Consider the following 72,089-nt stretch of genomic DNA (forward strand, 5'->3'; position numbering starts at 1 on the left):
TGTGAAACGCACAATAACCGAACCTGCGGGCCGGGCCCCAAAAAATAGGCCCGTATAAATGCCATGTGGCCCATCAACGGGAACGAACGAACCACTGCTGCAAGAATAGAGGCTGCCCACTGGACTTTTATGACACTGTATGGATGCGGTGGCCACACCGAAACCAAAGGCAGCTCTCGGACAAATTGAACCTCCGGATAGATCGGCTGATCCGAGCAAGATACAGCTGCTGATTACAAGCTGTGGGAAGCCCGGACATCGTCCACGCAAGCTGATTTTGTTGTTTATTCTACTTCTGACTCTGTTCAACCTTGGTTTTCACCTGCCTTCTTCTACGAGCTTTAATGTCACCCGTCAACCCATGAACTGCAGCCTCGTAACAGAATGTGCGCCGTCAGAGCATTATCATTTGGATGGACTGCATTTGTGCAGTTCTCAATTAGAAGACATTCCGAGAAAAAAATCTTGTCGAAATTTTTTTTATGGCGCTATCGTTAAACACGCTGTGGCCGTCATTCAACCTATGCGCTCTAAAAAAAAGTGCCACTTTTGTGTTTTTCTCTAGCCTGCAAACGTTTAAGGCAGACATTTAGGACAGATAGCAAGTAAGGAAGTAGTACCGAGAGTATATATTTTATTGACAAGTATATTCCAATGTTCACGTAGTTAGACTCTGTTAGGCCGTGAAAAATCAGGGTGAGTACAACAGTACGCATTCAGATGTGCGACATCGCATTTTTTTTCTTGTCCTCTTAAACATGGCCTGCGAGCAATAATAACCAATGGAGCTTATTAGTTACTCTGAGTAGTTGAGCTTTGGAGTAAACATTACACGACTAACTACGCAACGAAAAAGAGAAAAGCGAAATTCATTTTTCCCAACTTGGGTGACATTTTGTGCATGTGCTGTTCTTAAACGAGGGTTCAAAAGCTGTTTGTACATGTTTCATCAGCACTAAATCAAAATACACTCATTTTTCTGACATGACATCTCTTAAAGGTGCACTGAAGAGGAATCTGAACTCGCCTTTTTGCCGCGGGAACTCGATCTACATGTTCCGAGCATTCTTAGAAACTTCGACTTATTGCCCTGTGTGGCCGATTTCTCTAATTCTGCGGATTACTGCGTATTACTCCGCCGATGGCAGAGCGGCAAGCCGACACGGGACTGGGTGAAAGGCACTCCGCGCGTTGGTCGACTCCGCCCACCGTACGAGGGAGAATTAAAAAAAAAAGGCGGGAGCCGGACATTAATTCAATTTAATTAGGGAAATCGGCCACACAGGACAATAAATCGAAGCTTCTAAGAATGCTCAGAACGTGTAGATTGAGTCCCCGCGGCAAAAAGACGAGTTCAGATTCCTCTTCAGTGCACCTTTGAAGCTAATGGATGGTACAAAACTTACCGCACTGGGCGGGCTGTTATTTCTACAAAAGCGAGAATAGTCCAGCGCAAAATTCTGACGCTTGAGGTCATGTGCACATGTACGGTGTCTCGTACTATCATCAACAAGGTTCATAGGCCACAATCACATGTAATAACACTGACACAGCCATGCCACGTTCCTCCTGCAAATTGCACACGAGGGCGGACCGATTTGGCGATGAAGGCGACGCTTCCTGAGTGCTCCTGCCGAACTAAGAAATGTCTTCCCACTTTCTTGTCGAAGTCATGAGAGTAGTAGAATTGGGCAAAACTGACTCGCGACGCACCATACAGGTGTGGTAGAGCGGCCGCATAGAGCCAGGCGACGAACACAACCGTCATTCGAGGTTGCAAGTAACACAAAATGGAGTGCTCAACAAATCTCCCAAGGATTCCCCGTAGAGAACAACACATAAACTTGTCGACTTTGGCGTGTATTGTGCCTACACGGAGAAACCTTCTCTTTCCCGCAGAAAACAGCAAGATGGCGACAAAGAGCTTGTGTATGCATTCAGTTCGACTTTCAAACTGCTCGAGGGGCTTTAATAAGAGCGACGGGCGGTCAAAAACACCCGAGAGCTTAGGGACACCGGGTGACTCGCTCAGGTAGACCGCGGCGCTAAAAGGGGAAACAAGGCGGCAGTCAACTTTAGACCTTGGCAGCGCCAGTTGCCCTCATCTGCGCTGCTTTCTACCCATGCAAGCCGACGACGCCCCTAGCTCTAGTTCCCTAGCCGAAGTTCTTGTCGGGTACATTTGGTATCATGCACTGCAGTACGCTACAAATTTATCACGTCAGGGGATAGAGACTAGCAGATTCCATATTTCGGTGCCCATTTTCTTACATTTAGCGCGAACATTCATATCTATGAAAAAAACTAACCACAATTTATCACTACCTTTTCTATGCATTCGAAGGAGAGAGGTCGGCTATTTTTCGTGCTTCTTGCTTTGATGGGTCCTTTAAAATCTCATTTTATCTCTGCTTCAATGCATGTAAGCTTTCTCAGGGAAATACGAAAGGGACGCAGGGAAGGCGAGAGGAGTCGCATACGTATCCGCTGCAGCATGGTGTCGCCTGCAAGAGATTGCAGCAAGCTGCCTATAGGCTCTACCATAGTCCTTCGGCTCTACTCAAACTGGCTCTCCTGTCGCATCTCAATTTGAAGTACTTTTTATTCTTGTCCGTCACAGCTTCCCAGCGTTTTTTTTATTCCCCTCTCCTGAATTAATTTTTTTTCAGCACATTTCGCTGCATCCAAGGCACTGCATTCACTTCCAACCAATAAACTTTTAAAATACTTTGAAAGACAATGAAAAATTACAATATGGGCCTTGCTGACCAACCGCGACCAAGCGACCAAATTATGCTGGTAAGGAAACAAATGCACAGAACATGGGACTACTGTGTAAAGTGCAATTCGTAGGAGTGGCTTCCTGGTGGTGATGTAGGCCGAGAGAGGCAACAGAAATGCCAGGATCCAAAAGAACCCAACAAAAGCACAACATACAGCTCTTGGGAAGGGCACACAACAACCAGTCCACTATGAATCACAAGAGGAGAAAGCAATGGAAGTACTAGGTTGTAAATTCCAGTACCACTTCAGTTCAATACAATCGTTTTTGAGAAATACATGTGATGATTTTCAGAGTGACCCCTTTCAAAGCACAGAGTTTCAAACTAGAAATGTGCTCCTAGCACCATTGCAAGAGCCACTGAGGAGAACTCCGTGCAAATATCTTCCTGAATAAGTATATTCTCTAGGTCTTTCTGGGCCTGTTGACTGCTGCTCGGCAGCAGCAGGTACAATGAGAAATTTAAAATTTGCTCTGTTTTTCTTTAAGGCAAAGCAGATCTAGCTTCTACATCTTGTCGTGTCACTTGATACTAGACAAAATGGGAGTGTAATTAAAAGAAAGGAACACAGTGAAAAGACGGGACAAGCAGCATTTGTTCTGTCCTCTCACTGTGTCCCCATGTTTGGCTTGCATTTCTCTTTTTGCACAAAAGTAAACAAAGTGAAAATCTCACCATCAACAGTCCCAGCTGTCGACTCCTCCAGCTCGCTGGGTGGCGCACTGTTTTCGTCAGCAGCCGAGCGCCGTAACCACTGAGCCACCGCGGTGGCTTAACAAATGAGAATTCATGTCTTACGTGGTGACGGCAGCTGTACAACATCGTTGTGGCCCTCATTTCCTAAAAAAGAATTGCACATGAACGTCTTGTTGAGTATGCAAAATAATTTCTCATCAATAAAGAAATATGAGAATTTCAATTACCAGAAACTGCCGAGCTTTCTAGGGCTGAAGTGAACTCGTAGCGCCGCACCTTTTTTTCGGCGCTCTTGTAGGATCCTGCAAACATTCTCAATATCTCGACAAAAACCATGTCATCTCCAAGCAACAGTAAGGATTTCAAAAAAACAAAACAACTGAGGCCGCCTTACTGGAAATCAAAGAAAAGCTAACTGAAAACATAGAAAATAAACTGCTAACAGTTGGCATATTCCTTGATATGAGGAAAGCGTTTGACTCGGTTAACCATAAGATATTGCTTGAAAAAATGCAGTGTTATGGAATACGCGGCGTTCCTTTAACCTTATTTGCTAGCTACCTTGACAACCGATCTCAAACAACTATCATTAACGGTATTTCATCTGGGATCGGTCAGATTGTGTCTGGTGTGCCACAGGGCTCCGTTCTAGGACCAACGTTGTTCTTATTATATATTAATGATATCATCAACCTTCATCCAGCAGACAACATTATAATCTATGCAGACGATACTAACGTATTTTTTTCAGGGCAAGATAGTAATATTTTGCAAGCAGCCTCCAATAGTTGGTTATCCCAATTGTCTGTTTGGTTAAAATCAAATAGGTTAGAACTTAATGTCAGGAAAACAAAGTACATACTGTTTAGAGCCAAAAATAAGGAAGTTCCGAACAACTTCCAAATTCACTTCGAGCAAGCTCCTATAACTCGTGTCAGCTCTACAATGTTCCTTGGAGTCATTTTTGAAGAACATTTACTCTGGACAGATCGTGTAAACTACGTTTGCACTAAAATGGCTCGCTCTGTTGGTATCCTAAATAAATTTCGCACAATACTGCCTCGAAAATTCAAACTACAAATTTATTTCTCTCTAGTCTTTTCGCATGTACAATATTGTTTGTTGATCTGGGGAACGACTACCTCAACCAATCTTGTGAAAGTACTTACTTTACAAAAAAGAGCTGTACGAGCGATTGATAACTTACATTACAGTGAGAGCACAGGTCCTTCCTTCCTCAACCATAGACTGCTAACCATCACGGCCGCTTACCACAAGAAGCTTGCTGTTTATATCAGAAACCTTATGAAAGGAAACTGGCAGACTTTCGAGAGCACATATTTAATTGCCCAAACAGCATACAGCCTTTAGCTTGCTCTCCCTTGTCTTAGGCACCCTCAATACCATGCACCAAAATCTCGTACAAACTATGGGTTCCAAAAACTAACTCACATAATTCCTCATACATTAAACACCTATCCATACTTAACAGAATTGTCACTACAAAATATGTCCGAGGTCAGATTTAGGAAAACTGTTCATGAATATTTTTGTTATAGCTAGTTGTGGTGTGTTTTTACCTAATCAGTTTTTGTCTTTGTTATGTTTTGCTCTTAGTTTTGTTGTGCTTAGCTCTATGCATGACTGATCTCAGTTTCGTTGCCAATATATCCGCTGCTTTTCTAGTTTCTGTTACTTATGGAAATTTTGTACCATTGCCAAGTGCCACTTTGTTTTGTTTTTTTGTTTTTACATGGGGAGGGCAGGCCTCAGTCAGGCGCTACTAGGCGCCTTTAGCTTGCTCTCCCTTGTTTGCAGTCTCTGTACTGGCCAAACAAAACCAATAAATGAAAATTAAAAATTACAAATCAAAAACCAAACTCTTGACCAATCTACATGAAAATTCTACTTCATATGAAATAAAGCAACATTTCTCACATTGCTGGGATCCATTGACACCGCACTACACACACACAGAAAAATACTGTGAGTGTATCGTGCTGGTAGTTCAGGATGAACATCTTAGAGCAGCCCGATTGTTAGGATAGACAAGGAAATGCTCCAGCTCATTTTATATCGCAGTCTACTGTGTTTTGTATTCCAACCAATTATTTGGCACATTTCAGGACAACCAGGTCACACTGCAAGTCACGCCATTATGCACATAGTTTAAATATGCTTGCTTTCTGGCATTTGTAATTTCCAGGTAGCAAACAGCATATATAAGGCCAAGGTACAGTGTGGCAATGACACAGGCATCTTACATCCCTATCAGACAGGCATTTCGAAGGCTCTAAAACTGATAGTCTATCACCTCACGCTGAGCGCTGCTACAAAGGCAGTTTTAATGGCCATTGAGTATACAGTCTATCGAGTCAAAGCAGTGTGGAACTCTTTAGCGAGATTTCAAGGGCCCTCGAGCATTGTACAAGGTTGCTAGCATTGTTTCGAGCGGCACCAAAACATGCTCTCATGCATGATATGTTCACAGTAGAAAAACGTGAACAAAGATTACCCTCCCAAATTTTAATGCAAGTAGCAAACTTTAGCTTCTACAATGATTTAAAAATTGTGTCAGTCTGGTTTAAAGTGCATTACTTTCATACTCGGCATTGCAGAAGACTGAAACACCAGCAGTATTAGTATTCCCATAGCACTACAAACTGCAACAGCAAATCACCTAAAACGGCATTGCCTTTCAAGACAATGCAACTGACCTGCAATAATAACTCAAAACCTCCTACGATCCCAAATAAGGCTGTTTCTGTGCCGATGCTCGAGAAGCTGCATGTGTGTGCGCACATGTTAGTCAAACACACTAATTTTTTTCGGCTGGTAAAGCCCTTTTGTAAAACCATGGTCAGTGTGGCCATTACCAGAGCATGGGAAATGATGGCCGGCACACGAAAGCACGCGGCGCTGCCACCCCAGTCCTGCCACGGTAGATCCCGAAGCGATCCAAAAGCTTCACTGCCCACACTGACCAACAGCCACTGCTGTCTCCATTTCACTTCACCCACAGCCGATTGTGCGGCAGTGACCGGCTCCCGAGGTTCCACCCGCTTTCCTCACTGCTTGTTAAGCAAATCACTCGTGTATGCAATTAATGAGTGCGTCAAGATTCCTGCAGGAATGCACCGATTCGTAAATTGCAAGTATGTACACCCCAGCGTGTTTGTTTACAAAGCTAGTGTACAAGTGGCTGTATATTGCTCATTTGTACAGCATGAGACGCAAGGTAAGTTTACATTACCAAAAATGTTCTCTTCTGTTTCTCACCAGTTGTAGCTTTATTTGTTCACACACTGTAACAGTGCTGCAAGAAGCGTCAAGGATGTGACTTCCAACATTGGGATATTAGAGGATCTCCACTTCCCGCTAATTACATGTACATGCTTTATTCGATATGACCAGTACTTAATTTTAAATTGTTTAATCCAGAAGCATGCTTGGTGACCATTTGCATTAAATAAAGGCTCCAAATTTGTTGCCCACAAGCAGCGCCGACAGCTGCCGGCTGCCTTCAGCATTAATCACCAGACAGTCACATTGTCGCTACTTGCTCAATGTGCATGCGTCCTGTGATGTAAGCTGTCGTCGATTTAGGGGTAGTATTGCAGGAACCATACTAGACGGCCACATGCGACTGCCAAAAATTGTGAATGTGCTCTCCACTATAGCTGAAATTGCAGGCCTGAAACCTGCAGACTCGCTAGGCATACTCATCGCGGGAACGGGCCAGCGGCCCGGTGTTGGCTGAAATTTCTGACAAAGCTGATAGCTGATCAGTGTTGAAGTATGAACATATAAAGTATAGCCGCTTGTTTTGTTTCAGGTACAGACAAGTGCACCTATTCAGGTCATTGCCTCATTGAATGTGAAGCTTCGGCTCAGCCTCTGGTCTGCCGAAGACAGATCGAGTGACCATTCGCCGGTTGGTTTCATCGGTCGCAGGCTTTAGGCGATCACTGGTTGCGCTGGTATCGTCACCAGTATAATGTGAAAGATTGGTGCATCAATCAGCTAAGGCCTATACCGCCCAGCCCACCGAGTGCAACCATGCCTTAACTATGCCAATAAAAACATACATTAAGTTTATCATTTTAGCAGAGTAACACGTTCATGACACTCCCGCATGAGGGAGGACCACTACTTCATTTGTGCACAAAAGGAAGGAGACATGTCCTTTGACAGTGTAGCCTGCATTGCAGATGACACTCTGCCATCTATTGTGACATCACATGAGCAGTTCAATATGGTGGCCACTCTCAGTGGGAACAGCTTCCCGATCACAATTTCTATCGCATTTTTTTAAAAAATAAAGCGCCCCACGTACTAATACTTCCAGGAGTGGAATCAGACTTTCATATTATTCCCAGAAGCGCAAAACTGCCTTTCCTCAAAAACCAATTTACCAATATGTCGAATGACCCTGTCATAGCCCCTTAAAGTGCACCGGGATTTTTCTTCCAATTTCACTAATAATACTGCTGTGGCTTCATTCCTCAGCACCTAACCACAACACTGCCATTTGAGAGTGCACAGCACTACTGCATGTAAACGCTGTTCTGGGCTGCTTTGCTGACTTGATGTCCGTTCAGCTGCCTGTATAGCAGCACTCAGGCCAACAGACCATCAGTTTGAAAGCCTGTGAAACACTCATGTGGCAGAGGCATTGTTTTATTTACAATTAAAAGTGTGATTCTGATTTCTAGGATTTAACAGCTTTAAGCTATGAAGAATGACGTAGCGGAAGACTCCAGATTAATTTAGACCACATGGGGTTGTTTAACATGCACTGATATTACAGAGCACAAGCGCATTCTGCACTGCTCCATTTCACCACAGACAGGATGTAACCTGGGCCCTCGGCTCAGCAGCATGGACCACTCAGCCACTGCGACAGGCTTACAATTCAAACTGAACTAAATGTGAACAGCTGGATGAGTTGGTTCTGAATTTGCATTATGAAACACTGTCTCAGTGCACAACAAACATGGATGAGGAAAGAGCACACAACGCAAAGCATCAATTGATATCTGGCATTTGTATTGTGTGCTCTTTCCTTGTCTGTGCTTTTTGTGTGCCAAAAAATGTTTCATAATGCAAAAAAAAAATTACCACACTAAACCTTTCTGTACTAAATATTATTAAGCATACTGAGTGCAGCACTAATTCTGGGAACTACAGGTCTTCAAAAACAAGGCACTAATGAGTTTCAGAAGTAGTTCATCAGCTTACAAGTGCAATAGCTAACAGTTCATTCTGCTCCTCTTTTTGACAGCTGGCTAAGCGGTGGCTATCAACATGACTTCTTAGTCGTAATTTAGCCATGCAGAGGTGCAGACTCACAGAATCTAGCAAAGAGGCCTTTACAATCGCTGATGAAGCTACCATCAATATGTCTGCAATAAGACTACTTATGGCAAGTGGTAACAACGACCACTGGGCAACGCATCCACTCCCCTCCGAGAGCTGGCTCGGCCTCAGCTTTTGCGAGCCGCGTCACCTCCGAGCTCCTGGCCACAGGCCAGTAGCACTCTTCTTTTGTCTCTGTGAGCCATCCGACAGGAATGACTGCAAGGCAGTCGTCCTCAAGAGGAAACTTCACCACAGCGAATGGTTTCGACATGCTGCACAGAGGAAACACGACAAAAGATTAATGGGGAAACAAGGATTTTTACCGGACACTGTCTGTGTCATACTCTACTGGCACTTGCCTGTTTGGGTGCCGAAAACTTCACACTACCATGACAACTGACAGGTACTCTTACAACCATCTCGTTCTACTTCGCAACGCACTTCTGAACTTTCATGAGTTGAGAGTTACAAGTGTCACGAGCGCCTGCAATTTGAGACTTATTTAAACAATATTTCTGTCCCTGCTGTCATGTGAACCAAATAACAGCCAGCAATAGTGGCGTGCAACTTCACTGCATTGAACATCAAACTGAGTGCAGTCTACCAGGAGCATAGTGATGAAAAAAGAAACCAGTAAAACGCAAGATTGACCAAATGAGGAAGAGAGAAAACAAGCGCGTTCAATTAGCGAGCTCGAAACTAGCACTCGCTCAGGTAGCACACGACGGCGGGCCAATATTGGAAATCCACTGGCAAAGCGTGGCCCTAACTAGGCCCAGAGTTGCCAGTGAGCATCCGATATTGGTTGTGCCACTCCTTAGCACATCCAACAATGGCCCTGGTTGTCCGTCGCTTTACCAGTATTGGCTGAGCCCTCATTAGATCCTGGCTATCATGGGCCAGGTTAGCCAGGATTGCCCCACTGTTTGCCATTGCTGGCTGTGCCATCATCGAATCATGGCTATCATGGGCCATGTTAGCCAGTGTTGTTCCACTCTTTGCCAGAATTGGCTATGCCATTTCCGGGAGCTGGCTATATTGGCCTAGGATTACCACCGCTTATCCAGTGTTCAAAGTATACTGGCAAACGTTGGTAAACATTGTGTCATCCATTAAAATGGGTTCAAAATTAATTTTATTGTCGAGTACCATATCGGCAGTTCATAATTTTCGAACGCGCTAAAACATGCGAGTTCAAAGATTTGGTTTTATTTATTATTATATTTTAAGCGAACACTTTTGCAGTTTGTGAGCAAAGCTACCCATGATTCCGTTGGAAAAACTGCACTCTGGTTGCGCAGTGAGCAGCAATAATACGTTTAGAATTGCGATCGAAGTCCTGTTGATCAGAATTAACGTTCTGATTACACCCGAGACGCCTTCAACAAAAATTGTGAACAGGTGCCTTCAACAAAAATCAAATAAGTTTCATTTTATTAAATTTTTGGAATAAAAAAATCAGTTTTTTTTATTCGCTCTAGGAATTTACTGCCGCAGTGCGCAGCTGGTGTCTGCTTCAGGGAGATCGCGATACAAACGTAATAGATTAGCGCAAGTGCATTCGCTAAACCGAAATTGTGCTCAGTTTTGGCAACGTCCAGAAACGAAGCAGTCGCCTCGTAATTTCGAATTATGCGTTGCGCTCGTGAAATATTAGGCGGGTGCTTCATAAACGCACGCGGACACGTGCTAAGCGATTCCTACGCTTCCCTACGTCGTGCCCTGTGATTGCGCCTTTCCCGTATTTTCTGATTTGCTATTTCCTTCCTTTTCTGCAAATCGTTGTGTTGGAAATTGTTGTTTTTGACCATTTTATTCTTCTGTTGCGTAATTTGCATTGGGGGCAATATAGCTCTTGCTCACGTCCTTGCATATTTACTCGCAAGTTTTTTTTTTCTTTCGAACATGACCTTTATTGATGAAAACCGTCGAAAGTAGTTGCGAACCACAATTCAACATGCCTTTGTTTGTTTTTGCTTTTTTGCGCGAAACTTCCACACCAACAAACAATTTGAGGATTCTTCGACGACCACTGAATAAATGGACTGACAACTGGCGTTAGACGCATGTTAACCTAGCTTGTTTGGCGCATGTACGGTACATGAAACTATGAAAGAGCGCGCATTCTGCTTGGATATTTTTTTTGCTTTATATTTTTGTTATTATGTGGTAACATTTTAAGCTATCTTGAACTAACAGAAGCCACATCATACGGCCCCACAAAATACGCGAGTGTCTCAAGTCGTTTTGGCAAAATGCATCTTGAAGCTCCAAGTTTTTCACTTCAAAATTTTCAGGCTTTTGCTGCAGCTTTGTAGCAATACTTTGACGCTTCCGTGTTTCCCATCCACTTGTCTCTTGTAGATATTGCTTTCTGTACTGCCTGTGGCCATGTGACTCATTCTCCAAAAATTCCAAACCCTTTTCACGTGTTTTGGCCTCTTTCCCTCTCTCTTTCAAGTCTTCAAGTCCAATATCTCCCCACCTGTTCTCCCGGCCGTGCCCTTTTCCAGGTAGCGGGCTAACCCCCCACCCCGCGAAGCGCTATTTTTTATTTTTGGTTGTCACTTTCTCAAACCTGTTTTCCCTCGCGCGCAGCTACGCGCTTCGCTGTTCCTCCACCTCCCTGTCTCCACCTTTCAGCTCGAGGACTTTTCTCGGAACCACAAAACCTGTGTAAAGGAAAATTCCTCTCTCCCCTCCAGCCAACCCCCCCCCCCACACACACACACCATCGTCTCCACTGCTCGTCTTGGAACCGCGCGACTCATCACAATAAGACATTCTTGACTGCACGGCGGAGCTCAACCACGTGCAAACCAACGCGACGAAAATGCATGCACACTCGAGCTAGCACCGTTCATAGTCTGCGCACGCGAAAGCTCCGACGCTGTTCGTACCGCCTGCAAGATCTTTTGTAAGTACTAAAACTCTTTTATCTTGATATACGTCTGGAAGTTAAAGTGGTTTTTGTAGTAAATGTTGCTTTGACTACATGCGCCTTTATTTTTTCGGCAGAAGAGAGCGAGCCAAAAAGCACGAGGACGACTTCTGTGTACCCACTCTCATTGCGAAATGGCTTGCTTGACGTCGTGCGCAGTGGAATTGTGGCCGAATGGTGAGAATTTAATTTTTCGTCTTTGGTGAGATGAACTCACTAAAGATTCACTACTTTGGCTAACAGCGGGTTTGAACTCATATGAATTGAGATAGGATGCATTCGGGAATATGTCCTTTAGCGCTTATGCACGACGGAAATCAGAACCGCTTAATTAATTTTCCACTGCAGACTAGTTGGTAAGGATATGTGTAATACTTCCGTAGTGTTTCTTTTTGCCTTCTACTCTTGCAGACTCAATAGAAAATCCGCAATTACTGGTTAAAGCTTTTGCCCAAGTTCTCTCGCAATGAAAAAGGGCATTACTCTAGACTATCAGACTAGTATTTTTGTGCGGTTTTCAAGTTGCAGTTTCGAATCCAACTATAGCATGCATGCGAAGCAACTAAGGTAAAACAAAGGTGCCCTGAGTTCCTTGCGTTCAGCGTATTTCGTCAAAAGTCGCAAGCCGCATTTTTGACCCCATTAAATAAAACTAATCAAAAATGTTGTTTTGACGTCCATGTGGAAGAGACGCTACAACCTGTGCATATTTACTGGAATAAAAAATTACCTCGCAATTTAGAGACACAAGTTATGATATTAAAACAAAATAATACATTAATCTGTTTTCAATATCACATTAATTTCCTTATCTCGCATTGAATATATTTACTGGGAGTGCGACACGACGCATTAAACTAAATTAAACCATTTGGTGTAAGGGAAGTTTAGTAAATTAAATTCCACTTTGTGCAACTAATGTGGGGCTGGTTCTTAAGAATAAATTAAAAATTATCCTGTAAAATATGTTGCTAGTGTCTTCACGATTACTGTGTTTCACAAAATTCGGTGTTATCTTTGTTATGTTTGTTTTTGTTTTGTGATGGCCATAATTCAACTTACCATGACATCATGCATCTCTTTGCAGGCTTGGCACTTCGTGAGGCCATCGTGCAAGAACTGGACGAGGAATTTGTTTGAATGCAGTCCAGCAGCCCCCTTGCAAGTGGAGTGCAACGATTACTTCGGATATGACTGATCAGTTCACTGGAGGACAGCTCCGTTGAGCGCTTTTTGGATGCCTTAGCCGTGCCGCAGCAGCTTGCCGAGATGCTTTGTCCAACCTGATCGGCACTCACCAAACTTGAAAATAAATTGTTTTCCCACAGCCTCTGCCACCATGCTCTTGGGCCCCTTTTCTTTACTCCCCAGGGTGGCTGGTGGTAGCGCAAACCATCCTGTGTGCGCTAGAAGCGTGATTCTTGTAACTCAAAGCAATAAACGGGTCTTTTTTCTGGAATTCTTTCGCACCCTCATTTATGAATATTTGCTAGGTAGAATGTTATGTATGTACATCTATCCACAGTGCCGGTCATTGGCGAGTGGGTTAATTGCATGTGCCAGCGTTCGAAAGCTGGATGCCATTATTCGAAAGCTGGAAACCATTATTCGAAAGCTGGATGCCAATATTCGAAAGCTGGAAACCATTATTCGAAAGCTGGCTACCAATGTTTGAAAGTTGGCTACCAATGTTTGAAAGTTGGATGCCAGTATGAGACCTTTGCTGGTCCATGCTGCAGAACGAACATCGGGACTGCGTTGGCCGCTTGATCGGCCGAGCGTTGGCCCAAAACTGGCATGAAAGTAAGGCCAATGTGTGAAGTGGTAGCGCTCGGCCCAAATGCCAGTGTAGGACCGATGTTCGTGCCAAGTTTTGCCAACACTTGCGCGACGTTCGGCCAATGTTGTTGTGCTGCCTGGGGTAGAGTCACACTGATCTAGACTTTGTAATACAAGGCTCTGAGTAGCGGGAAGGGACACACATAAATAAAAAGGACTCTCAATTTTTTTTCTGTAACCGATCACTGGCAGGAGCAGCATTACTTCTGGCAGTACAGAAGAATTGTGTTCATTCATCCTGTTCTTATCGCATTTCTCTCATCGCACGGAGACTCGCAACACAACAATGTCAACACTGCCATGGAAGCATTTGTCAATCAAGCACAAGGCATGCAGGCTGCGACTCTATGACGTCTGACATGCATGCCTGAACCAAGCGATTAGCCTCACAAAAGCAAAAATTGCCGATGAAAAACACTCAACTGCATCGCACGTGGCAACTGGTTGGTCATGGGGGGCGCCGCAGAGAACGGCTCCGGAAATTTCGACCACCTGTGGTTCTTTAGAGTGCACCGATATCGCGCACAGTACACGGGCCTCCAGAATTTCGCCTCCATCGAAATTCGACCGCCGCAGCCGGGATCGAACCCGCGTATTTCGAGTCAGCAGCCGAGCGCCGTAACCACGTGACGACTGTCATTGCGATCATGATCATAATATCTATACACGTACATAAATGTACGATGTGCCGTGAGAAACAAACCCTCTCAGAAGCAATGCGCCAACAAGATTTGCCGGGATAGTGCGTTCACCCTGATGAAGGAACACACAAACACACGCGACATTTATAAGCGCTTCCCTTCGTGTACGTGTGTGTTACTTCATATTACCCCAACCCTTACACGCAGTTACACCTTGCAATGCGCCGCTGAGTTAATCAAAAGACAACTGCTGACAGAGGCCTACAGACAAGTTAGCTAAAGGGGCGACACACGAGGGGTGCTCATTGTCCTCACTCTTGACAAGTTCACAAGTAAATATTAGCTGACAACTAACATGAAAGGGAAAAAAGGACAGAATGTATACTTACCGAAGCAGTGCCTTCTGGTTCCCCTCGGTGACTCACGCGTGCCGCCACCAAACTTGAAAAAGCTTGAAGAAATAAAAATTCACAAGCGCGCGCTGCCACTGCCAAACGTCCAAACGAAATGACCACAAGCTATGGATTGGGATTGGCTTGGAACGCACGTGGGAGCGAGAGCGGATGCCTACGTTTATGCGTAAAGCGGTGGATAAATACACGTTTAGTTTCGGAAAATTTCTTTGAAGCTTAGTGTTGACAACACCGCCAAGAATAATTTTTATCAATTTTTTTTACACTTCAATTTATTAATGAGCAAAACAAAGATGGAATGGCATGGCTACTTTTGACTACTTTCAGCTCAAGTTTTGGCTCCTTTTAAAATGTTCCCAACGGCAACCCTGCCCGCGAGTACAGTGGCTGGAATTCCAGCCACTGTACCGCGAGTGCTCGCGCTTGTTTTTCTTTTGTGGTGTGGAGGTGTTGGTCGTACTGCCTGTCTGTTGTCCCTTTGTGCGGCTGTTGCGGTCCTCGTCTTTCACCGCAAAGCTTCTGCATTTCGCCATGAATGCAAAGCAACGCAAGTACCGTATCGTTGAAAAAGAATACTGTGAGATCTTGCAAGATCTCGGTATTTCACAACGGCCGGTCGCATCTACGTCTTCAAGCTTGGATCAAGGCGGCAGGAAACGATCGCACTCCGAAACATCAGTCGACGTACGCACCCTGTTACGATTCATCTTGAGACCGGAGATGAAACGTGGCGGCAATTTTGACGGGTCGTTGTACTTCAACTTGACCCCACGATGACCTCGCAGAAAAGGGTGACTTTCTGGGAAGTGGCCGACGAGGCTCTTCCCACACTCGGCTCGGCGAAAACGACCTCCCCTTCGAGAAGCAACCGACGACAGGAGAAGAAAGGGTGTCCCTCGTCTTGAAAAAAGAACCCGGAACGAATCAGAGGAAGCCTGCGCAGCTGCGGCTGTGACGTCAACACGACACAATGCTATAGGAATGCGGACTGCGGACTTAGGAATGCGGACTTGCCAGTTCCCACGTGCGGGCTCTAAACAGGTGTCTTGGCCAGCTGCGTCTGTGACGTGTGGTGGCGATCTTTTGTGCCCCATGAGTTACCGCCTAGTGAGGGGGCTCAACAGGTCTTCGATGGTGGTGCTGGTGCCGATCTTTTGTGTCGCGATGGAAGGTCCCCTGGTGCAGGGGCGGAGTCTTGGGCTATATAACCTGCGACCAAAGTGGGCACGAACGCTCTGGACCTTCGGTAATAGGTCCATCCAGTGGGGCTGAGCCTTGGGTATCAGGCTCATCCAGACGCTCGACGCTATGAACTCTTAACGTTTGATTCCTTGCTCTTCTTTTGTAAATTTTTTGTAAATAAGTGTCTCAGTTTCTTGTCAGTAAATCTGCTTGTTTTTGTAATCTCTAACCATCTGAAGTTCAGACAGTTCCTTCATCCCGGACGAGCCCCCTTGGTGACGCAACAACTGGCCACGCTACCTCGAGCCGTAACAACTGGTAGCAGCGGTGGGATCTGCTACCTTGCGTCCCAACAACTGGTTGCCAGCGGTGGGGTCCGAAGCCGTGGGATCCGAAGCCGTGGGATCCGAGGCCTTGGGATCCGAGGCCTGGGATCCGAAGCCTTGGGATCTGAAAAGACTGGTGGGATTCAGCTACCACGGCCGCAACTACTGGTGAACAGCGGTGGGATCCGAAGCCGTGGGATCCGAAGCCTGGGGTCCGAAGCCTGGGATCCGAAGCCTTGGGATCCGAAGAGACTGGTGAGATACGAAGACCCAACAACTGTGGATCAGCGATGGGAATCTGAAGCCACAAGCGACAACAACGGTCGGCCAGCGAGAGTGCAGCTGTCTTGGACATGATCACGTGTGTGGGTGAGTGCTTGGCTTTTCCTTTGATGTGGACCAGGTTCTAAAAGAGGGTTAAAATTTAGAACTGGTAGACACCTGTGCTTAAATCTTACAGGTTTGGTATTTTTGCATAGTTGTTTTGGAAATAGCTCAGACTCAGAACTATCATGGACCTACAGGGACTGCAGGAGTCGGACCTGTTGCTGTTGTGTGAGGAATTGGGAATTGAGACAAGGGGTTTGGCACGAAAACCCGCGATCATTCAGGCCATTACTGATTTGGGGGCAGATGATGAGGAGCTCATTGAAGAGTGGAGTCTCATCGAACAAAAAAAGAAAGAGCGAGAAAAAGAGCAGCTCGGACAGCAGGAAGAGCGAGAAAGAGAGGAAAAGTGGCGTCAGCGCGAACGTGAGAGGGAAGCAAAACTACTGAAGCTAAAGGCTGAGCTCAGTAAGTTAGAAATGGAGTTGAGCAAGAGGTCGGGCGGTTGTCCCCAGCAGGTGGCACCTCTTCTCAACAAGGAGGCAGGCGAGAGGTGTGAGACTATTACGCAGAAAAGCCTCCGTGTGGACAAAGAACAAGAAAGGCGAAAGCTTCGCGAGGAAAACGAAAGGTGTGACGCGCTTACTGTTAACCCTGAGACAGAAAGCGCGTTGGCAGATAAGACTGAAGTCCCGCGCCAGAAAGAATTCAGTGAGGTTCGGTGTGAAAGAAATGACAGAGCCAGAGAGGGGACACCGCTGGTGCAGCTGGCGAGCACTAGCAGTCAAGAAGTTGAGGCGCCGGTACTAAGCGGCACAAAGAATGAACGGGAATTGCCTGACGGCAACAGTGAAGCGCCAGGCAGGAGCGCAACGCTCGCCGAAAAGTGCCGTACAGACGAGATTGTTTCTGTTACCCTGAATGGGTTTGATGCTGCTCCGAAAGAAAGGCAGCAGGAAAATGAGCTTTGGTGCTCAGATGGAAACACAGGAGTGGACGATTCAACAGTTGAGCCGCCGCCTGGCACTGTGAGTAGTAAACCGCAAGTAGCGTCGCGGCGCAGGAAAAACCGCGAACGCAACAAGCGAATGAGGAATGCTAGGGCAGGTGTTAATGCTGATGCGAGGGCCGGCAAATTAACTCGGGACAGCACCGCCAGAACTGTGAAAGAAAAGGGAAAACCAACAGTGTCATTTTCCCGAAGGCGGCTGGGCCCGAGGAAAGCCAAGGTGACTGCCCTTGCAGGCCGAAGGCACCATTGTCCATTGAACAAACATCGCGAACGCGACAAGCAATTGAGAAGTGCCAGGGCAGGTGTTCATGCTGATGCGAGGGCCGGCAAATTAACACGGGACAGCACCGCGAAAACTGTTGAGGGAAAGGGAAAACCCACAGTGTCATTTTCCCGAAGGCGGATGGGCACGATGAAAGCCCAGGTGACTGCCCTTGCGGGCCGAAAGAGCGACAGACGGCGTGGTCGTTGGACACGTGACGCATGCTACATGTTACGAAGAATAGGGCTCGACAGCCACACAAAGGGGCGCCGCAGAGAGCGCGTGAGTCGGAGGGAGTCGCTGCAGGCAGGGACAAAGAAATGGTGGAGGCACCCTTTCCTCGGTAGGTCGAGCGGAGGCGGAACCAATCAGGCACGCAGTTTTCTTGAAGCACCTGCTTGTGGACCGGCCATCCGACCACGACCGCGCAGGGCGCGGCTAAAGAATGTCCAATTCGGGGAATAAGTGTTTGCCATTTTTTTTTTTTTTGGTTACATTGACTCACTGTAAAAAAAAAAAAAGGAAAAAACCGGGACAGGGATGAAGGCAAACACAGTTTCAGTTTTAGTGGTAGTGGTTTTTGTAAACTTGATGATTTTCGATCAGTTTGCTGCTTTTAAAGATATTTGATTTTAAAGAGTACGTGCAAAAAGGGTACATTGCATGAAAATGCGGACGCGCTTTGCTGTTCTTTCTAAGCGGTCCGGAATGCTCTTTATGAACCAAAATTGCTACTAATAGTTTTATTCGTGCGTTTTTGAAAGTGAGGGTGTACAGTAGCAGGTTCGGTTTTTTTCAGCTTGTGTGGGTCCTGGGAGTTTTCAATGTGGGCTATTCACAACGGCTATACTAACCGGATTATAGCACCCTCTTTTGGAACTGGTTTGCTCGGAGGAAGGTTGAGTGCTTGCTTGCGCATGTGGTTGAAGTTTCAGAGACGCCTCAAAGAATTTGGCCGGCGTAATAGAAGACCACGCTGCGAGCGGCAGAGGGCTTCTGGCATACTTCTGGCATGCTTCTGCAAGTCGTCTCTTCATGCAGCAGCGATGACTGCTACTCGCCGAGACTCGTCTGGCGGGGAATGTAGCTGTTACGATTCATCTTGAGACCGGAGATGAAACGTGGCGGCAATTTTGACGGGTCGTTGTACTTCAACTTGACCCCACGATGACCTCGCAGAAAAGGGTGACTTTCTGGGAAGTGGCCGACGAGGCTCTTCCCACACTCGGCTCGGCGAAAACGACCTCCCCTTCGAGAAGCAACCGACGACAGGAGAAGAAAGGGTGTCCCTCGTCTTGAAAAAAGAACCCGGAACGAATCAGAGGAAGCCTGCGCAGCTGCGGCTGTGACGTCAACACGACACAATGCTATAGGAATGCGGACTGCGGACTTAGGAATGCGGACTTGCCAGTTCCCACGTGCGGGCTCTAAACAGGTGTCTTGGCCAGCTGCGTCTGTGACGTGTGGTGGCGATCTTTTGTGCCCCATGAGTTACCGCCTAGTGAGGGGGCTCAACAGGTCTTCGATGGTGGTGCTGGTGCCGATCTTTTGTGTCGCGATGGAAGGTCCCCTGGTGCAGGGGCGGAGTCTTGGGCTATATAACCTGCGACCAAAGTGGGCACGAACGCTCTGGACCTTCGGTAATAGGTCCATCCAGTGGGGCTGAGCCTTGGGTATCAGGCTCATCCAGACGCTCGACGCTATGAACTCTTAACGTTTGATTCCTTGCTCTTCTTTTGTAAATTTTTTGTAAATAAGTGTCTCAGTTTCTTGTCAGTAAATCTGCTTGTTTTTGTAATCTCTAACCATCTGAAGTTCAGACAGTTCCTTCATCCCGGACGAGCCCCCTTGGTGACGCAACAACTGGCCAAGCTACCTCGAGCCGTAACAACTGGTAGCAGCGGTGGGATCTGCTACCTTGCGTCCCAACAACCCCCCAACTCTTGCTACCGTCCGAAGCAACCACGCGACGCAGAAGCGAAGTGCGCGCTGAAGACGCGTGATTGAAATCTATAACCGTAATCAATATGAAGACGATTAACCGATAGCGATTAATACGTCCCTATCGAAAAATCTCGTATATATGTGTCATATGACACATATGACACATATGTGTCATATGTGTCTGGTTTACAGTTATTGGGAAAGGAAAGGGAAGGGCTGGGGTGGAATTATAAGGCAATTAACAATAAAATAGCTTCCATTAAAGTTAGTAAACTAAAGAAAGTAAAAAAAAAATTCGGACGCGAAAAAAAAACTACGCATCTCTCCGGATTCGAACCAGTGACCTAGAGATCTACAGCTCACTACACTACCCACTACACCACTGCTGGCATGGGAAAAACTGCTTTACATTTCGATGACAAGACTTATGCTATGCTTCCCACTACTATAGACGCTTTACAGGGGAGCTACTAGGCAGAGCAACGGGTCCGTCGTCCCCCTTGTCCCCCCTTCAGTCCGTCCCTAGCAGCATCCAGCTCTGTCCCTCCCTAGGATTCCCCGTCCCTAGGAACATTTGTTTGTGTTGTTTGCTTAAATAAAGATTCTTGATACGACTGCAGTACAAAACTTATGCATTTTATAAAAACTTATGCATTTTATAATCACGTTTTTTTATGTTCTTGTTTCTATATGAAATGAATTTGTTGGCGCGTTGGTATTACTTGTATCCGATCACGTGACTGCTTCGATTTCGCAGGCGCAGATTTCAACCGGTCACGCTGTCATCGGTGGTGTTCTGTGCGAGCCCTAAACTTTGTTCAGCGTGCCTGCTGAACGGTCCCTGAAAGCTGCCCAGCGTGCCTGCTCAACGGTCCCTGAGCGTGCCTGCTCTTTTAGTTTTCCACCTGTTGCGTTAATTGGTGTACTGTAGAGTAATTTTATTGTCTTGTTTTGGCGTCGTTGTATCATTACTCGAAGCTACTAACTTCACCTCGGCTACGTTAGGACAGTGGGTTAGGACATCGCCGTTAATTGCGTTTGCGGGGCTCGGGGATTTTTTTCTAGCTGTTGCGCTAATTGCACTTGGTGCATATTCTCCGTTGCTCTATTCTCGCGAGTTTGCGCAGTTGCACGTGCTTTGTTTTAAGTTGTTGTTTGACGTCCCGGGGATTTTTTTCTAGCTGTTGCGCTAATTGCACTTGGTGCATATTCTCCGTTGCTCTATTCTCGCGAGTTTGCGCAGTTGCACGTGCTTTGTTTTAAGCTGTTGTTTGAAGTTTGTTTTCAGTGCTGTGATCATTGTCCTTGCCACCCTCGTGGCCTGATTGGAATGGAAGAACCAAGTACACCACCTGCTGAGCCACCAGCACGAGATAAGTATCGCTGCCCCGTGTGCCAAGCTGAATTCACTTTTCAGCAATCCCAGAGGAAGCATGTGCGAAATAAGCATCCCGAAGCTGCGAGCTCATTAGCTCGTGAGAAAACTTATGCATGTGACCTCTGTCCTAATGCTTTTCTCTACTGTCGTGAATTGTTGCAGCACCACGAGCAGGAGCATGGGTTCGTGGCGAGACGCAGCACTCTGCAGTTCTCTTCCAGTGCAGGTGAGAAAGATGCACGTGTTCTTGACGTCTTTTTTTTTTTTTTAACATCCACGTACGGAGGAATCTATGTTAGCTTGTGTACAAACGAGCAGGTTTATCTAGAGCGCCCGCGCTGTGTTCTGCAGAGCCCCCCCAGAAAAAAAAAATTAAAGATGTAATGGTTTTTGTGCCAAAAATGTTGTCCAGCTCCCTAGGAATGACTATAGAATGATCGTTGGGTCTCCAGAGCACAGCTCTCTAGACGTCCGCTCACCTCTGTACATATGTGCGCATTACGAGCAGGTGAGCAATATGCAAAGCAAATGGTGGGCTTAAACACGTGGTTTACTCAAAAGGCGGTATTTGTATGTGCAGGTGCCATCGCTGAATTTGCCAACGAGCAACAAAAGCATGGGAGGAATCGTTATCCTCTTAATGGTTTTTCATGGCTTCCATGCATCTCCTTACCTGCTCCTTTGGTGGGCTCAGTAATAGGGCCTGCATATATAAAGTGGAATTAACCTAAGTCCAGTGCTTAAGCTGGGTTTTCTTGCGGTGTGTACTTTTTGATGCATAATGCTTATAGACACCAGCAATTGTTACCAATTAGACCATGTTTGTGCTTTGGCAAATGTGCATTATTTCAGAGGTTGAGAATTGAGACCCAGTGGTACTACAGCTTGTACATGATGGCTGTCTTGTTAGAAGATAAATTTTTGTTCTTACAGCTGGTGAAATACTTAATGTTTCCTTCTGTGAAATGTTTACATGGTTTTACGCTAATTATTTTTAGCTTGTAAAAAAAATGTGGACCTGATGGTCTTGTGAAACTTTTATTCATGTTCATAGCATTCTGGCCTAAGTCACCTGAGAGTATATTTGTACACTGCTTATGTTGAGGCAAATGCAAACGATTAGACAAAAAGACAAGACGTGACATGCGTGCGGCCAGGTGGGGCCACTTTACATGCGCAGGAGACCTCTGGTATACTGGCATACGTCTCTGGAATGTTGAAAACATCTAATGACATTAACAAGCAGTGGCTGTCCAAATTCTTGTAGGCGTAGGGAGCAAATGTCTCTTAATGGTTTTTCATGGCTTCCATGCATCTCCTTACCTGCTCCTTTGGTGGGCTCAGTAATAGGGCCTGCATATATAAAGTGGAATTAACCTAAGTCCAGTGCTTAAGCTGGGTTTTCTTGTGGTGTGTACTTTTTGATGCATAATGCTTATAGACACCAGCAATGGGCCTTTTTCACGTTGGGAGAGCGCCCCTAGCGGCGGCCGCCGAATCACAATTGGTGGTCTGGTCGGTCGGTTCCCGTCCGTGCTTTGATCGGTTGCTGAAGTTTTCGTGCTCATCCAAACGTCGCCTATAGTGTTTCAGTATGGTTTTGCCTTAGTGCTGTGAACATTTTCTTTCTGTTGAGCTGACAATGGATTTCACGCAGTTTTTGGACGCGTGCAAGCAGTGGACGTATGATCTGACTTCTGTGTCTCCGGTTAGTGACAAAGTGATTGACATGCACTTTGGCGCATCGAACCGGCCACTGCGGAAATGACAGCCTTTCAAAGAGGAGAAATACATACGCCGCATTTAATGTTGCCTGCTTAAGCACTTGTCCGAAGACGAGCTGCTGATACTGTGATAGCGGGGGCGACATGCGGCTAGCATTCTTGTGTTTGAAGATCGATGGGTTGAAAGCCCGACGGGGGTACCTAGTCGACCGTGCTCGTTGTTTGATAAAAAGGCTGTGCCAGAGTGTTGGTAATGCACACACGATCTCGCAACGTGATACAGTGCTGTGGAGGTGCCGAGCCGCCTGACAACCGGCGCATTCGTCTTGCTCGCGAGCGCACGAGAGTTACGCTGAGGAAGCCGTCGCCTCGCACTCGCATAGTCCACTACACTGCGATGGTCTGAAATGGGCACAATCCACTGCAGCAAAAGATGTCGAGGCGACTGCTTTCACAGAGAAGTTGCTCCTGTGCGAAAGGTACCCGGCGTTCTGAAGACGTCGTCGTCGTTTCGGCGAACACTGTTGTCCTCGGTCGTGCGCTCCCCTCGAGGGCAACCCTGCCAAGGCGCGCGCACATTCCCGCAGGCACACTACATTCATTTTACCTTTCACCCTATCTCTTAGGCTCTCTTCTATCCGCATGCGGCAAAAAAAAAAAAGAACTGCGCGAACGAGCCAGGGACGGCGAAAAGGTAAATACGCACACAAACACAGTCTTTGCCTCTTCGTAGTTCGCGTTCGCGAAGTTCTTCGCGTCTATGTGAACCAACTAGCTCGACAAGTTCTACTGAAGTTATTATAATCCACGGGGTGTAGTTGACAGACCCGCGCAGTTTCCGTTTATTCTTTTGTGCAGCCACTTCTGCTACACTAGCAAATGGACAACAGAGGCGTCACACCCCGTGTTTCACGCTACAGCTTCTTAGAAAACAGAGTGCAAGAAAGAAGAAATTGAGCTTGCGCCTGTCACAAAGTGGTCACTGCAGACACGCGAGTTTGCTTCCTCGCAGCTCCATCAACATTCACACTGCCTGCACCCACTTAGCCCTGTTGCTGCATGCAGTGATGCCGCTGGGAACTTGAAAAATCTTACACTTCCTGATTTTTTGCTAAAATTAAAGCATCCCGTGGCGGCGCATCTCTGAGGCATCTCGCCAGCGATTTCACCAGGAACGCAAAGCGCAGAGTTGTCGACGACTAGGCAGCAGCGAAGTGCCGACCGAGCGACGCAACCGGCCGCTCAACTATAGTGCCTAGTAGCTCAACTGGCCGACGAACCACCAAAAAACATGGCGGTCGCGCGCTTCCCGCAATGCATTGCGGGCGCATGCGCAGAGGGCCACCATGAAAAAGGTCCATTGTTACCAATTAGACCATGTTTGTGCTTTGGCAAATGTGCATTATTTCAGAGGTTGAGAATTGATACCCAGTGGTACTACAGCTTGTACATGATGGCTGTCTTGTTAGAAGATAAATTTTTGTTCTTACAGCTGGTGAAATACTTAATGTTTCCTTCTGTGAAATGTTTACATGGTTTTACGCTAATTATTTTTAGCTTGTAAAAAAAATGTGGACCTGATGGTCTTGTGAAACTTTTATTCATGTTCATAGCATTCTGGCCTAAGTCACCTGAGAGTATATTTGTACACTGCTTATGTTGAGGCAAATGCAAACGATTAGACAAAAAGACAAGACGTGACATGCGTGCGGCCAGGTGGGGCCACTTTACATGCGCAGGAGACCTCTGGTAGACTGGCATACGTCTCTGGAATGTTGAAAACATCTAATGACATTAACAAGCAGTGGCTGTCCAAATTTTTGTAGGCATAGGGAGCAAATGTAGACTGAGCAAGTTGTGTTCTAATGGTCTGCAAAAAATAATAAATAATAATGAGCAGGGCATGTAATGAGAAGGCAGCCATGCTGCACCTTTCACTTGGCCCTTCCTGGAATGCTAGACCATGCTGAAAGTGCTCAGTAATGGCATAACGACTGCACATGCTACTGAAGTGAAACATTGAGGCACAGCCTGCGGCTTTTCAAGGGGGCCTTACATGTGTCGCTGAAAAAAAAGGTGCAGTGTTTTCAGGGAATCTGTTTGGTCATCTCATGACGACATTGTGCATTCACAAGTGCATAAAATTTTCTCTCCTGGTGTCTTATGTAACTCTTTGCTTTTCGGTTTGAGCTTGCCTGCGTATGAAATTAGCACCAGCTTTTAGCAGCGCTATTGTTGTTCTTGTTGCATTTATTGCAAGGTAACTATTACATTAAATTCTTTATTTCTGCCTTGTAAAGATACAGACAGCGGAGGCGCAGAAAAAGCTGAGAGACAGCTTGACTAAGCCGCAGCCCCCTTTCGCTTGGCAGCAGCTTGACAGCAAGGCTTTTAATACAAAAGGCAGTTGCAAAGCGTGATAACAAGTATACAATAATGAGCAGGTACAAGAGAAAACGAAAGAACATTATACAATATTAACACAATATTCACATAGGGTAGACACAGGTAATGGCAGCAAAGAAAAAAAAGAGAAAGAAGAAAAAAAAAAGCACAAGACAAAAAATCCTACATGCTAGCATACAAAGCACGCAAAGACCTGTTTGACGAACTGAAAAGGTCAAAATTATTATATATATACGCGTTTAGCAGGGACGGAAGAGTGAACTGCAGGCGTTCTCTACCCGAGTTTAACCGTGGGGTCGGGACTATCCATGTCTCCGCATACCTTGTTGTGTAGCTTGCATCTCGGGTATGTAGTTCAGCAAGTTTACGTATGTGGTTTACATTTCTACGTGTTTCGAGTTTAAACCGGACACTCAAGCGATATTTATACAAGTTGTGTATTTTTAGCACACCACTTTGTAGAAAGAGATCTTTGCTTGGCGAGTCCCAGGGGACATTGTAAACATGACGAAGAAACTTTTTCTGAAAAATGTAGATACGCTGAAGACAGCTAACCGTAGCTGTGCCCCACACTAGATGGCAGTAGTTTAAATAGGAGTAGAAAAGTGAATTATAGAGGAGTAACTTTACTGTTTTTGGAATGACGTATCTGAGCCGACTTATGACTCCAGTTATTTGAGCCAGTTTCGTGACAATATGGTCCGTGTGGTGTTCCCAAGACATGCTGGAAGAAAAAACTACTCCAAGGCATTTAAATTGTTCAACTATGTCTATACGTCCCGAGTTTAGTTTAATCTCGATGGGGGAAGGAAGTACTTTGTTTTTAGGAAGAAATATGACAGCTTTTGTTTTCTTCTCATTTATACGCATGTATCTGGATTCGCACCACTTTTGTAATTCACTCAAGGTGTCATTGCATTCCCGAACAAGGAGATCAAGATCATTTCCAGTAAAAAAGATGCTAGTGTCGTCAGCGTAGATAATAAATTTAGCGGCGGAGTTAATGTTGGAGATATCATTTAGGTACATATTAAAAAGTAATGGTCCCAATATACTACCCTGGGGAACGCCAGAAGTAACAAGTTTTAGTTCAGATGTCACATTGTCTATGCTTACAGCCTGTTTTCTATGCGAAAGATATGATTTCAGGATCATTTGAGCCAGTCCACGAATACCACAACGCTCCAAGTTTTTCAGGAGTACACTGTGGTTTACTAAATCGAATGCCCTCGAGAAGTCCACGAAGACACCAATAACAAAGGCCTTATTTTCAAGCTGTGTTAGTATATATTCCTTTTGTTCGAGTAGGGCTAACTCGGCAGATTTATTTTTACAAAACCCAAATTGATTAGGTGACAAAAGCTCATGTTTATCAATGAAATCAGACAACCGTGTATACAGAACTTTTTCAAAGGCTTTCGAGAAGATTGGGAGTATCGATACTGGTCTATAATTTCCTAAATCATTGCGGTCTCCTTTCTTATACAAAACCGTTACTTTGGCTATTTGCATTGTTTTAGGAAATGTGCCCGTAGTAAAGCATAAGTTAAATATATCTGCAAGAACAGGGGCAATAACTCTTATAACATGCTTGACAGGCCTCACTTGAATGCCGTCAATGTCACAGCTATGGCTGTTATTTAGGCTTTGTACGACTGATATAACCTCCTCTGTCGTAACTGGGTTCAGAAATATTGTGTCCCTATTGTAAGAGCTAAAATAGGTGTTGAAATCACTTGACGGGGTGTTATGGGCAAGGGTGGTAAAAAAGTTGTTGAAGGCATCTGCCAACTCTCTGCCGGATACATCTTTATTATCAAGCTTTAAAGCCCGCGGGGCAGCCTGTGGTTGCTCACGCCTCAGTAAGAAATTCAACCTTGACCACAACAGATCGTGGCGACCATTTTTAATTTCAAGAAATGTCGCGAAGTATTCCGCACGAGCGAGACGTAGCTTTTTTGTTAATCTATTTCTGTATTTCTTAAAAATGCTTAGGTCATCTGTTGAACGTGTGTTTAAAAAGATTTTGTACAGTTTGTCTTTCGTTTTAATTTCTTGGCGCAACTCAGAAGATATCCAAGGTTTGCGTGTTTTACGCTTTATTGCACGCACTTTTAGCGGGAAAGAGGAATGGTAGAGCTGTTTAAATACTCGGAGGAACTCATCGTAAGCCTCATTTGCGTCACTGGTAACGTCAATACTATCCCACTCAACTTGTTCCAGTGAGCTGTGAAATGAATTGAGAGTAGCATTGGTTATACTTTGGTACTTCGCTTTCTCCTGTCGGTACTTTACCAGTCTAGTCTTATTTATGCATGCAAACACTGGAAGGTGGTCACTGATCGCACATGATATTACGCCCGACTCAACTATCGGTAGGGAAGTGTTCGTAATCAGCAGATCAAGAAGCGACTCACTTTCTTGTGTTACCCTTGTTGGATCGTTAATAAGATTAATAAATCCGTTCGAGGCCAAGACTGCGTTAAAGTCTCTAGTAGAGGAATTATCCTTCAACATATCGATATTAAAATCACCTGTTGTTCTGCACGTGCAAAGGGTCCTGTGATGGGTCACCATCTGCTGGGGCAGCTGTGAGTAGAATGGAGGGAGCACATGGAGATCTGGTAAAGTTGCTGCACGTGTGCACTCATGCACCATAGTGGCAACCGGTTTTATCTTTGTCAATTATCAGTTGCCAGGTCCCTAGTCTGGAGGTCAAAACCTCCTCACATTTGATTGACTACCCTCTCCACCGTTACAATCGAGCAACTGCACTGAGATGGCACAGTTTTGTTTTCGTGTGCTTGCTTCGCTGCTGTGGTGGAACTTTTTTATCTATTTTTACTGCAGCAGTTCTTTCTTAGGGGAGAAAAAAAAATTGGCAGGGGCTTGACCACGTTTGCACCGAAATGTCAAGAGAAAGCCCTATGAAAGGCTTTGAACGTTTAACTGTTTATTTTGACACTTTTTAATTGAAGACATTTTGGTGATCTGTGAGGTAATATTTCAGTTCTGTTAGAGTTGCAATATTTTTACTGAGTAGTTGCATGTCCTAGACAGGTGATGAAGCATTTTATGTTGCTGCTCTCTAATGTCTCATTCGTTTCATGGAAACATTGTAAAAGTGGTGCTTTTGAGGCTGAAATAAACAACCAGATAAACAATGGCACAAAAATAAATGAAAATTCAAAAGGTCTGTATGAGTCAACAGGAACCTAACACTGCAATGACGTCTGCTCAAGCATTTCCGTCAACTAGGTTGGGCCAAGGTGCCTGGTTCTGGCACAGTTCTGCAAGAAATGTTGCAGTAAATTTTGCCAGGCAGTTGTCAGCCAGACAGCGGCTGGTTTTAGTGTAGCATAGTCCTTCTCGTCCCCTGTGGTTTGTTTCCCCGCAATGCACCCTCCTTAGTTGTGTTGCTTTAACTAACCGGTGAGGGTACTGGTGTCACAGCGACACGAGCGCCACGGATGGCGTGTTTGCTCCACGCTTGCGGGGAGACACTGTCCTCTTCGGCTGGGAACGTGGGAAGTGCACTGACGTCCACACGGAAGGCTCCGCCGACGGGCGACCTCGTGGTGGAAACATGTTCCCGTCAGCTCGTCCCATCTGGCCTTGGAGTTTCCCCCTGCCCTAGCGTGGGCGAACGTTCGCTCGTAATTTTGCTGGTGAGCCGGACGTCCTCGGTTCCTCAGCGTATCTTGTTGCTAGCTGGCGTTATTGTTGCAGCAATAAATGCCTTGTTTGTGTCAGCCAGTGTGTCGTTCCTTTGTTCCCGCAGAGCAAGGCCCGCCATGGTCGGCATGCGCTCTATAGCATACGAGACCACGGGGTGGTGTCCGGTGCTCAACTGTGTCAGCTGCGGTTAAACGTATTTATTTCTTCATTAAAACCCCACACCCTTTACTTTGAAAGCACACAGTCATGGAGAACAGTTTATAGGAAGCAAGTTCATAGAGAATGATTTATTTCCTGCATTAAGTCACTGGCCAGGCAGTAATTAGAGCACGTGTGTCCTTCATGCTTGAGCACCCCAGACATAATGGAGAGGTAAAATCTCAAAAGTTGTTTGTTCTTTGACCTTTTTTTCTTTTTATGGTGGGAAAACATACCTACACAAGCAGTGCCTAGTTGCAAACATTCCGAACGGCTGTCTTTCAGTGCGATATGAAATTTTCATTCTGGCATTAGTCTTGTGAAAAAAATGATGCAGACTAGGTTACATGACACAATAACACCAAGTTGGGAAACTTTTATTTCATACCACAGCAAGTGCAGCAGCCATAGATAAACTGCTGGCCTTCCCTCTTCGCCGCAGCTTTTGGGTGAACATGTCGGCACTAGTAGTGGTCGTAAGAAGGCCGGACACTACCTTGTCGAGGCCTGTTGCTTTGAAAATGTACCATCCAAAACTTACCTTCAGGTCACACCATGTATAAAAAGTGCTAAGAATGCAATTCTATAACAAGTACAAGGCATCCATTCATACCCGTGCAGTGCTTTTTGACACTGTACTCTGGCAAACAGAAGCTGCAGTTTTCGCCAGAAATGAGGTTTAATCCGATTACTTATAAATGTGCCTAACAGAGTTCCACCTGAAAACGAATGCTCATGACAGAGTACACAACTAAATTTTAGTTCTGTTCTGTCACTTCAGAATTTTGTGCAGCACATTAAAAAACAAATGGCCACGTGGACTGTGCCAACAAGCGTTGAATATTCAATTTTCAACTGCTAAACGGTGGCTGGGATGTACACAACATATTCAGATCGCATAAGACAAAAAAACTATTTTTGTAAATATTGTACTTTTTGCATGGCCTCTGTGACCTGAATGTATCTTGTATGTGTGTATGTCACTGCAATGAGCTGGCTTAAGTGAATTCCACACCCTAATATATACAACTGTCCAGCGCATCGCTCCAAAGAAAACGAAATTTGCACCCAAAATTTGTTGCCTCTACTGTAATATTTCGCTGAGCGGTCACAAAGTCAGGTATGCTATTCACACTGCATTATTGCACTACAGTTAATTTTATTTTATGTGATTCCTAATGCTGAATTGAAATCTGACCAACGATCTTATAATTTCTGCCATACTCTTGTGACTAGTTTTGCCGACTTTCCTTTCATTCTCAGTATGGCTCAATCTGGCTGTGCTGGTGGTTCTGCAACAGACTCATCCACTGCTGTGAAATTTCCATTTGAAATTTTTTTCTGCCACCCTGTTCAAGCTCATCAGGCGTGCATGCTAGTGATTCAAAACTATCGGAACATTGACTGTCGATAGTTTTTTGGAAACTAGCGATAGTACCGCTATCGATAGTGAAACTGTCAATGGTAAGACTATTGATAGTAACAATATTAGTATTATGCATTTGTTGGCCAGCGATATAACCAAAACATTTGCGATACCTGATTGGTTTGACGGTCTCATGTGGCTTAATGTCCCAAAGAGACTCAAGCTATAAGGGATGCCGTAGCATGAAAATACATGGAAGCCCATCTAATAAAGAGCTGATAAAGGAAATCCAAAAATGACACCTATGCAAAATGGAAAAACTAGAGAGAATGTTTACTACATTGGAATCGGAGCAGATGGAAGTTGATGAAGACGACGCTCTACAATGCACAGCGCGAGGGTGCAACTTATTTACACTCACAACTCATTTAGGCTCATTCAGACAAACCACTCCGCGGTCAACCACTTATAAGTTGGTTCGATTCGCCTGCACTGGTTCGCTAAAGTTCCGTGGCGGTTGATGATGATGATGATATTGTGGCATTGCCCTTTATAGCGGGCGGGCACAGAATTTGTGTCCTAGCCGAAGAAAAAAAATAACGAAGAGAAAAAAGGTGTCGCGAGCGTGCAGCGCCAGTCCCTGCAGTTCAAGTGCAGCTTGGCACTGGCTGCTTCCAAAACAAACGGTCGAGTGCATCGTCTGCTATCCTTGGCGTCACCACCCAGCCAGCAGCGTGGCGCCCATATATCAATGGCCGCCAACATCCCGAACTGTGTGAAGAATTTTCAAACAGGACATCATAGCAGCGAGGTGTTGCCATGCATCAGCATCAATGCAATCTCGCGGCAGCTAAGCGAAACGCATGTGTGTTCTTTTACTCAACACAACTGAGGTGTGCGCGTGCCGACTTGCATGTTGAGGGGTTGTTGCAACAACGTGCATAATGATGCATGCACGTGTGTACTTTTTAGTTAACATAACCGGCTTTAAGTACTGTGCGTCGGCAAGCACGGTGGTTGAGAAATACAAGGTACGTGCTAGCGAGGGCCGCCGTCCTCACCTCCGTCGCCGCCTTCTCGGGTGGCCAATTACTTTCTATTAGAGTCGGGTCGGTGTGGGGCACCGTTCTCATCGAGGAGTGGAATAATTTGAGTATCTCCGCCGTTTATCGCAAAGCGCAAGCTGTCGTCTGCTTCCATGTCGGCTGCTGCTGCACCATTTCGGCCCCGACCACTGAGGAGGTGCACAGTTTTGCTGAACTAGACCTGCACAACGTCTGCAGTTTTTTGAAACGAATGGCGTCGGGCAGACGGCGCCATCTTGCACTGCTAAAACGAATGGCGAAGTGCAGCACTGCATGAACCAGTTCATGTAGTGTAGGCGAATCGAACGGACCTATAGTGACTTGCGTATCACTCACTCATGACTCGTTTAGGCTTACCTTGACTCAGGGCTCCTATAAGCTCACACATCGAACAGCTGAATCGTTTATGTGTCCAATGGCCCAAGATATGCGCCTAAAACGCCAAAAAAAGTTGTTGAAAGCACAGTGATGCCATGAGCTCTTAATTGCAGCTAGACTAGCCAGGCCTGACCTAGAGGCCTGTAGCTGCCACCTGTAGGATTTAAAGATCTGAGGTCACTGCATGTGTTCGGCAGCCAATTAAAAAACAGTAAAAAAGTAGAACTTGACACAGCAAGCAACAGCTAATATCCAACGACACCTTGTGCGGCTACTAATAAACTGTTCTCACCTTTCTGTTATGTTTCTAGAGAGCAGCAGCCACAAAAATTACCACAAAACAATGAAACAGCTGTACATCATCAGCCAAAGCGTATTCAGTATTATGAGTTCACAGCAAACTCAAGTTCATGAACATTAAAATCACGCCCAATCGGCATCTTGGATTCACTTGGGATTGTGGGATTGTTCAACCTTACACCATGGACTATTTAATTTGATAGGCCCACATTTACCGGACTGACCAGGATTTAGATCTTGATCTGAATGTGAGTCCGAACTCGCAATTTAAATCATGATTTCAACGTGAGTCTAGACTCATTCACTTCTCAGATCATGATCTGAAATGAGCCTGAGCGAGTCCGCCGAATTATGCTGGTGAGCATATAATTTGAATCTGTCTGTACCTCTTTGATTTATTATATTGCCTGCTCCCTCTGAGATTCTCCCTTTGATATAATTATTGACTGTAGACATGAAGTCACATCCAAGTGGCTGAAGACTGCGCCCGGACCCAAGAGCGCTGAGCCGTCGTCTATGCGAATGGGTCATCCCATCCTTCTCTGTTGGATGGCAGTTATTTCAATCAATCCCGAATGTCAGGCAGAAAGAAGGAAGGCGAAAGTCCTCCATGGGTAATACTCAGTTGCAGAGCTCTGTGATCATAATGCCTTTTGGTTAGGTATCGCAGACACGGACATAAAACCGATATCCACCACTTCCATATGGAGCACAAAAGCACATGAGGAGGAAGAAGCGGCCATTGCCTTAGCCATTTTAAGAGAGAAAGCCATGACAATTTTCAGTGAGTGTATAGTGTACTACTATAATACTATTCTAGAACACTACAGCGACTCAGAAAGAGCTGTTCGAAACATTGCAAAAGGGAGCGTCCACAAACCCGCCAGACAACTCCTGGAAGAGCAAAACCTATCCAGGGGTCTACATCCCTGAATGTAAGCTTTGCAGAGCCACAAAGGCAGATTTAAAGCAAATTTCATTCGAATGCAACAATCTAAAACCAGAGAGAGGATGCGGTGTACAGCTCAGACCCGCCTGCTCAACTGCAGGCGATCAACTGGGCTTGGGAACTGGGAACGAAAAGACAGGACCTCGCGACCACAGCATGCGGAACCAGAGGGCTGATCAGACAGCCACCTCATGCACTCTGGAAGCCCACTAGAATCAACCAAATCCTTTCTGTTGACGACATATAGTTGTTACCACCACCACCTGCAAATGGCACACTACAGACGAGCACAGCAATTCGACACGACAGGCACACAAGTATAGACAATACGCGATGGCCACACGGTGACAAGCGACTGCAGCATGCAAGGAACTGATACCCGGAAGACCAATGCCAATAGCGAAAGATGTGTCACCTTGCTCCATTTTATACGGCAGACTTCTCACTGGAGAACAGCATAGTGCAGAGGTCTTCGGAAGACGAAAATATGAAGAAGCCCGACCGCTACGCAGTCCAAGTACGTACGATTTGCACTTCCCTGTGCCACCTGCAAAATGCACAGTCTGCGTCACCCTTGTGTAGAGCGCTCTAGCAATGTGCACCGTACCATAAAAACCTATGCTGGAAAGCAGCCCATGGTTTCCGGGCAAGGTGCTTGTGCCCATCTTGCCTGCAGGTCTGTGTGGCTCTACTTCCGCTCAAGCGTTGAATCTAAATGCTAGACGCTGCGATAAGGCATTTATTTCTAAGCAGTGAAGTGCGTCCCTCAAGCGCTCTAAACAAGGTTGACGCAAGCTGTATTGCCCACAATACCTGGCTGGGCCTCTAAGCGATGTGGAAATGCACGTTTTTCGCGATTTCAGTTTCGAGAACTTCTGCGGCTCCTGTACAGGAGCGGCCGAAATAGTACGGTGCACGCTTCAACGTGTAACTTTCTCGCGGCGACCGTGCAGAAGATAAGTTTTTTTTCCTTTCTTTTGCCTGTACTTGTACGATCGCATAGGCAGCAATGGCTAGTCTGTGTATAACGTGTTCTCCATATTATGACCGCACCTGTACGAAAGCATACCCCGCCGGTTAAGCAATGAAAACAAACACCGCACATTGAGTATCTGCATGCTCATTAAGAAGGGCTGTTTGCGTTCTAACTCACATTATAAACGCCGCCACCGCTGCCGCCATCAGTCACCCGCATTCGATCCTCTTGACTCCTTAATTCTCTCGAATCAGGTGCTAAATATCAGACGTCGCTCTCGCTTAATATTCTACACATTCGCGATGGCTTTCCGTGTTAAGCAGGGGCCTCCTCAGCTCGAAATGCCGTTCGAAATAAACTCCGCGTCGCACTATGCATCGGTCGTACTCCGCCATGTTTGTTTGTTTATGTTTCTCGGATTTGTGCTAGGCTACAGGCTCGTTCTGACTTGCAATGGATACAGACTCATGAAATGATGAAGCTTACAAATTTAAACGAATATATTAAATCTTATATTAAATATAACTTATATATTATTAAATATAACTTATATTAAATTGCCTTATATTAAATAACAGCACAATTTCAGATAACCGTGCGTTCTTTTTCGCACAGTTGCCTTCCTTTTGCGTACCCCTTTTTAAAAACAAGTCCAAGGGCGCTGGGCTATGGTTGCAGCGCAGGAGCTGAGGATTAAGCTCCCCGCCGATCCCCCCCCCCCCCCCTAAAAAAAAGAAAGATAAAAATGGAGAGGACACACAAGCTCCACCTTACGGGTATGACGCGATAGCGTAGTGGGTTAGGCGTTTCATTCTGAGCAATTTGACACCTTAGAACACATTTTTCATATCCATTACACACTAACTTTTCGTAATTAGCATCATCAAGCATTGCCTTTCCATCCAGAGCACCTTTGAACCCACTTTTTCCCATTTTTTCATTACTTTAATTAATCAATAACAATGATTTCATTAACTCGTCATTGCCTAGCTATCACACACCAATCAATCACTAAAAGCACAAATTACCATGATGAGATTTTTTTTACGCAGTCCCTGATTATTTACAACACGTAGTGCCAACTATGCCAATGGTTTTTTCCAACGAACAAGCTGTCTACACTGCTGCGTAAAAGGTTTTTCCGAAAGTCGTAAAAAGGTCTATGGAGTATACGAAAGTTCCACACGTCATGGCCCAGCGAATGCTGTTGTGCAGCTTTACTTCTTCAAGTAGTACCATAGGCACCCACTGCGAGGAGGCTAGAGGTCTCCAGCTCCAGCCCCCCCCCCCCTTCCCCCCCGAGGTTGAATGGTGTGGTCAGGGGGCAGCTTATCTTCTTTCGTACAGTTTTGGACAAATTAATTAAAGACCTAAAGTTGCCTAAACACTGGAAGAACAGCACAGCCTTAAACCGCCACAGGTACATAGATGCACCAACGAAGGGCGACAATACTAACCGTTCTCAAGGCTCTGACAGGCAACTGGAGCTCACTGAACACCTGTTCGAAGTGTCTATGCGGAATCAAATGACTGGCCACTTGATAAGTGCAGGTTTTTCTTTTGTGCTTGCACACAGTCTTTTTCAATACTTCGAACTAAACACTGAGATCATGTTTTGACCCAAAATATCAACTATGAGCGTACCGTTCAAAATAACTCTTCTGTAACTCCACTTTTTGCTTTTCTCATGAACAGTGCATCACAACACTAGTTTTTGCAATCTCACCATGAATAACCTTAATTTTCTACGTAACAAGGTAACAAGCGGGTGCTCCCAAGAAGTGACAGAATTCAGAGCCAACACAAACCTGAGCGAGTGTGTTGTGAATTTAAATCACATAGCGCTTTTCCATGGGCACACAGAGCCGACACGGAAAATAAATCTCTGTGACATCATGGACAATTTTATGTGGAGATCAACTGTGCAAAGAAAGGCGTTCTTGATTTCGTAGTAGCCTTTGTATAAAACGAAGAACAGTAAAGTAAAGTAAAGTACACTAGCTTTCTTGAAGCTATCACAATTGAAATTAATCCTTCCTATAAAATCAGCATCTAATTCCCTGTGTTGCTACTTCCAATTACAACCTTTGCTCTTTGATTTCTGTTTATGTCTTTTGTTTTGTACCCAGTTTGGTGGTTCGTTTACAGTTTTTAAAGACAAAGAGCTTTTCATCCATCTTTAAATTTTGGATTGTTAGCACATTGTGTAAATGTTTGTAGAGCGAAATGTTTCTTAGACATGAAAAGTTTAACTATCTTTTTAGTTTTGCATTGTTAGCTTATTGTTGTGGTGTTGTTTGTGTTGCCCCGTGAATTTTACAAATGAAGAATGAGTCCGCGATATACGAAATTGTTAGCTTGTTGTGGATATGTTTGTGTTGTTCAGTGTTTCCTTTCACTTCTAAGGATGTTATGAATGTCTACCTACAGTTTAGGTATGTTTCAGCTGTTTTTGTTAATTTATTTATTTAGTACTTTAAGAACCATGGGGTCATTTTGTCAAGCATATTTGCTCAACTAGAGACAAAACTGATGTTTACATGTATAGTGCAACAGGACCACACCCCCATCCCCCGGCAGACTGAAAACTCGCAGCCTATGACTAGTGCATTGACTCCCAAGTCATCTCAGTATAACAAAGCAGATCAGTACACTAAAGTAGATATATTACCCAATGGAATACATTTTACACATGAAAATATTTTGCATGTAACAATATTTCTGAGCAGGAAGTGCACTTGGACAGCTTGAATGCATGCACTGTCAATGCTAACCCGACAGCCTGTAGCCACACAGCAACTACGAATGGGCAGGCAATGGTATTCTAACACAAAGACCGGTTCCAATATAAATGTAATTTGAGAACAAGCATTTAAACACCATGCGTTGTTCCGCTACTACGGTCATCACACAAGAAGGTGGGTACGGTAACTATCGACTACCAGGCTGAGCACTGTGACCGCAAGAAGAGTATCAATCACTCAGACGGAACCATAGCAGCAAACCTGAGTGTATGAGCCCCCATCAAGAGGAGCTTTGCAGATGCACATCCACCTCTGGAGATGGACTGGACATGCTTTGGCTGAAGAAGAGATCTGCAACGTAAAGTATCAGATCCATGTTGAAAATGAGGGTCCTTTCAGATGCACATTCTCATGCTGGAGATGGACTGAACATTCACTGACTGGAGAAGACATCTGAAAACTAAAGTACAAGCACTATGTTGGAAATAAGGACCAGGTGCACATTCACAGCCTGAAGATGAAGATAGCTTGACCGGAAAAAGACATTTACAGTCAAACCTCCCTATAATGAAATGGATTGAGATGAAATAATGGATATAATGAAGGAGTGGCTATTCCCCATGGAGGCTCCAATATAAGCCCATATAACTGATATCTCGGTTTTACAAAGTAAAATGTTTGTGCAATGGCATATAACGAATGTCCAAATGAACCACATTGGCCATTTGACGCTAAGTATAATGGTTTTTAACAATTCCCAATGCTTCCATGCCAATTTTGTGCACAGAACTGCAATCGCTGCGTATTACCTGCTCTGCCGAGTAGTGCATAAAACATGTGGAAAACTTATCCTGTCTCAGGCAAGGGCCCGCATACAGCCTTTGTATGGACAATTTGTTAGCTTTCTTATTTTATTTATTCATTCACGTCACCCCTAACGTGAACCACATTCATGTGTGGTTTGATGCTGGCACACCATTCATCACCAAAAATTGAGTATGCTGTCCCTTGAATGATGCTGCACTGCGGAGCACATGGTCAACTACAGCTCGATACAGTTACCAAGGTTGCTGCAGTTCCCTCATTCTCCTTGCTCACACGACCCACTGGGAGCTCGCTATGCTTCGCTCTTTCAGCAGCCAAGTCTGAACTCCTTCTTTTATGTTGGAAAGACCCGAGGCCACCTCGTGCCCGTGGACATGCATGTTTGCATGGAAGGCAATGCGATCCTTAAAGTGTCCAGCTTTTGCATACTGAACCTACATATACAACAAGATAGTAGTGTGGCTTAAAACCATCAACCTACTTAAGAAGGGAGATCTTCACCTCATCTAAGCACTGATCAGCAGCTGGATCACGTACATGGCCCCCTCTCACACCCAGAAATTAGCTGAAATTAAAAAGATAGACATCCTATTTAGGAAAGCCTACAACACAGCCCTCGAGCTGCATCCCATGACTTCCACTGAAATACTTCATGCCACTGGAGTTGCCACCACCTGGAAACCTATCAAAGCTCACCTCACTAGACAACAATGACTCGAAACGTCCCAAACCAGCCAGTGTGTCCTTCAAATCCTGGACTACCAACGCTAACGCTGGATCAGTGGTCACAGCCTAACACCAACACCCTTGCCATTAGAGATCAGAAGCCAAATACAAGCTGCCCCTCTCCATAAGAACCTGCACGCAGAATGCCATCAAAACTGGCACCGAGCACGGGCAGAAGCACAATGTGGCATCCACATACACATGAATGCCTTTTTGGCATTCATGTGTACGTGGATGCCACATTTGGTGCAGAAAACGTTAGTAGAGCGATCCAATCAATGCTCTAATGTGCACTGGAAGCTCTGAAGCTAGGCTGATAAATGCAAAATTCAGGCTGAGAAGTGCGAAATTGCACTTAAAGAGGTTGAATTTTCCTGTAATAAATACTTCAATTCCTTATGCCACCTACTGTGAATGTGTCAAGTACACAATAACAGTGATGACTCATTCTGACATTTTTGTGATACGACCTGCTGCAGTGTGAGCTGCAACTTTCTTTCTGCTCTGCATTGGGCATGCCCTCTTTCTCTTTTCCACCTTCTAGTTGTGCTGTCCCAGCTACATAAGAAAACCCCTAGAGAGCTTGACAGATCCATTTTCTATGATGTCGGGCCATAAATACCTCATTCACGCAGCCTGCAGTCCAAAAAAATGTTCACTTATGAATATTTCACACCACATACTGCCCGTAGCGTAGAATGCATGTTTATCCCATGGAGCAACAATGCATTTAATTTAGACATCGACTCTTTGAGCCACAATGGCCTCGGGGCCTTTTGAGAACTCTCTTGGCAAAATTGAGATGCAGAGAGCACTCTCACAAAAGTATCGTAATTGCACGAATATACCACGAGTTTTCCCTCACTTCACTCGTTTCAGAACGCATAGCACTCTATATTCGAAACCAAGGGACAAATACAACGTGATTTTGTTTCCTCGCTGCTATTTAAGGTAGCCACAGCAAGCTTCACCACCAGACTACCAAACTACTAAGAAAAGCAAGCTTTGCGAAGGCCTTGGGGCCACGCAGCGCGCAAAGGGTAAATGAAAATTTTAACGTGAAAATAAGGCTGCGCAGGCTGCTGAGAAAGAGAAGGCACTGAAATAGTTCGGTGGAGTAGCAAAAAGAAAGAAAGGCGAAAGGAAACAGGACTGGGCGGCACAAAACATGACGCAATGGTGGCATGGCGCTGATGGCAGCTGCTACCGTTTTGGAGACTGCATTTAACGCATAGGAAGCTTTGCTGTGCACGTTGCACGCTCTTCTGGAATGTTGCCTCTGAAATGTTTACGTAATGTTCACATAAAGAAAATATGTTGCTTTTGTATATTTATGTACCATCTCCATTTTTCCAAGTTCTCGGTTGTAGTTGGCATGAACACGCTGAGATCGCATTATAATTAGATTTTTTTTTCACTTCCATTAGGTCTCAAACTCCCCACTCGCGTTATATTCGTGGTCGTGTTATTTAAAGCATGGACAGTGCCCAGGACCATTCAGCTGCGCTTGCACTGACCAAGTGATTTCAAAATGACTACAATGAGAGCATGTCACAACGAGAGCAGGTAAAAACAAATGCAGTTTTTACCATGGCATAATTACAGGCGAAATTGCAGTATAATTGTGAAAGCAATTGGGATACAATACCAGCTACATAAAAGGTGATTCACTGCAGAGCTGAAAAAAGCGTGCACAAATACAGAAGTGTATGAAACTGCAATAACGGCTAACAGATACGTCATGAGAAACAATGGACATGGGCTGGGCATTTAATAATAAGGCAACATAACTGATGGTCATTAAGGGTAACAAAATGGATTCCCAGAGAAGGCAACCGTAGAAGGGGGCGACAGAAAGTTAGGTGGGCAGATGAGAATAGGAAGTTTGCAGGGATAACGTGACTGTGACTAGTGCAGGACAGGGTTGATTGGAGGGAGACATGGGAGACGCATTTGCCCTGCAGTGGGCGTAGTCAGGCTGATGATGATGATGTACCCGAAAGGTCCTGGGGGGAGGTTCCAGACGAAAGCTGCCTCACGTGGCCATGAAGGAGGAACCAGACATGTCACATGTCATCACTTGTTTGTGCAGGACAGACGAAATGAGATCTGGGTGCAGCACGGCGAATGCTACCTTCAATATCCAGCCCACCTGCAGCTGTGCACATAAAGAACCTGTTATGTCAAAGCGTTGTCGCATAATTCAATGGTAAGTGATTGAGCTAGCTGATTTTCATCAGTGACTTTCCTGAGTGGGGACTGAGGTGTTTGTACCAAATGTTCAGCAACACCATTATGCAGGAAGTCATGATGGAGTGCACAGCTATGTCATTCCATTTGCAATGCAGAAATATGTTGAAACAAGCAATAATGCAGGACCACAGTGAGAGGCAATGAAGCCAGGCAAGCCATGACTAGAGAACATCAAATGGACTCCAAATTGTGGCTTCTTAGGGCCACTCGAAAAGATTTCACCCATTTTGTAAAACCATCCTCTACGACAATGTGCTATCAACCTGTAAGAGGCGCTGTAAATTCTACAAGAAGGCACAACTGCAGCTATTGAGGAAATGGTTAAGGTAAAACTGGTGCTGATCAAGCAAGTCTGCGATGGTCGCAACATACAAGCCAGTGATAGAGTGTGGTAGTGGTATCTTCATCTACAGAAGGGCACCCACTACACCTTTCGCTCCAAGATTAATTTTCATGACACCCCATTCCACTTTGTGACTCAATTGCAGGATGGCATGGTGTAAAAATGGAGCAGTTTTGACTCTAGTACCCAGTAATATGCAGTTCTAAGGAACAGAGCTCTGTTGACCTTGTATATAGCTTCAAAGCTGTACCAGATGTGTCACTGCATAGCCAAACATCATCCAAAAGCTTCCCTGGGGTTTGATTGTTTAGTTGGCTCAGCCAGAGCAGAGGCAGGCAATACTGTTGGGTATGACTCATCTAGCATTTCATTTCACTTTATTTTTCGAGAATGTAAGTTACATCCTAGAGAGATGCAAGGGCTAAAAGCTGCCAAAAAGCAGCTTGATGGGGCCCAAGCACCTCAAATGGCAGTACACGACAGAACGCAAAAAAAAGGTTTACAAAGATATATAGGTTAGAACAAACAAACACAACGAAGTAAGTGACATATTGATCCAATACAATGAAAACAATGGCACTTTACAGACGCATGAAAACAAAGAGAGGACCCCCCCCCCCCCCCCCCAAAAAAAAACACTTATTGTGCATACATGGCACCGGCAGACAAACAGAGGCACATAAAATGCAACCTGGCTATATATTAACAAATACATTTTTAACTCACTTTGTTTAACACTAGCCAAAACTTTGTATGTTCAAGCGTTTGAAGTTTATAAATATTTCGAAAATATGGAATATACCAGAGATCGGTGTTTCGAGTGTGGGTTCGATTCGAAGCGGTGCTTAAATGGGCAGTATGTACGAGGAAATCTCTATGCGCAGGAGAAGAATGGTAAAAAAAACTCAAAATGCGAAAAACATACATATGTTCAAAACGAATTATTTTATAATTAATAAAGGCACTTCGTGATGGAGAGAGATAAGGAAGGTTTGCAATGTAGCGGATCATTTTCTTCTGCAGAACCTGTATTTTTATCACATTTGTTTTTGTGGTGGTTGCCCAAACAGAGTTACAGTAATTCAAAACGGAACCGAAAAGAGCATGATAAACTTGAATTTTCACGTGAGTGGGAAGAAGCCATCGACATCGTGATAGAACACCTGCTACTGAAGAGAGCTTTTTACAAATATTTTCCACATGCTGATCCCAGCTGAGATGCGACGAGAAAGTAACTCCAAGGATTTTGTGGTTGTCAACAATTTTAATTTCTTGACCTGTGTATTCCTTCTGCAGGACAGACTCCACAGTTGGAGAAGACATCACCACTAAACGACTGAGTACTTCAGCGTTCACAATGCAAGCACCAGGCCTGTACTTTAGAATGTCTTTGTATGTTCACAGCATCCACATGGCCAACACAGTAAAACATGTTTTCTAGTACCACTTAATATATACTAAGTTGTGTGATGTTGGTGGAGGAAAATGCAAATGCCACCTGTGAGCCTTAAAGATCTGAAAGGCTACTATGACAGTGGAGGGCTAAAAAGTAAGGAAGTGGTGCTGTTGCATCTGACAGCTGAGGGCAATGATGCTCTATTTCATTAGGCACCTAGATGCTGGGCAACCCTCTTCATGGCACTTCATGCAACAGTGTCAGCCAATGACTGGACTGGGCAAAAGGCAACTGCGCCATACAGTGCAAAGGGGCTAAGTAGCAAGCTCACTTTGTAGCAGGAGGCATATCCACTGTGCAAAGGTTATTTGGTGGGCTGGAGAGGTGCAGCAAAGGCACATGGCTATGTCTGCTATTGCCCTTAGTTACATGAACGACTTTGGGATCATCTTGAGCAAGTGAGCCTCAAAGGGGCATTCATGTGGCTGTTACTATAACAGCTCATCTAAGTATATGGCCTGGGTTCACCGAGACTGTATGTAATGGGGACCCAGGCCAAGATCTGAGCAGTTTGCGAGGAAGGTGACAACAGAGGATCAGCACTGTGTGGCTACACTGACAGCAGTAGACTGACACTAAATGCCTGGCAGGAAGGCTGCACTTCTTAGGTGTTGGACATCTGTCGATAATTGGCAGTGCGGTGTAAGCACAACTGAAGAATAGCGCAAAACCAGGACGACGGACACAAGGGAAGAGAACACACACCAACAACAACAACAACAACAACAACAACAACAACAACAACAACAACAACAACAACATAGCGCCTGTGTTGTTGGTGTGTGTTCTCTCCCCTTGTGTCCGTCGTCCTGGTTTTGCGCTACTCTTATGTTATGAATCAGTACCGACTTTCCCAAATTTCCACCCTGGTGTAAGCACAACTGAAGAGCAACTAAGAACTAGGTTGTACCTTGCATACAACTGGTGTTGCCATTGTGTTAGCCAACTGTGAATGCACTGATGATTGCTCACTTCCATGGGTCCCATACCAGGTGCTTACTGGCTGTCATCTGATGGCACTTAGCTGCTCCGCAAAGTTTATTGACGGCAGTGCAGTGAGTGGTCCGTGGAGACCTCGAAGCAGACTGCACCATACACTGAATGTCTTCGATTCAGAGGCATGCAGTTTGCTTACGACCGTGGCAAGCTGATACATCGGGCACTGTGGTAACATGTATCTGTAGCATGTATCTGTGCCATATGCGAAACCAAGTACAGAGGTGACGACGTTGGTGAAAGGGCACCGCAAAGCTCCGTGGGTGCTATGGCTGCATGAAAACTGTCCAACTAGTGACAACACGCAGCAGTACATGTCTGCGGGGTGCTGCTATTTTGAAGCAATGAAGACGTGACCACACCACACATGTATAAAACAGCTTGCCATTTGCAGGGATGCAGCTTGCAGAGAAGTAATATTCCACACACTTCATGTCCTTCACAATTATTCTTCCCACCCAAGATTTCCAACTTGTCATTGGTAGGCATTCTGAAGTAGGCCAGCACAACATCAGTCAATGTATATAACCCTTGTCATATGGGCTTTAACGTCCAGAAGAAAGTCCAGAATGGGCTTTAACATGGGCTACAAGTGACGCCGCAGTGGGCAGCTCTGGATTAATTCCATCCACAATTGTGGCCACTTCGATGAGGGTTAAATGCAGAAATGCCTGTGTGATGCCACTGCACATTAAAGAGCCCCAGGTGATGTCAAGAGATTCTAAGCAGTAGATGCAGCTCAGAAACACATCAGAAACAGGCCTCACTGTCACTGCAGTATCCACTGCTATGAGTAATGCAGGTAGTAGTGCAGGTCCCACAGCCTCCAGTACTCACAGCAGTCCCCATGCTGGCTGCCCTTGGCACCACAGTGATGGCACTGATAAATGATCTGCCTGGCTGGTGCACCTAAGAAAGCTGCAAGAACGCCTGCTACGTACATCTTTGCCAGGCCCCTGATGAGGATCTTGGCTAGCGCCTCAATTCCTTTGCCCGCCACCATGTGGTACTCGTCAGCAGCAAAAAGGTGCCTCTTTGGCGCTTTTGCTGCATCCAAGAAGTGAAGCTGAAAACAAAAATAGAATCTGCTCAAAAATAGACCAAATTGAGGGAACACACAAACCATGGTGTGGGCCTCAACATCATCAGCCTGACTATGTCCACTGCAAGACAAGGGCCTCTCCCACAACTCTCCAATTAACCCGGCCCTGTGCCAGCTGTGGCCACCGTATCCGTGCAAACTTCTTAATCTCATCCGTCCACCTAACTTTCTGCCGCCCCCTGCTATGCTTTGCTTCCCTAGGAATCCAGCAGTCTGTTACCCTTAAGGACCATCGGTTATCTTGTCTTTGCATTACATGCCTTGCCCAAGCCCATTTCTTCTTGTTTTCACCTAGCATGTCATTACCCCATGTTTGCTCACTGAGCCACTCTACTTTCTTCTTGTCTCTTGATGTCACACCTATCACTTTCATTTCTGTAGCTTACTGCACTGTCGTATTTTAAGTTGAACCCTTTTCGTTAGCCTCCACATTTCTGTCCCACAGGTAAGCAACAGTAAGATACAGCGTTGTACACTTCTCTCTTGAGGAACACTGGTCAGCTGCCATTCATGATCTCAGAATGCCTACAAAATGCACTCCACCCAAATGTTATTCTTCTAGTCACTTCACTTTCGTGGACCTGGACCTGTCTGGACCTGTGGGCACTACCTGCACTAAGCAGTGGCATAAATCCATGCAAGTTTCAAAAGATACATGTAGAGGTGGAACCATTCTGAATATGTGCATTTTATTTCTTCTTTTTTTAAAGATACGATAAGCAAGAAAAGGGATTTAACGGCATTAACCAATTGCGATGCTTTTAGCACGTTTTGATTTATTGCATTATGATGCCAAATATAATCTTCGAATGGGACAGTATAAGCAGAAGACAGAATATAGCACAGTGGCAGAGTTACCTTCAACTTTATTACAATATAAAATGCAGCTCACGAAAATTTATATACATATCTAGTCATCCCAAAAGTAAAAAAAAGATCACTAGAACCGAGTAGTCTATGGAAGCACCTCAGAGTGAGCGGGAGGACACTCGCATGCCCTGACCCTCTCACCCTCAGCAAAGGGGGTCAGAACCCCCTTATCCGCCCCCGCGATTTACACCACTCGCTCTAAGTAGATGTATTCCTTTACCAATTCCACTGTTTCACTACATATTGCAAACCGCCGTTCCCTTCTGAGACTGCTGACTTTAGTTTTCTGTATATTAATTTTTTGGCCCACTTTCTTCTCTTCCTGTGTAAATAATTGATCATGCTTTGCAGTTTGTTGCCCGAGTCGCATTGGGTTAGCAATTTGTTGCAAGGCAATGTCAACAGCGAATGACAGATTACTAAGGCATTTTCTATTAACTCTTGTCCCAAAATGTTCCCAATTCAGGTCGCTAAATACCTTCTGTAAACACGTGGTGAATAGCATTTGAGAGACCATGTCTGTCTGACACTCTTCCTTACTGCAGTTTTCTTACTTTCTTGACAGAGGACTATGGTAGTTGTGCAGAAGCTATACTTCAGTATTTTCATATATGCCTCTTCTACCCTGTGATTAATCCCTGAATGATTGCTGAGGTTTCTACTGAACCAAGTGCTTTCTCATAATGTACGAAAAATTTTATTTACGACTTATTCATTATATATATATATATATATAATGAATCATATATATATATATATATTGTGAGACGGGAAACAGAGCACAAGATGGAGCGAGCTTTAATGCCACCCGCAAATATGACGACCAACCCTCCAGAAAAGAAGATGAGCGATGATGATGAATATGTAGAGATGAAGATGAAGGTTGCATGTTGTGCTTACAATATGTATATATATTATAAGCATCATCATCATCAGCCTGACTACGCCCACTGCAGGGCAAAGGCCTCTCCATGTCTCTCCAGTTAACCCTGTCCTTCACCAGCGGTGGCCACCTTGTCCCTGCAAACTTCTTAATCTCATCCGTCCACCTAACTTTCTGCTGCCCACCCGCTGTCAGCCTTCCGGGCGACTGACAGCAAGAATCGAGAGCATTGCCTTTTGGAAGGAGTGGACAGCTTAGCAAAGACTATTACGAAGCCATCGTCAACACGAAAGAAGCAGGCCAAGATAGAAGTGCTGAACTTTTTTAGAGAAAACAAGCTGTGCTTATTGCAGGCAGATAAAGACGGTGGATTCGTCATAGTACCTGAAGGTGTGTTTAGGAAAAAGGCAGGCCAGGCAATCTGTAAAAAATTTAGGTCTGTTAGCAGGAATGTAACTAGAGTAAAAAGTAAGGCTGTGAGGTTGTGCAATGAACATGGCCTAGCGCCGGTATCAAAAGATATAAACAAGTGTACTGGCAATTTGTTACAGGTGTTTTTCGTAGCAAAGACTCATAAAGCGGATTTCCCATTTAGGAGGGTTGTAAGCGAAAGAGGCTCATGGCAGAACCAGGTCAATTTGTTTCTTCAGAAGCAGTTACAGAGGCTAGATGTGTTTGACCCATTTGCTACTAGAAATGCACAAGATGTAACAGGCTATTTGAACCAAAACCAAAATGTTGGGTTTATGCTTTCTGTCGAAGTCCAGGACCTCTTTTACTTCATACCTCATGCTGCACTGCTGCAGTATGCTAAATCGTGTGTAGAGGAGAACGGCGAAGTTCCCTTTCAAAACGCAACAGGAATGACTAGATAATTTTATAACTCTGCTTGAATTTTATCTTAATAGCACGTTTATAACTTTTGACAATGGATTCTACCTGCAGTTTGGTGGTATTTGTATAAGGTCGCGTGTTGCCCCTGTCCTGTGTAACATTTTTCTGTCTTATATTGACCGTTCCCTGACAAACGTCTTTGACACGGCCAAAGTTTTAAAAGTTTTTCGATATGTAGATGATCTTTTAGTCCTTTTAAAGGAACAGGATACCTTTAACTACCTTGGCTTGATGAATGAGGTTTTAAATGTTTTTAGACTACACGGCAAAAGTTTAACCTTTATGCATAAGGTACCAAATGATAACAGTCTACGGTTTTCGGACATCAAAATGTTTGTCTCAGAAAAGCATCTGTGTTGGATGTACCATCCCCGAGTTGCGAAACATCTTATGCTGTATGGGTCAGCACAGTTGAAGACAGTGAAGAGAGGCGTTGCTGCAATGTGCCTTGAGTCTGCACTCACAAAGTCATGTCCGCAGAGAATGGGTGAAAGTTTCATAAAACAAGTGTCCCGGATGGACAATGCGGGCTACCCCTACACGATCCTGACAGCGGTGAGTGAAACTCTCAAGCAAAAAATGAAAGGGACAGCGCGCAAAAGGACCCCAAAGTAAGGTACAAAGCCTGTAGTAGCATCTTACATGCATAAGGCAGCACACAATTTGAAGAAGGTGGCCAATAGGTATGGAATGCCTATGGTGTTCTCAGCGCCTCTGAAGTTAGGCTGACTTTGCTCAATCCCGGCAAAAGAGAGAACCAGGCTGACCGGATGCGCCGAAAAGCATGGCAAGCCCTTTGTTAGATGTGCGAAAGGCGTTGTATATGAGATCCCACTAACATGTGGAAAGGTCTACACTGGCAAAACAGGACGCTGCATGAATTATCGCGCAAAGGAGCATGAGCGCACGTTAAGTGACAAGGAAAGTGCCACGAATTTGGCCGAACATAGCCGAAAATGCCATTGTAGGCTGCGACTGAATGAGATGAAGATTCTTGGTCAGGGCAGCAACACCGTGGCACGAGAAATAATGGAATCTTTCTTGATTAAGAATGCACAAAATTGCGTCAGCGATACATTTCTTACCTTGTATAGAAGCGAGTCAGCTTTGTTAAGATCTATCTTGTAGGGTATGATGGCGTTTACGTTTACCAGGCATGCTGTGGGTGTATCCACCGTGCGTGCACCTGATTGTCTTATAATTTAGAGGTGTCAGCTTCTTAATAAACCAGTTGTTAGTTTGTGCTCATCCTGTCGTGTCTTCTCTCTTCGTGTCATCTTTTATGCGCATAACCTTTCATGGCATTACAAGTATGAAGTCAACTAGCCCGACAACATCTCTTGCTGATGCAAGAGAGAGAATTACAATTGCAACACTTTATGCATAACCAGGAAACGTAACCTCTCATTTATTAGAACACTGTTCACTCACTGACTGAGTTAATGGGCATCATGTTTTTGCGTATGTTACCCACAATTTTAGGTGCTCAAAAAGGAAGCTCTTCATCGGCCAACCTTTTTATGATGTGCACCAGAGTGTGAAGGTAAAGAATGACAGCAAGATTTTGCTCTGCCTTTGTTACAAAGGCTGTGAACAAACTGAATTTCTCAAATGCGATTGTTCTAGCACATTTTCTTCAATGGAAATGAGGAGATAAGTTGGAGAACTGGCACATATGTCACACACATACACAGCTACTGAAAACATTGCTCCATTTTGTGATGACAAGATCTCTTATGAGCATTCAAAACAACACATATTTTCAAGGATCTTTCCACAATTTTGCACAACTGTATGGTAAAAGTAGCCATGTTGCTGCATGTTATCACGAGTTAAAGTTTCTCTCGTGTGTACACAATGTTTTATACTGCAGTCCTTTCTGGTGCAGCAATTAAGCACTTAGCATGCATGCTTGCATGAATAGCTACTCTGTTATGAAATGCTGAGAGTTAAAACTGGCGGACAACCGAACTAAATTACCTATGGGCGCAGACCTCAACTCGCGGACTGTTTTGCCCTGAGAAACAGATCACCTGACGCAGGGAAGTATGGATGCTGAGGTAACTGAAGCAGGGGGCGAGGACTGTAACAATGAAAGCCCATCTGGTCAGGAAAACTCATGGCGGAAAAGAATTGCGCGCCGAACAGTCGTTCAAACAAATGACGTTTGGTCCCGCTGAGGGAAAAGGGTGGGGGCCGGGGATACGAGAGCTCGCCAGTTCGCGGAACATGCACGCCTTAAACTACTCGACTGTGGTTTGCCATGAACAAACGTCGATTCCCAAATGCTGTTGCAAGCCAGCACTGTTCATCTGGTCTTCCTTTTACTAGCCTTCTTGTGCTCGATCTGTTCATCCGAAAGGCGTACAGCAGCATAAGTCGATACTTACGTCCGGGTCGTAGCCGTCAACGCCTCAGCGTCCACCACAGCAAACCATCACGACAAGATCTTGAACGCGAACACCACAGGGGCCACCTCGCGCAGCAGTTGCAGGACGACGGCCTAGGATGCGAAATGATGATTGAGAATTCATTACATAAACTGCCAGAGATTCGACGCATTGTACAACAACGACGTACCTTCATGCTGTCGCAGATCATCTCCAGAATCACGTTCGACCTCGACAGGTCATTGCTCGCTGCATAGCGCACGACGTCTTTGCCACCAAAGCTTGTTGTGCACGCCTCAGGCTGCCATAATGGTCGCACGCTCAAAGTTCGCGCGGTTATGGTACGGAAGCAGGATGCCTGGGTACTTTCCGACACAACTCAAATGCACGCAAACATCGCAACCTAGGGATTTTTGAAACACTTAAAGATCACAAGGCGCTAGGTTTTATGCGCTAGGGGGCTGATGTCTCCAGGGCTCCTTGCTAGGGGGCTGATGTCCCCAACGGCTTTTGCTCCGCCTAGACTCGTCCCTTTACAGCGGCGTATCATGGGGGCTGCCATCTTTGATCACGTGATTGCGCCGCCATTACTCGCCTCCTGACCGCTCGGCGCGCGCCTCGTCGCGACGGCTGCTGCGTCTGATGTTTCAGTTCCGACAGGCAGTGTTTCGGCTGAAACGGTTTGGAAAGGAGTGAAAACACGACACTGTGTTTGGTCCGAAGCTTCGAAGGACATGTGAAAACCCTAATTTGATGACGTTAGGCGTGAATACGTGATCGGGCTTCATGTCGCGAAGAGCCGCTGAGCTCTCCGCCTGTTCAGGCAACGGGTGGATCGCCTGAATGCCGCGCAAGGCTTTGCTTAATATTTTTTTTAGCGTTATTATCTAAAACAACAAGGTTTAACGATCCTGCGGCTGCGCAGGTCGTTGTCGTATTGTGTACATGCATGCGGAGACTGCTCTAAAACGCTCACATGCACATCGTACTCATTTGTTTACAACCTGTTAAAGGTGCTTAGGAAGCCTAAAAATATTTTCTGTTGGTTTGCTAAACAAAGGAAGGCGACAAAAATAAATGAACAAACAAATGTTACCCAATCATGTAAGCAGTACCATGCATCAAAAAGCCTTCACAAGCCTGCATGTAATCGTTTACAAGGATATATTTGTGATAACGCGCGCATGGCAGAGCGTTCACTACAAGAAGTTCACAATTATGTCAGCCTCACATAGTATAAAATTGTGGTACGCTCCATGCTCGATATGCGGACATGAAAATGCTCGAGGTCTCGTTGGTTGTAAGCAATCAGCCGTAGTCACTTCTAGTGACTGTCTCGCATGGATCGCGAGGAAGTGACAACCGCTGAGCACAGCAGCCGTAACACAAATGCTTTATTCCGATTGTGGTCCACGAAAACCACGCTATTTGGAGCGAAGTTCAACAGTAGCACCAAGGCGGTGTGTAATACACGAACTGACGGTAAGCGTTGTCCGCTCGCACGGCTATGCACTGCACAATATGCAGTAGCGTCAGTCGTCTTTTTTTTTGTGTGACGTTTCGGTGGCGGGACAGCTTGTTCATGCGGCTATGTTGCGCACTTACCCTCGCAGATTTTCCAAGATCGAGACCTTTCTTTCTATATTTGCTGTCTAGCGCTGGCGAACATGTGTGCTGCGTTCGCCCGTTCGGAAAGGGTGGATGTCCAACGGGCGCGAACAGGGGCAGTACGTCCTAGTGCAGTTCGGTTCCGTAAAGCTCGCAAACGATCGCATCCCGCCCCTTTAACTGTTTGTCGCAATTCTCGCAATCCACAACAGAGCACGTATTTTCTCTTTCCACATTTCCACTGCTGCGTCGAGGCATACACGCCGGCGACTTACGAGGAAAGTAATGGCGCCGTGTTCTGAGCGCACCTGTGGCGCCATCTGGTCTCAAACAGAAGAACTGCGCGCTGTAAACGGTCTATAGAATTCGACGGTTAGGTGCGAGGACAAATGTTTATTTTTAAGGTATAAGGAGCTGAACTACAGCCGATTGCACTTCCACTGATATTGTGGATCTTGATGTGCTCTGTGATAAGCACTGAAAGATCTGATATTTGTATGAATTTTAATTTTCCCAGCGCCTGCACCATTGATCGTAGTACTCTCATTGCGCACATATTGTTAACTACAGTCGGAGCTCTTGCATGAAAATACCTGGCGTTATTAGCTCAACTAGGCCCAGAAGGCACCATTGGCCTTCTGGCTGAACGTTTGTCCAAGCACATTGGAAACGCCTAACGTCATACTGTTTGGATAGGCGCGGTTTACAACAGGAGGGCACAAGCAGAGAATCAAGGAGAAAAATATTTGAAACAGGCCAAGAGTTTTTTTTATGCGTTGGTTGGGCACTTGTTAATCGCTTGTTCATCCCTTCTTTTCCGCGTGTTTCAAACAGCAAGGCCCACTCTATGAGAGGCACTCATCAGCGGCTATGTGTTTCGCACGAGATTGATGTAAGCTGATACGGTGCATATCGGAGCTCTTGTGTACGCACGAGTGTCGCGTGTCAGTTAAGGTATGCCACATATGTAATAAGTCCATACAAGTCACCTTTCCGTAGCGCGTGAACTACTATATATGCAGCAGATGTGTTCATCTGTGACATTTGTGACGCGTATGAGCTCGTACGCAGCCTATACGCGTTCATACGAGACACATTAATTTGTGACACACATGAACTCGTATGAAGTATATGTGCTAATACGAGGCGCATTTGTCGACACATATGGCTCATATGGTGCCCATATGAGTCAAACGAGGCACATATGAACTCGTATGAAGCCTATATGTGTTCATATGAGGCACATATACTGACACATATAACTCATATGGGCTGCATACGAGGCAAAGGGAGAGAACGAGTACCGTGGAGGTGCAGTGCCTTCGCATTCTTCCAATTCGAGTTCCCGCAGACGATGTAACGTTTTTTTCTTAAAGGCCCCCTGCCCACCCGCGGCCAGCAGACACTCTCTACCTCACTTTGAGCGAGCCTCCTCTCCTTCCATTCCCTCCTCGAAATTTTTCTCTCCCGCTCCTCGTCGAGTAGGCTCGGCAAGGCAAAATCACCCCTTCCTTCTCCGATGTAAGCCGGAGGCGTGGTGTCTGTGGAGTGCGTCACAGGGCGACGTCATGGCCCCGCCTTCAATAGAATTCTTTTCTTGGTTTTTGCATTTTCTCCGCACACTGAACGATCGAGAGGCGCGATCGGCTCGACCACCTAGACTTGTTAGCGAGCGCATCCTTTCATACATCTGTTTGTCATTCCCAGTTAACGAGCCACCTTTTCATTTTCTTTTAGGCCTCCCCACCGTTTCATGAGCGGAGGGGCGGAAGTCGGTTGTGTTCGAAACACACGGCGAAGCGCGGACCCGGCAACCGCCCGTTTGCTTTTCTCCATGCGTGTTTGTGTTCTGTGTGTTTGTGTCTTTTCTCCGCTCCAAAGCATATGTCATTCATTGGAGTCAAGGCGTACGCAAGATGCACGAAAGATAAGGGGTGTGTGTGCGGAGCGGTCATGTGGGCGAGCGAGGGAAAGGCTCTGCTGCACTACTAATTAAAACCTTGTTTTGGGGGGCTCGCATAGAAGAAAAGAAACTGAGAAGGGAGCGCGCACGCAGAGCGTCTCGTGACGGGATCACGGCGGGGGGGGGGGGGGGGGGGGAGCCAACTCCCTCAGTTTTACTGTTTTTTTACTTTTTATGGCTAGGGTTCAAGGCTGTCGCCGCACGCTCCCTCCGCAGTTTTTTTTTTTTTTTGTTCCTTCATGCGGGTTTGTAGGCATGAGCCAGAACAGAAGGCGCTGCGGAAAGCGTTGTGCAGACGACGCGACGCCAAGGCTACGCCCAACCTTCTCCCGTCAGTCAGAACGATGCACCAATGGAGTGCCTTTAGCGAAAGTAGCCCCCCTTGACGTCAGCGGGGTGCAGAGTAGTGGGCCGGGCCCGTTTTTGAAGGAAGGAAAGAACGAACGGGCTTTGATTTGAATTTTCGCAGCTTTTCGGGGCGCGCATGGCTCTAGTATTTTGCAGAGGTTATCTTCGATGCCTCATCTATGCAGTGGGCTTGTTTTTCAAAAATGTCCGGACCCTGGTCAGTGGCCCTTTAAAGGGAGAAATAATCGCATGCATGCATGCAACTTTGCATATTTTAGTTTAAAAAACTGAGATTTAAAAAATCTCACAGGAGGTTATGCGGGTTTTTACGAAGATATCATTATCTGCGCCCCGAACTACATATGCTTATAAATAATTAACAATGTGCGAGCTATATATATATATATATATATATATCGCGCCTATCGCCGCAATTGAGAAAACTAAGAAGTCACAATAGCAACTGCATGATGCTGCATAGCAGTCGGCACTTCAAAGTTGCGTTGCCTATTGCAGGAATTGGCCAGCTTCTAAATATGGCAAAGTCAATGCAGGGGAAACATTCGAGAAATTGGTCCAATACTACCAACTTCTAAAAATGGCTGAGCCAAGGCGGGGAAAACGTCTGAGAAACTAGTCCAATACTGCCAACTTCTAAAAATGGCTGAGCCAAGGCTGGGAGAACAGAGGCAACGCGGGGCCTTCACAGGGCTGTCGTTTGCCAACTCAGATCCTACATTGGACCGATGTCATGTGCTGCTTGGGTAGATATTACACAAAAGGGAAGTCTCAGCCGCCGCCGACATTTGGCCTCCAGCTTTCGGTGAGTGAAATTGCGGTGCTATGGAGCCTTCATCGTCCAAGTTGAATCGCTCGCGTCTACATCGACAGGCGAGACAGCAAAGCGTGGCCGGAGGCGGAAGTTCACTGCCGATGAAATACGCAACCAACGCAGCGAAGCGAGCTTCAGCAGCGAAAGAACGTTCAGGCCCCAACAACAACTCAGCGAAAAGCAGTGCTCTCGCAGTTACGCATCATAAGAATTGCTTAGGTGCACCCACAATTTTTTTTTGTTTTTTTTGTACCACTCATTTGCGGAGAAGAGTATATGGGCACACGGTTTCATCTTCAAAACACGAGGATTATTATCCATTAAATGTCTCTCCAATGGCGCACTCGCCTATGCATTGTGCTACCTTTATTTATTTGCGTCTGTTTCATATGATAAATATTCCTCGTTCCACCAAAGTTCGCCCTTCAGGAGATAGAGATGAAGACCTAATGAACGAAATCCCTTGTGGGAAGTGCCTGACGACGTGGACTGGTGAAACGAAAAGCTGAAGAACAGAATCAGCGGAAGAACTACGTTCGGAACTTCTTTAGGGAGCGCACGGAGCTACGGGTCATCCAGATTGCACCAACCACAAAGGTACCCTGAGAACACGACCAAAATTTCAGTCCAAGTTTTACACTGTTGCAATCCACTTCTTAACTTGCCCAGAACACAAACACTGGACGTAATTCCGAGAAATGCCTCATGCTCCGCGGAGCGACTCGCAGAAACTAAAGAGAGAACAAGTGAGTGCATGGTATGACTCACAACAACACAAGGTGTCGCCACGCTCCTTCAAGAGCCCCTCCCTCCCGCAACCGGTCGCCCCCGCACCAGGTAACAATTGTGCCCTAGAATGCCCAACACTCGTTCCTTCCTTCTGTTGTGCACCCAGAGCCGCACCTGTGTGCTGCGAATTTCCATAACTGCTGAAGTAGAAACCAAAAAAGAAAACGTGCACTTTCAATAGACCTTTCCCGGTATGCGTCATCGGCGCACGTGTCTCTGGTGAGGCCGGCATATCACGTGGCTTAATTCTGACTGGGAGGGGCAGCAGGTGCTACTCATACGCTCTTCACAGCAAGGCGTCTCTAATCGGGACAAGAATGGCGGCGGGGAACTGTCGACAGGTAGGAAACCAGTTTAGAAGCAAAAGTGGGCGATTTTTTCCTCCGGGCCTTGTCCCTTTGGCGTCATGCTCTTTGACCTAGACAGTTCTCTTTTTTTATTGTCCATCCTAACGTATGTTTCCAGTTTTCATTCTTTTAAAATTCGGAACATGGTATTTGTATTCGCTTGGGCAGGACTGTTTAGTTGTTCCTTTTCTACCCCTTCGACTTGCTTTGACCTGGCTTTACGCGATCAATTTTTTATTCGTTTTCATTGCATTTTGAGCAGGAAGCTGGATTGTAAAGGAAAACGGTTTGCGATAATTCAACTAATCTCCTACACAGGTAATATAGAATAATTTGTTTTTTAAAAAGGATTACAGCACAGCTTCAAGAGTGCAGATGCAAACGCTCCTCAAAGGAAGCCCTCAAGCCAATGGCGTCAGCCGCTTAACATGACTTCGCGGCAAATCCATTTAATACACTTGGTTGAGCCTCGTGCATTTGCCAGCTCCCTGCAATGTAACTGCTGGAGGTGCGGTGGGATTAACCGCGACACCATGACAATCGGCCGCTGCCATTCGCTGGAGGGTCTGCTTTTGTCGGGCATTTGCCGCTGACTGCTTCAGCTGCATCCGACTGTGTGCAATCTCCCGTGAGGGAGCGCAGCAAAATGCTACAGCCGCTATGCTTACCATTTATATCTGCCATTATTTATTTTTATATATTTATTGAATACTGCGGACATGCTGTCTGTCCAAGCAAGAGAGGGAATACATACAGGAGGAAAAAGTAAAGCATGTGCGATAGTACCGAACAATATAAATATGGGCCGAGGCCCATATAAGTGCGCTTTTTGGTAGGACAGAAGTCGACAAAATTAAATTCACCGCTTTCTTCGCAACAATTAAACAAAGTTGGTGGTATCTCGTGGTATAAGGGAACTTTGGTGACTCAAAAGCGCAGCCTCATTTCTGCTGTGATACCCCACAGACCGGATTCTGGCTATACGTCATGAATGCATGACAGAAGTTTGAATGAAAGAACACCAAAACGAAGTCGCCTATACTGATATAATAAATGTACGAATGTTTATAATGCGTGAAATCGTTCATTGTTTTCTAATATATTCTTGAGGTCTTGAAACGAGAATTCTTTATTAAAATCGGTTGACAAAAACAAAGGTTCTGAACACAGGTTAGAACCTGAAGTCGAAACTCCAGTTACCATATTGCCGCGAATCTTTGTAGCGTTTGTTTGTTGTGTTTATTTGTTCATGCTTCAAGGCTGCCGGCACGCCGCTTTATCGCTTCGTTTGTGACGCAAGACGCGCCTAGAATTATCTCGATTGATCGCATCCAGGCGGAGCCGATTCTACTTTGTGCCAGAAAGTTCTAGAACCTTCCACTCTTTATCTCGAAGGTTCGCTATCAGCTTTAAAAAGAGCACGGCCGACAGCGGCGGGCATTCTGTTCGACGACCGCCGAGCACGCTTGTTGCTACGCCGCCGCCGAGTGATTCAGTTCATTGCGGGCGCAAGTCAGCCCGAATAAAGAGTTTCGTTTCGAAGACATTCTCGCTGTGTTCCTGTTCGCCGGACTGCGGTCACCACTACGTGACATCTGGTGGAGGTGCTGACCTGCTATCCAGCTATGCCCCTCACAATGGAATCTGGTGCACAGCCAACGCCCGTGGTGCTTCGCCAGCCCCGTGAGCCTCCGTCTTTCCGTGAAGAACTACACGAGGATGTAGAAGACTGGCTGGACATGTACGACAGTGTGGCAGTGCTGAGCGCCTGGGACGACAGCACCAAGCTACGAAACGTTTATTTTGCGTTGGATGGCACTGCGAGAACGTGGTTTGAAAACCACGAAACTTCCCTCACGACCTGGGCGACCTTCAAGAAGTAGTTAGTGGGTACGTTCACTAGCGTCGTACGAAAGGAAAGAGCGGAGCTACTGCTACAGTCACGAATTCAGCTTCCAAACGAGACCGTGACTGTGTATGTGGAAGAAATGAAACGCCTTTTCAGGCGCTCCAACCCTGATATGAGTGAGGAAAAGAAGCTCAACTTTCTGATGCGTGTCGTAAAGGAGGAACTGTTCACCGGTTTGATCCGAAATCCTCCAAATACCGTCGCCGAGTTTTTAGTTGAAGCTTCCACCATTGAAAAGGCCCTTGACGCCAGGACCCGTCACCACAACCGACCACTCCAAGTGCTGACGACAAGCGGCCCAGTAGATACGCTTCCAAGCGGGGATAAGTTGCAAGATTTGATACGCGAAATTGTTCGCGAAGAACTTCGTCGTATGCTGCCATCCCCAACGCAGCAGACGCAGCAGACTCAGGTAGCGTCGCTCACGGGCATCATACGTGAAGAAGTGCAGCATGCACTTGACTCCCCGTCACCGACGACTCCAACGGAAGTTGAAGCCATGAACTACGCAGCCGCACTACGCAGTCCTGCGCCCCGACGGGAACGACCAAGCCCTCTTCAACAGTCACCAGCTCTACAAGAACGACGGCCCCTTGCTCCCGCCCGCCCACCTTACGAGCAAAGGAACGGAACTAGGAAATGTGACCAGTGGAGGACTTCCGACAACCGCCCACTCTGTTTCCATTGTGGCCATGCCGGGCACATACTTCGCCACTGCCTGCACATACGCATCGGCCTGCGAGGTTTCGCCATCGACGCCCCTCGACCGCTCTCCGGCCAGCGACCACGAGAAATCGACGACTACCTTCGCATAGGGGAGTACGTGTCTTCAAGCAGTCTTTCCCACTCCCCGTCACCTTTCCACTCCCCGTCGCCGTACACAGCACGATTTGCATCACCAAGCCGCAGATACGCTGCGGCTGTCCGAGGAAGGTCCCCTAGCCCCCGTAGGGGAAACTAAACAAAGCAACCTGTGGAGGTCAGGTTGCTTGCCGAGGAAACGACGAAGATCCTCCAGCGACCACGCCGTATGAAGACGCCGCACCTCCTACACCGACGACGCATACAACAACCTCAACCATGACGCAAACCGCCTTCAAAACTACGCCGCCATCAAGAAAAGCTCCGACCACATGACCCACCCACGATTCACATACCCGACGAAGCCGTAACCCGACGCCGAGGACGACGTGTAACTCCAGAGCCAGGACACCCGACTTAGAAGTGGTTATCGACGGCCGGAAAGTCACCGCTCTTGTCGACACAGGAGCCGAATATTCGGTGATGAGCGGACCGTTCGCTGCGCAACTCAGGAAAGTAACGACCGCTTGGGACGGCCCACAAATTCGCACCGCAGGACCTCATTACGCTATCAGGACGATGCACAGCGCGAGTGACTCTCAAGGGACATACCTATCCCACGACCTTTGTAGTGCAACAGCAATGTTCCCGCGAAGTGATCTTGGGCATGGATTTCCTTAATGAGCATCAAGCGATCATCGACCTGCGATCCAAGATGATCACACTTTCCACGGACGAGGCCATCCCGTCGATGAGAACTCCGGAACATCACGTCGCGCTCAGTGTCCTGGAGGAACAGGTGAGTGTCCCACCCCGCTCAAGCGTCATCATCACCGTAGGCGCCACGGAAGCGAATAATACTGAAGCCATTATCGACGGGAACATGCAGTTGCTTCTCGACCGAGGAATCGCCAGAGGCATCGCACATTTCCGCAAAGGACAAGCCGAAGTATTGTTGACTAACTTCAGCGAAGAATACCGGCACGTTAACAGAGGAACGACGATTGCATTCCTCGACGAAATATCCGACGTACGAGACTTCTTCACGCTCTCCGACCCACCCGTGGAAGATTCGCCTGACCAAGAGAACTCGCCCACTTTCGACATAAACCCAGCCCTGCCCCGGAACAGACAAGACCAGATTCGCAATCTCCTTCGAAGCTACAGCGAGTGCTTCTCGTCATCGCCGAAGGTACGACAAACGCCGATTGCCAAACATCGCATTATAACCGACCAGCACGCCCGACCTCTCCGCCAGAGCCCCTACCGAGTGTCGCCGCGTGAAGGACAAGCCATCCGGGACCAAGTGGAAGAAATGCTGCGCGACGACGTTATCCAGCCTTCAAAGAGCCCCTGGGCGGCACCTGTTGTTCTAGTGAGAAAGGAAGACGGTGCACTTCGATTCTGCGTTGATTACCGCCGCTTGAACAACATCACAAAGAAGGACGTCTACCCCCTCCCTCGCATCGACGACACACTGGACCGGCTCTGCAACGCTAGGTATTTCTCATCAATGGACCTCAAGAGCGGCTACTGGCAAATTGAGGTCGATGAACGAGATCGCGAGAAGACCGCATTCATCACCCCAGATGGCCTCTTCGAGTTCAAGCTGATGCCGTTTGGTCTCTGTTCCGCACCAGCGACATTTAAGCGAGTAACGGATACAGTGCTGGCAGGCCTGAAGTGGGAGATTTGTCTGGTGTATTTAGATGACGTCGTTGTTTTCGCCTCGAACTTTGAGGAGCACGTGAAAAGGCTTCGAACAGTACTAGACGCAATCAAATCGTCCGGGCTAACCTTGAAAGCAGAGAAGTGCCACTTTGCCTATGAAGAGCTGCTGTTTCTAGGCCACATTGTTAGGAAGGAGGGAGTACGCCCAGACCCGCACAAAACAGCTGCTATCGCAATGTTTCCGCCACCAGCCGATAAAAAAGCTGTGCGCAGATTCCTCGCACTGTGCGCGTGCTACCGACGATTTGTGATGAACTTTTCCCGCATCGCCGAGCCACTCACCCACCTGACAAAGGCAGACGTGCCATTTAAATGGGAAGCGCCGCAAGTGGCAGCCTTCAACGAACTTCAGCGTCGTTTACAGTCCCCACCGATCCTCACGCACTTCGATGAAAACACCGGGACTGAAATTCATACCGACGCAAGTAGTGTGGGCCTAGGCGCTGTCCTCGTTCAGAAAATTGACGGAGTGGAGAAGGTCATCGCGTACGCTAGCCGTTCTTTGTCCAAAGCCGAAGCTAATTATTTGACAACTGAAAAGGAGTGCCTTGCCATCATCTGGGATACGTCGAAATTACGCCCCTACCTGTACGGACGACCGTTCAAGGTGGTCAGCGATCACCACGCACTGTGCTGGCTCGCCAGTTTGAAGGACCCCTCCGGCCGCCTCGCTCGATGGAGCCTGCGGCTCCAGGAGTTTGATGTAAGCCCCTGTAGATGCACCGCCGCCGGACGACGATGAGGACGCCTTCCTGGGACCCATCAGCTTCAGCTCTTTTGCACAACAGCAACGCTCGGACCCCGACATAAAATGCCTCATCGAATACTTGGAAGGCAAGGTTTCTTCACCCCCCGCCTCTTTCAAGCGAGGATTGTCTTCGTTCTGTTTACAGAACCATGTCCTCGTGAAGAAAAACTTTGCAGCGAACAAGACAGCCTACCTCCTTGTTGTACCTCTCAGTCTACGCGAAGAAGTTCTTCAGGCCTCACACGACGAGCCGACAGCTGGACATCTCGGGTTTTGTCGCTCTCTCCGCCGCATTCAGGACAAGTATCACTGGCCCCGACTGTCTTCCGATGTCGCACATTATGTGAAAACCTGCCGAGATTGTCAGCGACGAAAGACCCCTCCAACACGACCAGCAGGATTTCTGAACCCCATTGAAACCCCCTCAAGGCCCTTTCAGCAGATCGGCATGGACTTGCTTGGCCCTTTCCAGAAATCAACATCTGGAAATAAGTGGATCATCATAGCGACCGACTACCTGACCCGCTACGCCGAGGCAAAAGCTCTACCAAACGGAACAGCAGCAGAAGTCGGCAAATTTTTCGTGGAGAACATTCTTCTGCGACACGGCGCCCCCGATGTGCTCATCACTGACAGAGGAACAGCATTCACGGCGCAACTGACGCAAGCCATTCTCCATTACAGCCAAACCAGCCACCGGAGAACAACAGCATACCACGTGCCGCAGACCAACGGACTGACCGAGCGCCTCAACAAAACCATCGCCGATATGCTCGCCATGTATGTCGACGCCAAATACAAGACCTGGGACGTCATCTTGCCTTATGTAGTCTTCGCCTACAACACCGCAGTGCAGGAGACCACCCAGATGACTCCTTTTAGGCTCGTCCATGGCAGGGAGGCCATGACCACGCTGGGCGCCAAGCTGCCGAACGTTACCGAAGAAGATAACGTCGACATCGCCGCCTACCTACAACGCGCAGAAGAAGCCCGAAGACTTACCCGATTAAGGATAAAAGACCAGCAGCGGACCGACGCCACATGCTACAACCTACGAAGACGCAACGCGGAATACAAGCCAGGAGACCGAGTCTGGGTTTGGACGCCCATTCGCTGCCGGGGATTGAGTGAAAAGCTTTTGCAACGCTATTTCGGCCCGTACAAGGTTCTTCGTCGGCTAGGTGAATTGGACTACGAAGTCGTCCCTGACCAAATGACTGCATCCCAGCGACGCCGCGTACGGCCAGAAGTAGTCCATGTCGTACGCCTAAAGCCAATGCACGCTAAAGGACACCGTGTTTCCACATTCGGTGTTTATTTTTACACAATCTGTTTTTGATTGTTGATAGCCGCATTATGTTCTAAAGCATCGAGTCGATGCTTCTTTGGGAGGGGAGTAATGCCGCGAATCTTTGTAGCGTTTGTTTGTTGTGTTTATTTGTCCATGCTTCAAGGCTGCCGGCACGCCGCTTTATCGCTTCGTTTGGGACGCAAGGCGCGCCTAGAATGATCTCGATTGATCGCACCCAGGCGGAGCCGATTCTACTTTGTGCCAGAAAGTTCGAGAATCTTCCACGCTTTATCTCGAAGGTTCGCTATCAGCTTTAAAAAGAGCACGGCCGACAGCGGCGGGCATTCTGTTCGACGACCGCCGAGCACGCTTGTTGCTACGCCGCCGCCGAGTGATTCAGTTCTTTGCGGGCGCAAGTCAGCCCAAATAAAGAGTTCCGTTTCGAAGACATTCTCGCTGTGTTCCTGTTCGCCGGACTGCAGTCACCACTACGTGACAATATTCCGACAACGCTACAAATCACTAATTTGAAAGTATCACAGATGGGAGCGACAGTTGACCTCCTAATCAGAGGCCATCTGCTTCTAGACTTATAATTCTCTATTATTACCGAAGACATGTAAGCTGAACAGGCACAGAACGTCTCTGAGTAAAGCTCCATCAATCTACTTACAACGGCATTAAAGGTGCTGTGAAGAGGAATCTGAACTCGTCTTTATGCCGCGGGAACAAAATATACATGTTTCGAGCATTCTTAGAAACTTCGATTTATTGCCCTGTGTGGCCGATTTCCCTAATTAAATCGAATTAACGTCTGGCTCCCGCCTTTTTTTTTAAATTCTCCCCGTACGGCGGGCGGAGTCGACCAACGCGTGAAGTGCCTTTCACCCAGTCCCGTGGCGGCTTGCCGCTCTGCCATCGGCGGAGTAATACGTAGTAATCCGTAGTAGCAAATAGTCCGCGCGTAATTTTATTTCTGCGAGCTTATTTTGCGGCTATGTATATTATCTGAGAATGAAACTATTTATTCACGAAAACCTAAAAACAAAATAAAGCAAAAGCAAAGCCTCCGCGGAGCTGGCTGAAAGGCACTCCACGCGTTGGTCGACTCCGCCCACCGTACGGGGAGAGTTCAATAAACAAAGGTGGGAGCCAGACGTTAATTCGATTTAAGTAGGGAAATCGGCCACACAAGGCAATAAGTCAAGGTTTCTAAGAATGCTCGGAACGTGCAGATTGAGTTCCCGCGGCAAAAAGACGAGTTCAGATTCCTCTTCACTGCACCTTCAAGAGAATAAATTCAAACATTTGCATCCGACAACACTTTTTGATGCCGGCTGTTTCGTCGCCGTTGCGCTCTTCCAAAGTAACAAGAATATCCAAACTCAAACGAGCTAGCTCTCATAGCCTATTCTACCATGATGACACACTCAAATAAACTTTTTGAAGAATAGCACAGGGCTGACAATTCGCGAAGTTGGTCCATTACAATCATTATGAACACCCACGAGTACTTTTTGTAGCTACGTTAATTTTCATCCCAAAAACTTTATTTTTTAAAACTCCTGTTCATATACTAGGTTCGAACTCTCGCATGTGTTCTTTTCTATAAGGCATAATAAGTCAGCTGACAAAAAGGTAAGCATCAAAATGGACGGCAATTCATCGCTTCGAACCGTTTCTGCAGCGTAACTAGCTACCAGGCGCCATCTTTCATATGGTAGGCGATACCAGGTTTGAGATAAAAAGGCTTCGGGACGCTTCTGGATCAAAGCTATGACAGATCGACACACATAATTTTAAACAGCATATGTTAGGGTACCTAAAACCGAGGGTAATTTTAGATATCTATCTGTGTTAAGGTGCTATACAGTTTTAAAGTCTGTAAATTGAGCAAAATTTCGCCCCCTTCGATAGGCAGCATCGTATAATATTCAAGCGCGCGCTGGAAAGCTCGTGTATTAACAGCACAGAACTGAAACTGCGGCACATTCCTCATCTAAGTGTATACTATACAAATCCCCGGGTCACTTTTTGTAGGTGTTTTTGTTCACGTTTTACGATTTTTTTGTACCCCTTCCCATTCAGTTACGCGCTCTGTCGCCTCCACTGCCGACAGATGGCGCAAGTAGTACATGTCTCGAAAAACTGGGCATGGCCCATCCCTTGCGGGACCGTCGCAAGTGTTGCTCAGACAGCCCAAACTGCATGCCTTCTATAACGCTTTGCCACTGTGAAGCCCAAAGTTAGCCCCTGTCTTTCTACGCGGGACCCATGTAGGCTGAAGGCGGGATTACTAGCACTTTGCCATTACAAAGCCATTGCGGCTCCCCCACGATGATGTACGGGCAGGCCCTTTTGGGGTTACCTGCACTTCACCATAATACAGCCCACATATTTTCCCGCACGTATGAGCGGTGGGACCTACGTGGGCTGTCCAGTTTGTTTAAGCCCATGCCTAGCCGACGAGGGTCCCACTGAGGCATGAAATGGGCAGCCCAAATGTTTTATGCCAGCACTGCACCCACGGGAGACCCATGTAGGTTTACTGCAGGCAGCCACCAACCCTCATTGCCCATGTCGGTCCTGCATGGGCCCGCTACCTAGTCCTACTTGCATTACATGACTGGTGGATTGTTATATCACGCCTATTATTTTTTTAATGAATCACTTCAAGTGCACTGGATCAGAATATTGAAATCTGAAATTCCAGTGCTAGCCTTTCTTGAGAAAGAAAGCTTTAAGATGTGTTGTGATATGTGCGGGTGATCTGTAAGCTGCTTTATGAAGATTAAGGCACTGCAAAGCACTGTGAGCATAGCATGTTGACAAAGTTACTAAGTACAGAGTGGCAAAATTTGCGAAAATATAATCTGACTTCTTTACAGCGTGAATTGGGAGATAAGGTCAAATTAATTCTGACCTTCAGTCAGAGAGATCAGAATGCAAGGGGCAATAAGAATGTTTAATATTAGCGTGTGATTTGGGATGAACTGAAGGGTAAGACTGTGATTTACCCAAACTGCACATGTGTATTCGAGTATGAGAAAATGAGTGTAAAGTAGGTCGTTAGTTCTACAGAGAGCAATGATATAGGTGCAGGTTATGTAACAAAAAACCATGCACTACGTGGTTGGCATCCTTAGCAATGTTGAAAATACAGAAGGATAGCAGTTGACGAAATCATAAATGGTGGCACCTAGCCTATTGTAGAAGTTAACTGCAGAAATTTCAGAGTTAAAGATGCAGCAATGGGGCTACATATATAGGATTGCTTGTCGTGAAATGTAATAATGGAAGTTTTATTAAAGGCGTATAGACACCATATATCGGTTACTTATTTCCTGCTTTGTAACAGAGCCTAATACATATATACACATGGATCGCCATGTGGCATTTGCCTATGACTACTAAAAAGTTTACAATTTAATTTCTTCTTAAGCACCTGTTTCAGTTTCAGTTTCAAAAGTTGAACGATGGCTATGACGTAAACTATTGGCGAAGGTCACGCGAGGCATGAAAGTATTAATTACATAATAGAAGTGATCTGAGATGGCATGTCTTTAAGGTAAATGAGGAAATGCTGTACTTTGCGGTACTCTGGAAACAACAGGGCTCAAATGAGTATCTCAGTCACTAGCTTAAATCATATAATCATGTTACATCATGAACCATGGCAGACCAACAAGAGACAAAGACCAGGCCAAACAAAATTCAGATATTATGAAACGTGGCCGTGCAGTCAGTCAAAACAATGGCAGGCCCCTAAAAGACAGAAGTTTGGAATATTTGCAAGCAATATGTTTGTGCATTTCACAATGTCTCTATGGCTTTCGGCCTTTCGATGAGGCAAATATTAAAAAACAAAAAATCTTGAAGTTACGCATGTGTTATTGAATTTCTGCTGGTTCAGTCAGCCACTAACATATAATCTATCATTCCATCTGTTAATTTTTCAAATGCAAGTTGTACTGAAATAAGGGGTTATTGTGAAAGTTGACCCCATTCAAGAATATTTTCCATTACTTCGGGGTGGGCACAGCAGGAGCAACAAAACGCTGACGCAGAAAGAAACACACAAAACGTGGACAAAGCTGACTGTCAAGTAAAAAATTTATTCGAAAATCCGCGCTTTTTGTTTCCTCGTGAAAATTATCTTGTTTTCATCTCCCGTGGGGTTCATTCAAGAAAGAAATTTCTTTTCTTGATAGAGCTATTGATGGTGCGCTAACGCACTGCTGTCCTGTTTCCCGTATCGCCCATGCTTCAAGGATTCACGTGTTACTTGGTCTGCATACCTTTCTAAGACTTGCACTTCATGCAAGTTGGGCTTGCACTTGCGCTCTTTTTTCTTCTTTTTGCCTTTTTTGCAATCTCTGCAATGCAGGGCTAGATTGCTGCTGGGGGCACCTGATAGCCATGAGGCATGCTTATGCCATCATTCTGGCACTGTTCCGTCTGACCTATATATTCTTTGCCACAGGCCAGAGGGATAGTATAAACCCCACCTTTAACACACTCGCTGTATCTTGTTCGGTGGGCGATCTGGCATTGCTGCTTCTTTTGCCTGTAGACTCGAGCATACATACTAGTTGCCTTGTTCGGTGCAGAGCAAACAACCAGGATCCCGTTCCTCTTGCCAATCTTCATGAGCTTGTGGTCAATCAATGAACGTACGGAACTACTGCTAATTTTTCCCTTCCATTGGCTTCTTCAGGTCCAGTTTTTCTTCCTTGCACTCCTTTTACTTTTCGCAACAAGCCTTCGGCTATGCTACCATGCATCCAAACGGTGTAGTCCGCATTTTCTAGCCCATCTATCTGCCGCTGAAAACTTTTTTCCATCTGATGCTCACACGATTTCTTCAGAGCTGACAAGAGCGCAGCACTCGATATTCCCCTTTTATGGTGCATGCTGAAAGAACCAAGAAGGTTCCTAAACGTTGTGTTTTTTTTCGCGTTTTTTTTGGTTGGCATTCTTTACTACTTAACCTAAAATTCTTTCCCAGCCGAATAAACCCGTGTCTAATATTTTCTTTTGAACCCTGGCCATGAATATGAGGACAAAGCACAACAGAAGGCAGGTGGAGGCGGAAGCATGGGTCTAGTGGTAGCATTCTATTCCTAACAATGCCTGCTGTGTTAGTCACCCTTGCCCGGACTTTGACCTGTATGCAGAATGGCGACGCCCTCAAAATGCGCGGCTGGGGGTTCTTCCAGCAAGGAAATTGCATGCAAGCTTCCACTGCGTGTATGCAAAACGCTTTTGTTTGCATACTCTGATTTCAATGATTCCTTTTGTTCTGTTGCCTGGAACGCTTGAGGAACCTTCTGACAAGTGAAAAAAAAAATAAACAGCAATGCCTTTTTCAGTGCAGGAAAGCAGCTAAAGGCCGTGCGAATGCGTAAGTGCCTCATGATTTTATTTTTTCAGCTGTTCCCGATCGACGCTGCTTTCCATTCGCCAAGCAGCTCTCTGCAACTTGTGATACCCTGAAAACCACGTTCAGCCCCTGTCATCCGGCAGGGCACAGATATGTACTCGGTATTGAATAATCTACTAGCTAATCTTTTGCCCTTAAAAACATTTAAACTGCAACAATACCTATCTTACTGAGAAGTGTACTCTGACTTGCCTTTGTGAACTTTACTTAAAGGGCCACTGCCCAGGGTCCGGACATTTTTGAAAAACAAGCCCACTGCATAGATGAGGCATCGAAGATAACCTCTGCAAAATACTAGAGCCATGCGCGCCCCGAAAAGCTGCGAAAATTCAAATCAAAGCCCTCTCGTTCTTTCCTTCAACAAAAACGGCCCGCCCCACTACTCTGAACCCCGTTGACGTCATGGGGGGTTACTTTCGCTAAAGGCACTCCATTGGTGCATCGTTCTGACTGACGGGAGAAGGTTGGGCGTAGCCTTGGCGTCGCGTCGTCTGCACAACGCTTTCCGCAGCGCCTTCTGTTCTGGCTCATGCCTACAAACCCGCATGAAGGAACAAAAAAAAAACTGCGGAGGGAGCGTGCGGCGACAGCCTTGAACCCTAGCCATAAAAAGTAAAAAAATAGTAAAACTGAGGGAGTTGGTTCGCCCCCCCCCTCCCCCGTAGTGATCACGTCACGAGACGCTCTGCGTGCGCGCTCCCTTTTCAGTTTTTTTTTCTTCTATGCAAGCCCCCCAAAACAAGGTTTTAATTAGTAGTGCAGCAGATCCTTTCCCTCGCTCGCCTACTTGACCGCTCCGCACACACACGGCTTATCTCGAGCATCTTGCGTACGCCTTGACTCCAATGAACGACATGGGCTTCGGAGCGGAGAAAAGAAAAAAATACACAGAACACAAACACACATGAAGAAAAGCAAACGGGCGGTTGCCGGGCCCGCACTTCGCCGTGTGTTTCGAACAGAACCGACTTCCGCCCCTCCGCTCGTGAAGCGGTGGGGAGGCCTAAAAAAATGAAAAGGTGGCTCGCTAACTGGGAACGACAAACAGATGTATGAATTAAAGGATGCGCTGGCTAACAAGTCTAGGTGGTCGAGCCGATCGCGCCTCTCGATCGTTCAGTGTGCGCGCCCGCAGCGCCCCCCCCCCCCCCTCCCCTCGAACAGACTCAGCAGCAAAAACCAAGAAAAGAATTCTATTGAAGGCGGGGCCATGACGTAGCCCCTGTGACGCACTCCACAGACACCACGCCTCCGGCTTACATCGGAGAACGAAGGGGTGATTTTGCCTTGCCGAGCCTACTCGACGAGGAGCGGGAGAGAAGAATTTCGAGGAGGGAATGGAAGGAGAGGAGGCTCGCTCAAAGTGAGGTAGAGAGTGTTTGCTACCACGGGGTGGGCAGGGGCCCTTTAAACTACAACTGAAGCACCTCATACTTCAAGCTTGCAGGTGTAATTGCTTTTATGAACTTATTTTTGTTTTCTAATATTTATTTCAGAAACAACCTCCTTTGACATCATTCCTTTTAACCAGCGATAGGATGACAGGCCTGTATGTTGACAGCAAAGCATTTCATGGTGCCCTCCTTGCTTTCAATTGTGGCATCTATATTTTCATTCCTTTGGGTATTTGAATTGAATACCCAAAGACAGCGCGGGTCAAGGCACTCTTATTTCCTACAGGGGCCAAGGCGTTGGTTCTCTGCAAACATCGAAAGCAAGGTAACGGACACTTGGCTTGAATGTTTTGTACCCAATAAAAATGTTGTTTGAAATAGTCATTATAATTTCATTGACGCATTTATTCTGGAACACTAAGCTCTAAAGTGAGGCTTCCATAGGAATACTGCATTTCAAACGGGCTTCCTAATCAAGTGAAATTTACCCATCTGGGCATCACAAATTCCTGCTTGTATTAAGGAAAATTGATCCAAAAATTTCCTCTAAAACTACTTAAAAGGAGCAAGCACATACTCCTGAAATGTACTATAAAGGCAGCTGAAAAAGAGTATATGATCCTTCTATTAATTGCCATGCTAACTCCTTTGTGAGCGGGAATTTACTCCTGAATAAACTCCTGCCTAGAGAGCGGCAACACTTTACTCCTTCTCTCACTACGAAAATACCGCTTCAAACAGAGGAGTCGACGATACATCCCTATTCTGAGGAGTATCTAACCGCATTTTCGGGAGTGCGCTACGCGATGAGCGATTTGCTCCTATCTGGGTGTTTTTCTGTTTACAGTGTAGTGAGCTCTCGTAGGTGCACATTTCGCTGCCTTGACGTAAAAGCACTCGCTCTGATAGCAATCAGTTTCACTACGCGGACGCTATAGTCCCTGTGCTAGGCAGCTCATGCACGCACAAGAATTTCACCGCGAGCAGCTGTTACTCGCCGCTGTGCGTGATGATCCTCGCAGGAATTAAGAACGCTTGCAAAAACCACAAACAGCTCCAGATAAACACTTCGTGACATCGCCAACGCGTAGGTCTTGCGTCGGTTTGAAGAGGCGCTCTGTCAACTCGATCAGCGTCGATGATTACAGAATTCAGTAGAGGAAACTGTCGCTTGTCCCTGCTGCACGCGGAGAAGTTCGCAGTCGCTCTGATCACTCGTAATGTCAACATGTGGCCAATATAATATGCTTCGCGGCATAGCTGCCACCACCTATGCCTCGCTCCCCAGTTCAGTCGACGGACGGCCATCTCACCCGGCAGAAGCGGAGGCAGACGTCACGTAAAAAGCAGCCAATCGCTGCAATCCGGTCGCCAGCCGGATCCGCTCGTACGCCTGAAAGTCGAAGTTGACCAGCTTTCCCTAGCCAGCTTCTTTCAAAGGAATCGAGCGTTTGGGCGGTGCCGGATAAAATTTTTTGGCACTCGCATTGTTGCACATTTTATCAAATGGTTATTTTGCGCCGTCTCTATTACCTTTAATCAAGATTTTAGAGTTCGTAGGATCGATACGCAGAGTTCCAGAGAAGCCACCTTGATCTGCTGTCCTTTGTCTGCGTCCCTGCCCGCTTCCCTGCGGCCGTGAGTCATCGTAAGCTGCGGAGCCTCGGGCGAGCAGTTTCCAGCGGCTACGAGACGGGAGGCCAGCCCCCTTGCCTTCCAACAAAGGGGCGTCAGCACGAGCGGCACCCTCCCCGGTGACCTTGCTGCTCATCGGATGACACTGGTAACCCGCCTGCACGAGTGGTCCTGCAGTCGTCACTGCAGCGCTCGTGGACATTTCGTCGATGGCATCCATGGATGAGTTCAACCGTAGAGATGTGGAAAACTTGTCCCCCCCCCTTCGTTTCGACGCGATCGACCATTTTCATCATCGAGCGTAAAGACACCAACGGCTGGGCAAATAGGGAAGCCTCCCTCATGGGGGAAGCGGAAGCAGCGGCGGGAGCGCCGCTTCGAAGGCTACGCTCAGCTCCACGGAGCCGGTGAGGGTTGCTTCGGGATCCGGTCAGCGTCACGAGCGGTTGCAGCCGCACGCTCTCGTCACCTTCCGCGGCAGGCGGCAGGCGCACGGAGATCCGCTGGGCCTTGCCACTCGACTTCTGGTTCCAGGCAGCGAAGCAAGCGCAGCAAACGCGCGCTCTCCTCACCTTGCCCAGCAAATGCTCGGGGATGACTGCCCCAAGAATGCGTCGCGTACAAACGTTCGCCGCCGATACCTCCGAAGTCGCGCCCCGGCCCCAGCCCGTAAGTGGGAAGCCCTTCTTACGTAGACTTCTATTTCCGAGGAATGACTCTTTGAGGCTCTGCAGCTAGCTGGCCCACTCTATGTATTAATTACAAGTGTAATAAATAACATATGACTGTTCACGCTTTGTCGTCCCTCAGTTTGTTCCCTCGAACAGGAAGCCATCCGCGGCTAGCGAGTGGAAACGCCGCATCCGCAGAGTGGAAGTTCGGGGCAGAAGGCTGACCCCCATATTTCCACAGGCTTCGCCTTCGTGCGTGCGGCCTCCACATCAGGAATTCTATTTGTAACCTCCTTGGCACATAGAGGAACTCTACAACGGGAGAGCAGTTGGCGTCCCTATGCGGCTTCACATTTATGCCTTCACTATTAAAGCTCCCAAGCGTTGCTTATTTACGATGTGCCCTTATGCCGCCGTTTTATTGGCTTGTGAAATCAAAGCAAGACTTGTGTGAACTTAATTTTTGACTTCGAATAAATAACCGTTAAATTGCAGCGACCAAACGGCGTATAAATCAACGTTCCATTTTTCATTTGCAGCGCGAAAAGTGCGCCTCAGTGACTGACACATTTGAGAGTCAATCAGAGAGGCAACATAGAGAAAGAAATTTATAAATAGCGGAAACTCTGCAAAACCTGGACCCAGTAACTGCGTAAGAGATTAATTGGTAACCCCTCTTATTGGTGGCGCCACCAGCGTTAGTGGCGCCACCAGACCGGCGACGGAGCAGACGGCCAGTCGAGGAAGAACGAAAGCAGGAGACGGTAGGCTGCGCCTGTGAGCGAGCGGTGTCTTTATTAGACTCCGTGTTTTTTGTGGCTGTCTTGGTCTTCGACTCGTAACTCATGCGGTTTCTGTCTATGGCAAGGTGAGAAATTTATATATATATATATATATATATTTTTGCCAAGCTGCTCTGCATTTCAAGCAGT

At 46.3% G+C, this 72,089-nt stretch overlaps 4 long non-coding RNA genes across 5 annotated transcripts; 3 read left to right on the top strand and 1 right to left on the bottom strand.

The window, feature by feature from the left end:
- The first annotated feature begins 11,864 nt into the window (after positions 1-11,864).
- On the top strand, positions 11,865-13,118 carry LOC149355959 (uncharacterized). The gene is made up of 2 exons (XR_016289776.1): positions 11,865-11,958; positions 12,869-13,118. It is a non-coding gene; the product is annotated as an uncharacterized LOC149355959 (long non-coding RNA).
- A 7,336-nt stretch (positions 13,119-20,454) lies between these two features.
- LOC149355960 (uncharacterized) lies at positions 20,455-28,987 on the top strand. Its single transcript, XR_016291590.1, has 2 exons — positions 20,455-21,331; positions 28,689-28,987. It is a non-coding gene; the product is annotated as an uncharacterized LOC149355960 (long non-coding RNA).
- A 4,457-nt stretch (positions 28,988-33,444) lies between these two features.
- On the top strand, positions 33,445-42,472 carry LOC149355961 (uncharacterized). The gene is made up of 3 exons (XR_016291591.1): positions 33,445-33,706; positions 40,553-40,669; positions 42,353-42,472. It is a non-coding gene; the product is annotated as an uncharacterized LOC149355961 (long non-coding RNA).
- An 854-nt stretch (positions 42,473-43,326) lies between these two features.
- On the bottom strand, positions 43,327-50,172 carry LOC149355962 (uncharacterized). Of its 2 annotated transcripts, XR_016289777.1 has the most exons (5): positions 49,838-50,172; positions 49,648-49,760; positions 46,748-46,784; positions 44,450-44,574; positions 43,327-43,998 (listed from the first exon to the last, which is right to left on the bottom strand). It is a non-coding gene; the product is annotated as an uncharacterized LOC149355962 (long non-coding RNA). The 2 variants fall into 2 exon arrangements; XR_016289778.1 differs by lacking the exon at positions 46,748-46,784.
- Positions 50,173-72,089: the final 21,917 nt, after the last annotated feature.

This window comes from Amblyomma mixtum, chromosome 3 (assembly GCF_055824585.1).
Source record: "Amblyomma mixtum isolate Tamu chromosome 3, ASM5582458v1, whole genome shotgun sequence".
Taxonomy (NCBI): Eukaryota; Metazoa; Arthropoda; class Arachnida; order Ixodida; family Ixodidae; genus Amblyomma; species Amblyomma mixtum.